This window comes from Hibiscus syriacus, unplaced genomic scaffold (assembly GCF_006381635.1).
Source record: "Hibiscus syriacus cultivar Baekdansim isolate YM2019G1 unplaced genomic scaffold, ASM638163v2 tig00111029_pilon, whole genome shotgun sequence".
Taxonomy (NCBI): Eukaryota; Viridiplantae; Streptophyta; class Magnoliopsida; order Malvales; family Malvaceae; genus Hibiscus; species Hibiscus syriacus.
In genome coordinates, this window is record NW_024062962.1 from 51,286 (window position 1) to 123,374 (window position 72,089).

General features: G+C 33.4%; 3 protein-coding genes, 2 long non-coding RNA genes and 3 pseudogenes across 7 annotated transcripts in view; 5 read left to right on the forward strand and 3 right to left on the reverse strand.

Annotated features, from left to right (window-relative positions):
• Nucleotides 1–5,072: 5,072 nt before the first annotated feature.
• LOC120151215 lies at nucleotides 5,073–11,506 on the reverse strand (annotated as a pseudogene).
• A 7,082-nt stretch (nucleotides 11,507–18,588) lies between these two features.
• On the forward strand, nucleotides 18,589–22,527 carry LOC120151222 (eukaryotic translation initiation factor 2 subunit gamma-like). Of its 2 annotated transcripts, XM_039163738.1 has the most exons (9): nucleotides 18,589–18,664; nucleotides 19,425–19,571; nucleotides 19,698–19,759; nucleotides 19,913–20,025; nucleotides 20,512–20,614; nucleotides 20,762–20,989; nucleotides 21,078–21,296; nucleotides 21,531–21,791; nucleotides 22,059–22,527. In XM_039163738.1, the coding sequence occupies exons 2-9, from the start codon at nucleotides 19,466–19,468 to the stop codon at nucleotides 22,359–22,361; spliced, it is 1,395 nt and encodes a 464-aa protein (XP_039019669.1). In that variant the 5' UTR covers nucleotides 18,589–18,664; nucleotides 19,425–19,465; the 3' UTR covers nucleotides 22,362–22,527. The 2 variants fall into 2 exon arrangements, with proteins under 2 accessions (XP_039019669.1, XP_039019670.1); XM_039163739.1 differs by lacking the exon at nucleotides 18,589–18,664 and having other exon boundaries at nucleotides 19,491–19,571; nucleotides 19,913–20,029.
• A 1,338-nt stretch (nucleotides 22,528–23,865) lies between these two features.
• Nucleotides 23,866–24,632, reverse strand: LOC120151208. Its single transcript, XR_005518598.1, has 2 exons — nucleotides 24,491–24,632; nucleotides 23,866–23,908 (listed from the first exon to the last, which is right to left on the reverse strand). It is a non-coding gene; the product is annotated as an uncharacterized LOC120151208 (long non-coding RNA).
• Nucleotides 24,633–38,338: 13,706 nt separating this feature from the next.
• Nucleotides 38,339–38,945, forward strand: LOC120151209. Its single transcript, XR_005518599.1, has 3 exons — nucleotides 38,339–38,377; nucleotides 38,448–38,666; nucleotides 38,748–38,945. It is a non-coding gene; the product is annotated as an uncharacterized LOC120151209 (long non-coding RNA).
• Nucleotides 38,946–41,630: 2,685 nt separating this feature from the next.
• LOC120151204 lies at nucleotides 41,631–43,304 on the forward strand (annotated as a pseudogene).
• Nucleotides 43,305–46,145: 2,841 nt separating this feature from the next.
• Nucleotides 46,146–52,507, reverse strand: LOC120151223 (pumilio homolog 24-like). 2 transcript variants are annotated; one of them, XM_039163741.1, is made up of 17 exons: nucleotides 52,144–52,507; nucleotides 51,995–52,048; nucleotides 51,405–51,466; nucleotides 51,240–51,321; nucleotides 51,030–51,149; nucleotides 50,841–50,928; nucleotides 50,185–50,299; nucleotides 49,802–49,952; nucleotides 49,580–49,693; nucleotides 49,417–49,488; nucleotides 48,287–48,337; nucleotides 48,143–48,193; nucleotides 47,683–47,790; nucleotides 47,345–47,596; nucleotides 47,143–47,217; nucleotides 46,622–46,878; nucleotides 46,146–46,511 (listed from the first exon to the last, which is right to left on the reverse strand). In XM_039163741.1, the coding sequence occupies exons 1-17, from the start codon at nucleotides 52,408–52,410 to the stop codon at nucleotides 46,376–46,378; spliced, it is 2,055 nt and encodes a 684-aa protein (XP_039019672.1). In that variant the 5' UTR covers nucleotides 52,411–52,507; the 3' UTR covers nucleotides 46,146–46,375. The 2 variants fall into 2 exon arrangements, with proteins under 2 accessions (XP_039019672.1, XP_039019671.1); XM_039163740.1 differs by having other exon boundaries at nucleotides 50,841–50,924; nucleotides 51,026–51,149.
• Nucleotides 52,508–53,015: 508 nt separating this feature from the next.
• Nucleotides 53,016–54,197, forward strand: LOC120151216 (annotated as a pseudogene).
• A 15,663-nt stretch (nucleotides 54,198–69,860) lies between these two features.
• LOC120151219 (topless-related protein 2-like) overlaps nucleotides 69,861–72,089 on the forward strand; it is an 8,156-nt gene continuing 5,927 nt past the window's right edge. Inside the window, 8 exon segments of the mRNA XM_039163735.1 lie at nucleotides 69,861–70,171; nucleotides 70,272–70,451; nucleotides 70,559–70,672; nucleotides 70,758–70,916; nucleotides 71,007–71,184; nucleotides 71,290–71,422; nucleotides 71,817–71,929; nucleotides 72,045–72,089. The exon segment at nucleotides 72,045–72,089 is cut by the window's right edge and continues 91 nt beyond it. Coding sequence (XP_039019666.1) covers nucleotides 70,092–70,171; nucleotides 70,272–70,451; nucleotides 70,559–70,672; nucleotides 70,758–70,916; nucleotides 71,007–71,184; nucleotides 71,290–71,422; nucleotides 71,817–71,929; nucleotides 72,045–72,089 — 1,002 coding nt within the window. The 5' untranslated portion in view covers nucleotides 69,861–70,091.

Sequence of the window (72,089 nt, forward strand, 5' to 3'; positions counted from 1 at the left end):
TTATCTCCATATTTATTTGTATTTTACATGGATCGACTGACTCATATTATTCAAAGGGCAGTAGAGGAAGGGGAGTGAAAGCCATTAAGTTGTCTCGAAATGGACCATCGTTGTCCCATTTGTTCTTTACAGACGATCTTATCCTTTTTGCAGAAGTCCCGCTCTCACAACTCGATGTCATTCAACTGGTTCCGATGGATTTTTGTGATAGTTCGGGGCACAGGATTAGTCCCGCAAAGACTAACATCACCTTTTCTGACAATTTGGAGATAGTCATTAGAGACGAAATCAGTAGTGGTTTTCAATTTACTCAAGTCCGTGACCTTGGGAAATGTGGGTGTACCTCTCCATAAAAGGGTTACCCTTGCTACGTACGATTATCTGATTCAGAAGGTTAGATATCGACAAACATGATGGAAGGCTAAAAAATCTGGCCTTTGCTGGTCGGATTACCCTAGCAAAAAGTTTCGTCGGGGGGGTGTGGGATCTTAACAGTAAAGGGAAAACATGGATGAAGACAATCTTGCACATCTTTAGAGAATGTGGGGCTGCTTCATCGACATGGTATGATGCCCTTTTTAAACCAGAACGATATGAGGAATTTATGGCCATGAAAGTTGTTGACTGGATTCAACTTAACCTTCGACAACCCTCTTATTTTCTAAAGCGAAGCTGTGTATGATCCGATCCACCGACCTGACATAAAACTGGTAATTTTCTAAAAAAAATTATCCGACCGGGTCAGGTACCCGGCCCGACATTTCCAGCCCGGGTAACAAATTTTTTCCGGGTACTCAGGTAATTAATATATTTTATTATATATATATAATAAATTATTAGATTTTATATTTCGAACTTTTAAATTTTAAGTTCGGATGTTGGAGTATATAATTCGAAGTTTCGAATATTTAAATTTGTGTATATTTTTTAAAATTAATAATTTGAAGAAAAAAAAAACAGGTACCGAGTACCCGATTATCAGATACCCATAAAATTCGAGTATCCGATTATGAGTACTCATAATATCCGGGTCCAGACACTGACCGAAAAATAACTAGCCGAATGTTACAGGTACCCGAAGTACTGCATGCATTGGGTCGTAAAAGTCAAATCAGAAAGGTGAAACGAAATGTAGTACGGCAACTGGCTCTTTATGGGTGGTGCAAATTAAATACAGATGGTGCGTGTCGGACTGATTCTGGACGAGCCATATGTAGTGGAGTGGTCCGAGATGCTACTGGAGATTAGATAGTAAGTTTCACAAAGCCGATCGGTGCTTGCGTACTTTGATGCGGAGTATGGGACGTTTTCAAAGGTATGTCAATGACATGAGATCGGGGAGAGCGAGATCTTATAGTTGAAACGGATAGTAAAGACGTTCTATAATTCTTGATCGGGGTGTGGATATGGAGGGATTTTCATTGATGGTTCCGCACGTAGTTGAACTACTCAAAAGTAGTAGTTAGATAGTGTCTATGTTTATTAGGTTGAATTTCTTTCTCATTCAAAAATAAATAAATAAATCATCGTATTATATTTTTTTGCCCTCTCTATTTCAAGACTTCACCTTAATTAATTCGGACCAACTCACGTTGCACACTTGATTTGATGGGTGTATATCAGTAAAGATTTTATGCATAACAATGACTCAAACACAAGACCTTACTTAAACGATATCAAACATCTACTAATTGAACTAATCCCTATTGGTATCATATTGTACTATTTATTTATCATTAAGTGCAAGTAAAACTAATTTATTCTCATATAAAGATCTTGGTAAACTTAGGATTCATATCTAATATAATTATTCACATTATTAAGTTAGGGTAAACTACACGTTTAGTACCTAAATTATTACTTGTATTCTGTTTGGTACTTAAAGTTTATTTTATTTAAAATCGTATCTGATGTTTATTTTAGGTTTCATTTTGGTACCCCAACATTAAAATTTAACGGAATTTTTGTACATAGCATTTTATAGGTAATTACATCATTCATAACTCAACTATTTTCTCACTCTTTTGGTCACTAAGTTTAAAAGTTTTCAATTTAACTACTCAACTTTCAAATTGCTCATATTTTAATCACTCTAAATTTTTTATTAATAATTTTTATGAAATGACATTTATTAAAAAAATAAACTTTAATGACAAATAGGAGTAAGAAGATAACTGAGTGATGAATGATTTAATTTGTCTATAAAAAGTGTCACTTAGACTTGTTAAGTTTTTAATGTGAAGTATCAAAATAAAACAAAAAGTAAATATTAGGTATGATTTTGAAAAAAAAATAAAAATTTATGTATTAGATTGAGACAAAAGTAATATTGAACATTGGAAAGAAATTATGAATATGATTAAAATAAAAAGTAGCCTCAAAATTATATTATACAATTTTTAATATATCAAAAGACGTATCCAAATGTTAGAGAAGATTGGCGAAAATGAACATGATAACAAATGTAACAAAATCTATGCAATACAAACTATTAATACATCAAAACTTAAATACAACATGGCATCATGTATTGTCGTAGTAATATACTACATGCATAAGTAGCAATGGACATGGTCAGGTTCAATGACAGACAGAAATTTATATTTAAACATACAATGTTATATAATTTTAGGGAATGTAAATTAAATAATCAATAGAAGTACAAAAAAATCTAAATATAAGAAAATTGAAATTGCTAGGGATGTGATGCAACTTCCCATCACCCCTCAGTTAGGCATGCACAAAGTCGGATTTAAATCTGATTCGGATCGATAAAATCGATCCGGTTTTTTCACCTAGCTAAAAAACGAATTTTAAAAAAATTGTTCGGATCCTAACCGGTTTGGAGGGTCGGATGGTGTAACCGGTTTCGGTTTGAAAAAATTTGATTTTTTTTAAAAAACCGGTTTTAATCCGGTAAAAAAACCGGTCGTACATTTTTCCCAAACCGGTTATATTAACGGCTAGTTTTTTTACCACAGACCGGATTTTTTCAAATAAAAACGATTTTTAATCCGATAAAAAACCAGTCGTCTAATTTTTCCCCAAACCAGTTATACATCCAGTTTTAAAATATCCGATCGGTTTAAAAACTTGTTTTTTCCAAATCCAATTTCGGATATTTTTTGCGTAAAATCGAATATTCTGATTTTTTGTGCACCTCTACCCTCAATCCATCCTGGTCAAGTTGAGTTTTTTTAACTAATCCGGCCGATAAAAACACCCTCCACCCGACCCAACTTGGTTTAGGGTGACTTCTCCTGACCCAAAACCCAACTCGCTTTTTGAGATTAAACTGCACCCAACTCAACCGACACACACATATAAGATATAATTATCCCTAATATATAAGATACAATTATAGATCAAGTCGAGTTAGATATTTTTTCACTCTAAATCCAAACCTGATTTTTTTTATAAAAAAACCAACCTAATAGAATCAAGTCAGGTCGAAATCTATCAAATTCAGGTCACGTGACCATCCTTTACAAAGTGCTTTTCAGGTGAAAAAATGTACTCTAAAGAGTATATCTGACAGTATAAACATAACACAAAATATTTCAGGATCTACATAATATAAATTACTTGTATAAAAAATGCAATATAATTACTTCAAACACAGTTGGGTCTAATATCACATGCACAAGGTGGTTTTGAGGCGAGAACAAATATAGTTTCAAAAGTACAGTAGAAACATGGGTAAAAGCACTGTTTTCCTTTTTATCTCATTCCTAGAAATGATTTAAAGAAAACATTCTCTCGTCGCCCATTAAACAACACAAGGCCACCAGCCACCACAAACCATTCAATCTCAACAAGAACATCATCATATTCATCATCTAAACAATACATTTCGATAAATCAAGCATCACATAAGCACTTGAATCATCGATGCGTCTGCAGGAACATGTATGAGCCTGGCAACATTTGATGCCGGGAAATAGGATTGGGATCTTTCCACTGCTTAATTTCCTCCCAAACCCAAATCGCAAATTCGTGCATAGGCTGCAAGAACAGAGTAAATTCATTTAAGACTCTGTATATTGGAACGTTTAAGATTGAACTACCAGGTGGTTCTTGTACTAGGTAAGGACAAATAAGTACCACTACTACAAAGTGAGCATTGAGTCCTTCTACATTTAGTTTTGAAACAAAGAGGTAAAATTTTGAACAGCGATAACCTTAAATGATAAAGAATGTTGACCTATAGTGTTTAGTGATGTGATAAGGAGGAGGAGGGAGAACCAACATTTAGCATATTTAAGAAGCGGGCTAAATTGTTCACTTATTTCATACACCCACTTTAAAATACAACTCAGTATTTTTTAACGTTTAACCTTACCACCATTTACAAATTTACCTATTCACTTCAAAGTTGATATTCAGTAATTAAATTGCTCGTTTTTTCGGTAGAGGGACTAATTTGTTCCTACGCCTATAGTCAACCAATCAGATAATCTAATAAAAATTTTAATGTAAATCTCCAGCAGGACAACTAGTAAGTAATAACCTATAGGAGAGAAAATACTGGACAATGTCTGATGCAGCAACAAAAGCAGAGAATACATGGCTGCCTCACGAGGAACCTTTTCCGACTCAGTATCTCCTGCTCTTTCAGTCGATGCTGGAACCGGCAGGCGTGCTTGAAGACTAACCAGACTTGCAGCCTTGCGTGAAAGCACAAAGTTAAGCTGGGTCACATAATTGTCAATGTGGCTGCCTGGTTGGTCCACCTCTGCCAAAAGCTTCATTCCTGTAATATTAGATGCAAAACAAGATCAACAGTGGTTCAATTGTTGTACGAATCTATAATACTCAAAGTCAACTGCAAGTGTTGGATACCAGCATGCGTCTAACACATGCATATTCAATTTTTAAATAAGTTCTAATATATGTTTGGATGTTCCTTGACTGGCCAGATCCTATACTCTTGTCCACGGACGTATTGGACAGAAGTGTCGGACACAGGAAAAGTACTTGAAAACGACATTTTTCACCCTTGATAAAGTGTAAGTATACTTACTTCACGAACAATCTCCATTGTGTCCTCAATTCTTTTCTGTGAGAAGCAATTAGAGCCTCTTCCTCCTGCAACAAACCAAAGGTATACTCAGAATGAAGAAATCCCAAGATTATAAACATAGAAAACAAAATGAACCATACTATCGCCTACCTCAAGTATTGCATTGATATCTCATCAGTGGGAGGCTCAGGATATTGTCTATATGTACGTTACTTGTTTTCATAATTATTAACAGCGTTCGCCTGCCTAGAGTTTGAAGCAGACAAATCCTCCTCCATCTTTCATGGCCATATTCTCATTCTCCGTTTTTCTTCTCTATTTGTTTTTCTACGAGGTGGTGACACCTTCATTACTTTCTCTTCTGTATCATCAGTGGGAGGCTCGGGATCATTGTCTATATCCAAAGTTATTTGCTTCATAATTATTACAGCATTCGCTTGCCTAGTTTGAAGTGGACAAATCAGAACTTCCACCATCTTTCTTGGCCATATTCCTCATCTTCACTGGTTTTTCTTCTCTTGTTGCTTTTCTACGAGGCGGTGACACCTTTGGCACTTTCTCTTCAGTATCAGCTGAATTTTGAGAATTTGATGAGTAAATTCTTTGACTTAGAACCACCATAATTACCATTCACTTCAAATCTCTCCCTATCCACGGGGCCAGAAGCCTTTCCACTTTCCTCCGTCCCATTGAATGGGTAACTTGATAAAAAACTAGAAGGCAGTTTGTTGAAGTCTGCAGTATAAACAACATCTTTCTCTACGATTCTTTCGATCTGTATCAACAACTTTTACTTCTTGTTGTTGCTCATAAACATCTTCTACATCAGCAGTAGCTAACAGGAAGAAGATGCTGAAGAAGCATCCTTATTACTAAGTGGCAAAGGATTTCCAGCCTGATCTTTCTTTGGATTACCACTTCTGGAAAGATCTTAACCCTGTTCATTGGGAGAGTAATAACCTTATTTAATCGAAAAATACGACACAATCTACAGAAACAATTAAGTCCATTTTGTGGAAACTTGTTTAAAAACAAGAATAACCTATCAGCATATCTCAGAGTATTGAGAGTATGTTCACATGACCCTGCATTTGGAGAATACAGGAGATAACTGTTCTGAATTGCCGACAAAAGAATCACGGAGCACTTCAGTGTTTGCTCCCACGGAATGGGATATGGATGATCACTGTCTAGTGCACGAATGCATCCTTAAGCCAAAAGACTTTTATTTATTTTCAGCACCTTCGATCCTAGGAAGAATTAAGCAGTTCTATCAGAACAAGCCAAAAAACCATATGTTAAGCTAGTTAGCAAGCTGACAATAAAGCTAATCCGTAGATAGACCCTTGGGAAGTAGTTTCTGAAACCTTCTTTTTCCCGCGGAAACTTCAAGTTACCTAGTTTGCCGATCATTGTCAGTGGTATCTGCACCTCTTTCACTGCCAGCAAGATCAATAAAGGAAATCTTTCCCAACCTTCCCAGGTTTTGATTCATTCCCTCATTGTTCCGCTTCGACTCCTTTATCTCCGGTGCTTCTTGATGGCAAGTTGTAAAATAGCATGTGACCTTGAAGATTCCTCATTTGCACCAGTAGATCCTGTGCTTCTAGCAGCATTTCCCCTCTCAATGTATTCCTTCACAATTTGGACGTCTGACACCTCAAATTCTTGCAATCCAACAATGCAGACTTGTTGTCTCCCATCTTCTCTCATGCAAGTTTCCTATTGGAGAACATTTAGATTATTGAGTGACCCAACTGTTATAATACATATATGCATCCATCCACATTACACCAACATACATATTGGAAGTGTGAAATTAACATAAGACCAGCAGATATTTCAGTCATTACACGTCAAAAGCCATCAGGTTATCTCAAGGTTAAAACAACACATGCACACACATAAATAAGCAAGGGAGAGGAGGGAATACTTTCTATCACTCAGAAGGTCAAAGGTTTTCCCCATATATCTCAAAAAAGCTAAGCCACAACTTAAATCTCTGATTGCGATAAACTGGCTGATGCAAGTATCTACAAGGTCTTGTGCAGCTCTGAGCGGTAATGGTTGCATTGTGAATGTCTTACCACTACCTGAATTGAAAGTATATGCCATGACACAGAACAGAAATTAGCAACAATGCCACATAACCATAAACTAGAAAGGTAAGGAGTTGCTCAACAAGAGAAAGGGCAAGGAAAATGAGAAAATGACAATCATGTATCGGGTTTTTGTGATTTCTTTAGTTGAACAGAGGATGTCTTCTTTTTCAGGAATTAGTTATTCTAATAGCACTAATTTTCTAGAAACATACGCAAACATTTGTAGTCTCTATCCAAAGACCAACCATATGCATCAACTTTCAAGTAATAATTCTAATCCTCCCAAATAGTTTTATCCATTATATTTAAAATACCATGAACGGATGTACCCCATTTAACAAAACCATTTATGGCTCTAAACTAGAATCTAATTTCTTCCTAGATCTTTGAATATTGTAAAATGATTTTGGGTTTTGAAATGATCTTATATAAAACAGAGCGGTAATTCCTGGTATGGCATTAGGGGAAACAACAATGGAATAGAAAACAACAAACAGTTAAAAAGATGTACTTTAACATCCAAATATAATCTCCTCGAAAGGATGAGAATTAATCTTAATGTTAAAAGTATATTTTGGAAGAAACTTAGATGAAGAGATATCTAGATGCTCGCTTAAAAGCTACACTTGTTATTAAAGGATATGCTCAGACTATTATCATGATTCTCTCTCTCTCTCTCGTTGTTAAACTTGCTTCTGTCAGATTATTTATCTTCCTCTCAACAACTTTTGATTGGCCTCTACATCAATCATAAATAATGTTTTTCTTCATGGTGATCTCCAGGAGGAGGTGGATATGGAGCAACCACCTGGTTTTGTTGCTCAAAGGGAGTATGGGAAAGTATGTCGTTTGAAAAAAAATTCTATATGGCTTGAATCAGAGTACCTGAGCTTGGTTAGGGAAGTTTAGCCGGGTTATTGAGAAGTTTGGGATGCAGAAGAACAAGTCAGATCATTCAATGTTAAGTCTGATGGAGGTGTTATTCAATTAGTTGTATATATGGATGATACTGTAATCACTAGTAGTGACTTCAGTGGAATCTCATCTCTGAAGTCTTTTCTACTTACTCAATTCCATACCAAAGACTTAGGGATGTTAAAATTTCTTAGGAGTTAAGTTAGCAGAAGTTAGGATGGAATCTTCTTATCTCGGAGAAGTATTCGGAAAAATTAGATGCTAAAACCATGTAGTACTCCAATGGTTCCCAATTTACAATTAACCAAAGTAAAAGAACTATTTACAGATCCTAAGAAGTACAGAAGACTTATTGGAAAGTTGAATTATTTTACTGTGACACGTCCTAATATTGCTTATTCAATAAGTGTGTTGAGTCGGTATATGTTATCACCAATTGTTGTTCACTGAAAGGCAGTAGGGCAAGTTCTGCATTATTTGAAAAGCGCTTTAAGACATGAGATTCTATATGGAAATCATGGCCATACCAGGATCATATGTTTTTCAGATTCGGATTCTGCAGGATGTAAGGAGATAAGAGATCTGCTTCAAGATATTGTGTGCTTGTTGAAGGATAATTGAATTCACGAAAAAGTAAAAAGCAAAATACAGTCTCACGAACCAAGAGGAAACTTGATTTCACTGGCTTGCGAGACCACATTATGTTTCTATGGTGAAGTCTTTGTGTGAAATCATATGGATATATCAATTCCTCAATGAAATAGGAATTAAGGTTTCAATACCTCCAAAGCTATAGTGTGATAATCAAGTTGCGCTTCACATTTCTTCTAATCCATTCTTTTATGAATGGAAAAAAACACATTGAGTTTTATTTTCATTTCATTCACAAAACTATCCTATGTAAAAACTGGAGAACAACTAAAAAGATATTTTCACAAAGACTCTTAACGAGATCCAAATTGATTATCTATGTAATAAGTTTGGGATGATTAATATCTATGATCCAACTTGAGGGAAAGTGTTACAAATTTGTAGGCTAAACCTTAGGATTAATATATTATATATAATGTGAGATATTACATAGTTAATGTAGGATATTACTTTACATATTATAGGACCTTTATACTTGTTTATACCCATAATGTTGATGAATAATATATAGAACGCATTCTATTTCAAAATTCTACAACCACCATTCAGGAAGAAGGTTCAAAAACTCATTGCACCTGTTTGCCCGTATGCAAAACATGTGGCTTTTGTTCGTTGAAAGATGATGGAATAATCGGCTCAACAGTTTCACGATACACCTATTGACACAACAAAGAACAAATTAATCCTTAAGTTTATTCAAGAAACATATGGATGGAAATATATCTCAACCAAGTATTACCTCGTCATTAGAAACATGCTCATCCAGAACAGCATCAAAACAAAATTCATGTTCTCTACATATGCTGTCAAGTCCACCTTTACATCACAATCAAAACACATATAAGAAATGGCATATCAAACAAGCACCAATTGTTCTAAAATGATCATCTCAATACACATAGTGACTTCAAATTAACGACCATAAATAAGACAAACCTTTAGCTTGGGTTCATGGACAGTTAAGGCATTCTTACTCACAGTTACAATATCATCCTCCTTCCGAGAAATCTCCTTCTTATTTAATGGTCTTTTACGTACCTTATACCACATATAAGACAAATTTAGTTCCAAGAAATTTAAAAGAAAGCCTTATCATGTTGTGCTATGAACATGCACGCATATATATTGAAAGGAAAAAAAGATACTAGATTGGTGAACATAAACTTTAATCTTAGAAAGCAATAAGATGTCCCCGTCTCCACAGAAAATTGAGAGAGATGAGAGGGAACAAAAGCACCATCGACAGACACCAACATACCACAACTTTAATCTTGGCAACATTGTTTTCCCTCGTGCTCATCTCTTTTTCATTGGCAGAGAATAATGAAGTGGAGGCATCTGCATCACTCAGCTCTTTTTGCTGTCGGCTGGTTGTTACATTACATCCATCTTCAAATTCTTTATTCAAACTAGGCATGAATGGTGATGGCTCAAAAGGTTCTGATAACATGCTGTAAACAAATGAAGTCAAAATTTATTTCCAAAGGGAAACAGATAAAAAAAGATGCTACACCAAACTTAAATTGGAGTACACTTTCGAGTGAATTTTAAAAACACCAAGAGGAAACAACGTACAAAAATGTCTAACCATATCACCACAAAAACTGACAGAAAAATGGTAATTATGTAACTCTCATGAAAAGCTATGTGCAGTGTCTTAACCATACCCAGAGAGAAGCTCTGTATATCCATAGCATGAAGATCAAGAAGCCCAGCTCCAAAATCCCCCCTGAACTCCGGAGAGTATAACCCATCAGATGTCCCAGGTCCCAAACTTTGCGCAGTTGGTGTGTATGGCTCTGACCCAGGTTCCCCGTTAAAATTGAGGTTCCTCATAAATTTAAAAAGCCTCTGCTTCTCTTCTGCAGACTGTGCTCCATAACCCTTCAATAATGTAATAGTAACTTTTCATCATTTTCGAATATAGAAAATACAAAACAATTAACGCATGAGAATGTATATAAAATACAGAATATTTGTTTGAAAGGAAATGAAAATTACTAAATTAACGGAAAAACAAGGAAAATGCAAAGAAACAATGATGGACTCCAATTTTCTTAATAGGCTCATGACCCTAATTGTAAATACTAAAAATGAATTTTCAACTTCATGCAAACGAGAAACAAATATGCATTCGATCAAACCAAGTGGAATAAATCTCAAAGGACACATTATTGGGTGAAGAACGATGTACAAACTTAAAAGAAATTTCCCATCATTCAAATGCAACAGGAGAGTGTTCACCAAATAAGTTCATAAAAATGAAAATTTAAAACAAATTTAAAGCAATTAAATTCTACATTAAACGAATTCAAAATGCGTTCACCATCACCAAATAAGTTCATAAAAATGACAATTAAAGTAAATCAAAGCAATTAAAAATATACATTAACCGAATTCAATTTGGATGCATTGGAACAACAAATTACTGTGAATAATGGAAAACAACAGAAAACATAAATAATTGCGAGTGGAAATTAAAAGGAGATGGTTACCTGCATGAGGAGATTGGGAAGAAGGCGTTGGTCGACACCGCTAGATGCCAAGGGGAGGCCAGATGTTGCAATCCAGCAGACTGCAACCACGCGCCATAACGGCATCACCAGCATCGCCACCGGCAGGACCCCATTATGCAAGGACCCGCCACCACCTCCGCCAGTGTGTGATCGTAGAGCGCCGTCGCTGCAGCATTGGTTTGCTGCATCTGGCCACCCAAGTGGCGCTGCGATCGCCTTGAGGAGCCAACTTTTAAGATCTATTTACCAACCTACCATAAAAACGAAAAAAAAATTAGAACTCCAGAATCAAACTTCATAAGTGTAATAACAATAACGATAAATAAAAAAATAACAGAAATTCACTTGCAGGGGGGGAGAAAATCCGAATTCAAGGAAGAACCTAAAAGTGACTTGGAAAATTCGATTTCCAATAGCTGGTGCAATTCTTTTAACCCTACCAAACAAAATCCACTGAAAATCCACGCTTTCAAAATATTAAATAAGAAAAAATCCGAAAAATGTAGATACGTCGGAGATTCAAGATCTGCGAACAGATCTGAAACAGAAACAAAATTATAAAAAAGCAGCAGAAACAGTTATTCAATTTGACATAATGATCACTACGATTTAATTTTTTTTTTTTGAAGAAAATTGAAAATAAAAATGGATGAGAAAGGAAGAAAAGAGTGAAAGAGTTTGGATTTTTTTTTTTTGAAATTATAATAATTGCTAATTTGGATTGATTATTTTGGGTAAGTGCTTTTCAAAATTATTGGAATTCGATGCTTAAATGCCCTTTTTTAACATCTTTATTTGGTTATTTCGTGACAAATACCCTTAATAGCTTTTTTATTGTGACATTAATTTTCTTATTTTCAATGTCAGTTCAAAATTTAAATTATTGCTAATACAAAATATTATTACTTAAACTCAAAACTTTAAAAAAATATTTCTTTCAATCACCCAAACTACTTAATGAATTGTATTTATATATAAATTAAAATCATTCAAGTTGTTTTCGTATAATTTTATGTAATATTAATTTGAATTACTTATAGTTGTTTATTACTGAAATTATTATGCATTGTGTTATTTTGGGGTCGGATGTTAATTATAATTTAATGTATCAACTATTATTTTTGTTCTGTTTTGTTTTGATCATCCTATTGTTTTTTTTCAAAATTATACCTAACATTACGTTTTAGTTTCATTTTGATCATTAACATTAAAAAATTAACAATGATACTGACATGTCACTATAAAATAATGTCACGTCATCATTTAAAAAATATCACGTCAGCAGTTTTGTTAATTTTTTTGCGGCGAGTGACAAAAATAAAATCAAAGCGTAATATTTGAAAAAAATAATAGTTGGGTGAGCAAAACGGAACAAAAGTTATAGTTAAGGTATTAAATGTGTAGTATACTCACAATTTTTAGTCAATCACTTTTAAAAAATATGAAATGATCATTATAAAGTAGTATAAAGTTTGATAAGTTTAAGGATCATTTTGTTTCAATTCAATAAGTTGAATAATTATTTTGTGTTAATTTGAAAAAAAAATTAATGATTAATTTGTAATGATTTGATAAATTTAATGATATTTTGTCACTTCTAAAAACTCAATGATAAAAAATCATTTTAATATAATTTAGTGATCATTTATGTACTTTATTTGATTAATTTGAACGTTATAAAATATATATTTGCGTAAAAATCATTATCTTCAGGTTTACTCTTTTTAATTTTAGTCGGGTCTTACGTTTCTGTCTATATGCAGAGATTTTTACGCATGAATTTATTTGCATGGATTACTTCCCATTACAGAAGAGCATATGAAGACTGCATATGAGGACTGATCAAATATGTATTTATTTATACATGCATTGCATTTTATCTTTATTTTTAATTTTCTGAATGTCGGAGGTCTTCCATGGAAGATGCTCTCAACCTGGCGTTGAGGGCAGCCTACTACCCTACCACCCCTTACCTCATTGCATATGGGAATAGGGTTTTGTTATTGTTGTTGTTGTTGTTATAAAATATATATCTAATATTTATGATATTTTTGGGTACATAATATTTATGATATTTATAAAATGTTGATTGGTTAAGAAAGTTAATAAGATATTAATTCAATAAAAGGCTAAAAATTAAAATTTAAAAATAAATTTTATTATAATGATATCTATGTCTTTAACTAATTTAGATATTTAAAAAAAATAGCTTAAACTAACCTTAAACGTCTCAAAATAGATAAGTGGTTAAATGACACGAATCCTAGTGACTTTAGTGGTGAGGAAATTGTTATTATTCCTTGAGATTTCGAGTTTGAGCACAAAAAATATTAAGAGTACAAGCGTTTAATTTCAAAAAATTTAGAGTTATTTTTTTGACGGAATATTAACATGTACTTACTCCAAATTAATAAAATAAATAAATAATTATTTTTCACTTATATAATTGGCTCATTTATTATTAAAGAATATGAATTATGTGTTAGTAGACGGTTATTATCTTTATAAGTCTCAAGTTCGAGTACATTGTTAGTATGAATGTTTGAGTGTCCATCGTCATTATCAAATGATTGTAAGTATTTTGAACATATATTATCTTTTAATCACCACAAAGTAATAAAAAATATTGTATTGATTTGTTTTATTTTTTAATTAGAAATAAAAAAAAATCTATGTTTATTAGAAAAGAAAATTAAAAAAACCACTCAACGTCAAAATCCAGGTTTTTTAAAAATGAATTACTTGCAAGAAATATATTTTATAATTTGAAATTTAATTTATTATATCAAATAAATTTAAAGTCCAGTTTCAATATGGGTAAAGTACACAAATGGTCCTCTAACTATAGGATATTATTTTTGTTGAGTCCCTTGACCATTAAAAATTATAAAATAATAATCCGACTATTCATTATGTTTCAAATTAGTCATTTTCTGTTAAAAAAATAACGATCGTCTGAGTTGAACATTAACATGTTGACTAAGATATGATATTATTTTATCATATCTCAATCAACATGTTAACGTCCAACTCAAACTATCGTTAATTCTTTTTAACGAAATGACTAGTTTGAAACTTAATGAATAGTCATGTGACTATTTTGTAACTTGGAAAACTCAACAAAATAATATCCTATAGTTAGAGGACCATTTGTGTACTTTACCCTTCAATGTTCATAAACTAATTTTATTGTTGTTAAACTGCCAACTACTTTGTAAAAAGGTTTATGTCAAACAATTTAAGAAGTATTTTAATGATGTCCCTTAAATTTAATATGTTTATGAATGGAAGAAATGATGATGACAACAATGTAAAACATAAATAAGTAATTAAATAAACGGTTGTATTTTAGTAAGTGGACTTTATGTGAAAAATAACTTGTTTTTAACTTTATGCATTTAGTTTATATATATAATGGCCAGCTAGGATGGACCGAATGAGTATTACGGGTAAGGTTGGTAATATGATACGAGTGTAACGTGTCTTAACCTAATTTGATTTTATGTGATTGATTTTCTTTAAAAAAAATATAATTGAATTAGATTAATCGAATTTTTTAAAGAATGAGATTGAATTCGAGTTTATGATGAATAGTATGTGGTTTGAATTGGTCGGGACAATAATCTATTTTTTACTATATATTTAGAGATAACTATTATGATGTTTATCTTAGTATATTTTTCAATTAAGTCTCTATTTTACTATATATATTTGTGTCACATCAGATGTAGATTTATCTTAAATTTTGGGTCGAGTTTCGGATCGGATGGAGTCGAGTTCGAGTGGATGAAGTATGCTTCTCGGGTTAGGTCGAGTTGGTCAAAAACTCGACCCAACTTGAACAATTGCAATCTCCATCACATTTTAAAAATTCAAAATCTTCATATAATTTAGATATTTTTTATTTTTATTAATAATTTTTTATACCCCTTAAAATTTTATAGTTTCGTATCCTAGTTTCTAATATAAATTTACAAAAATTTATACCTATAATAAATTTTTTATAATTTTATAATTTTGTATCATGTTTATATAACTTTTTTTATTATATTTGTATTTTTTACAACGTGCGTCATATTCATTTTTATTTTTCATGTTATGCTTCTAACTTTCATAAACAATACATGTGTATCTTTAGCATTGAATATATGTCTATTTTTAAGGTGCGGTGTTTTGGTCATTTTAGCCCACATGAAGAAAATGATCAATGTTGGTTGGATTTCAATTCTCAAGGTAACTAAACATTAAAAACCATTATTAATTTTTATCATGCTTATGATATAAATTATGATATATATATATATATATATATTAGTTTTTGAGACACGTGTGTATACAAACATTATTATTTTTTTATATGATGAAAGGAGATAATGTATCTTTAAGTAAAGTTAGAGTTTAAATATTGACGTTTACGAATTGAGTAAATTGGGTTAAGAGGGTCGTCCTTACCTTTGTAGTGATCAATCTAAATTAGTCGATTAATAATTTGGATACCAATGATTATAAAAAACAATATTAATTTTTTAATAAAACCTTTAATTTTATTAAAAGATATTTTTAAATAAAATAAGTTTTATTTTCTAGAATTAATAAAAAATCAAAAGTAATTATATTATAAAAATAGTTAAGTATTTACAATTTAGAAAATTAATAATTGTCAACAATATTATTATATATTGATATAGTGAGATGAAATATTATATCGCTTAAATAATGTCAGAGGTTTCAATTATAGCGTTGTGAATGGATTAAATTGAGTTTGAAAGGTCATCTAATAATGAGCTTGTATATTATTAGATTTAGACTAGTCAATCAATGCATCGAATATAAATGTCTATATGAAAATAATAATTTTTAATGATATTCATTAATAAAAATAAAATAAGTTTTAATAATTTAATTTAAAGTTATTGCAGAAGTGTAAAAAAATCAACAACAACAAACAACTTTGCCATAATATTTAAGGTAAATTATCTATTTGATCACCTATCTATTACTCAATTTTTATTTTATCACTTAATTATTTTTAAAATCATATTTAACTTTATATTTTGGTTATGTTTTTGTCATTCAATGTTAAAAAATTAACAATGATATTGACGTGACATCTTTTTTTTTCCAATGATGACATGATATTACGTTATTATGACATATTAGCATCACTGTTTAATTTTTTAACGGCAAAAAATGTAATGATGTATATGATTTTGAAAAAATAGTTTGAGAGACCAAAATAGAAACTAAAAAATATGTGGGTGATTAAATAGGTAATTTATCATAATATTTATTACATCCATAAATAATAGTAATTTTGTAATTTTCAATAGAACTTAAAGTAAATTTAGTAAAAAAAAAACTAGATATTAATTAGATATGTTAAAGAATATATATATATATATATAATTTCAGACATTAAATTTTCCAAATGACTATAGGGCAAAAGTGCCCAAATAATGCAGTTTGGGATAATTTTTTCCCAGAATAATCCAGTTCGCATATTATTTCCCCATCTATGGTGTTTTCTACAGTATAAGGCTAAAGTCTCAAGGATTTCTCGACGTCTTCAGGCCAACAAGGAAAACTCTAAGATTTATTGGCGTCTTCAGGCCAACCAAGAGGTTTTCTCTGTGTCTTTAGGGTTTATTCATGCAACGAATAAGGCTTTGAAAAATCATGGCGTCTTCAGCATATGAACCAAACACTGTTGCGTGGCATCTGAAATAACGCAGAAGACTCTGTAGGCATGCATGCATAGGAATCAGGAACCAAAGCTCTGCATGCGTTGGTGACATTATTGGGCACCAATAATGGTGCAATTATTGTGCACCAATAATTCAAATTAATACAGGGTTTATAAATATGGGGTGTTGGGAGTTCGGGGGAGAAGAATGCTTTGAAAAATAACGAAGAGTTTAGTCTTGTACCGTAGAAAACACCCTAGATGAGAAAATAATATGTGAACTGGATTATTCAGAGGAAAAATTATCCCAAACCGCATTATTTGGGCACTTTTGCCATGACTATAGGTAGGGTTGTAAAACATTTATGTTTAAAAGTTAATAATCACACGTTTGAATCATTATTGGCAAAAGCGTAACACCTAAAAATAATATTTTGTGCACTATACAAATAAGGGCAATTTTATAATTTCGAACTGAGTTGATATTAGAATAATTAGTTGATATTAGAATAATTAGTAGCATTAAATTTGGTCAAAAGTTTAAATATTAGTACAAAGTAGTATAAAATCGTTTAAAAAATAGTTCATGTACGAACTAATTTAATTTAGTGATTAAAGGAATCATTATTATTCATAGAGATCACATGTTCGAGCATCATCGACTGCAAGAGTTATTAAACGTTTATTATCAAATAGTTGGGAGTATTTAAAACATATATTATTTTGTAATCATTTTTAGCTTAATCGAAAAATAATAATAATAAATAGTTTATACAAACGTAAACAACCAAATTTAATGTTTCAAAAATAATAAATATTGTGAATATTATATTAATATATTTATTATTAAACTTAAATAAAAATATTAAATTAAATTTTAAAAATAATTAGACTTAAATTTGTTTTTGTCGAATTTCAACTTAAAATCAGTTTAAAAAATTATAAAATAATACTTTTTAAAGTGATTTTAGGTTGTTTGGTTTAAAATTTGAGTATTTAACATTATTATCAATAAAAATACTTTTTTTTTATAATCACCGGGCTCCAATTTATTGATCGACTAATCTATATCGGGTACTAAAGAGACTAGAGAAATCCTCCCAACCCAATTTGCTGCATCACAAACGTTATAATTCAAACCCTTGACATTGCTTAAGGGATCTAGTACATCATCCTACTAGACTAACTGGTTGTTGATATCAATAAAAATGATTTTAAACATATAAAATATTTATTTTAAACGTTATTTTTTGAAAATATAAAACAATTAGTAATATAAAAAAGATAAATAAATATTTTTTGAATATTATAAGGTGATTATACAGTAATATCTATACGGGACTTTATTAACTTATTGATAACGCACGTACATCCTGTAGACACAATTGTTCGAATCCAAAACCTTTAATTCTAAGGAGAATAACATTCTATTTTCACAATCGAGACTGGTCTATGGATTCAAATAAATAATTTTATTTAAAAATACTTTTGACTCAAATTTCAAATTTTATAGTTTGAGTCTGGATAAGTGTACTTCCAAATACATAGATGTAAATATGCATCAAAGATGCAATGAGTAAACATGGGCTCAGTCTCCTTTAACTAATAAACCCAAATGCAACACTGGATCTGGATTGATCGACAAAGAAGCCACCATTGTTAAAAGCTCAGTTTTTTTAGGCTTAAATCTCACTATCCCTAGCCACTGGAAAAGGCTGCGTTCCTGCGGGCAAACTAATCACGAAAGTCCCTAGCAACTCTCTCCTCCAATCAGGTTACTTTACTTCTTTCATATTTCTTCTCGTGATTTTTGTTCTAATATTTTTCTTTTATGTTCTTATAATAAAATTTGTCTTGATGGTTGCTGTTTTTGCATGCGTGTTCTTAAAATTTCGTTGTTGGTATTGCCATTTCTCCATTTTTTTTGTTATGTTTTTTGGGAGAATTTAGGTTTATATTGAGTCTGAAGGCTCAAACTTAAGGATTGAAAATTTTGAGCTTGTTGGGTATGTGGGATTTAGGGTTTATGAGCAATAAATCAGGAACTTAAATCAAACATCTGTTATTGGATTTAGGGTTGTTGGGCAGTGAACTCGGAACTTAATTAACCGGGGTTTATTGTATTCAGGGTTTTGGGTGCAGTGAACTAGGAACTTAGTTAATCAGGGTTTATAAGATTTAGGGGATTTTGGGCTGCGAATTAATCAGGGTTTATTGGATTTAGCCATTTAGGGTTTCTGGGCAGTGAATTATGTACTTAAGTAGTCAAAATCATGTTCCTTAACAAAATTGTACTTGATCTTTCAAAGACAACATTCCTATACTGTTATTTGATGCTCAGACCAAAAGCTTTGCCAAGTAAAGGCCTTCCGTCGAAACTGTACTTTTTCGCATTTATGCTTCGTTTGTTCTGTGGCACTGTTTTGAATTTGACTTCTTAGGGTTGCTTAATCTCCAGATTCCTATAATTAGCTACACTTTTGCTAATACATTTAGTGAGATAACTCTCTCTTTGGGATATGCTCTGGTTACAGTTCATATTGAAGCATAAATAACTTTATCAGGAGCAGCAAAAATGTCGAAAAAAGGTTTGATGGAGCAAGACTTAAGTAAACTGGATGTAACTAAGTTGCATCCACTCTCCCCTGAAGTTATATCACGTCAGGCTACTATAAATATTGGTAATGCTTGAATTCCTTTTGATCAAATTACTTGTAGCATTTATGATGTATCATTATGGTGCAATCTCCTAGTTATTTACAGGGCCTTTATTGATCTATCTTTTGATTCGGAATACAATTTATCAGGCACCATAGGGCATGTCGCACATGGGAAGTCAACAGTTGTGAAAGCAATATCCGGGGTTCAGGTGATTATTTTATTGGGTGATACAGAACTAGGATATGATAACTGTCCTTTTTAGGATTTGATTAGTAATTTGTGCCTTTTGTATGGTGACTACTGTTGCCGTTGATTTAAACATGATACACTTTGCTTTGTGTGATTTGTGCCTTCACTGTAGACTGTTCGTTTTAAGAACGAATTGGAGCGCAATATTACTATAAAGCTTGGATACGCAAATGCAAAGATATACAAATGCGAAGATGAACGATGCCCTCGTCCTATGTGCTACAAGTAGGTTGACATCCAGCAATTGTTTTCTTAGTCAGTTTAATGCAATGTTTAAAAAACTGGATTGGATTGACCAGTCGAACTGGGAATAGGTGACCTGTTTGGTTCAGTGTATATCATCAAATTGCTTTTTTTTTTTTGAACCAGCTAAACACCGGTTGAATCGGTAAAAAACCAGCAAAGAAACTGTTCTAAAAACTGGTTTTAAACCTTCTTTATTTTTAATAAAAAGTTTATTATATGTGGTTATATAAAATTTTGTACCATATAGTCAAATAAATATTTTTATTTAGTATGTATTATACTTGATATTTATTTAATATTTTATCAAAAAATATTTATTTAATATTAAAATATTATTTTTAATACAACCAACCTGTTGAACTGGTAATTAGAGGCCTGGTTTGACATCTGGTCTGTTTTTTCAACATTTATTTAATGACATTACTAATAACACTAACTGTGATCTCTCTCTCTTTTTTTTGTTAGGGCATATGGTAGCGGAAAGGAGGATAGTCCACTTTGTGATGTGTCTGGCTTTGAAAATTGTAGGATGAAGTTGCTGAGACATGTGTCTTTTGTAGATTGCCCAGTAAGGTCCTAAGTGCTACTCTTTGGGGGATAGTTTTTAATTTTCCCGACTCTCTCATTTGATCAATCACTCTTGTTTCAGTGTTATAAAAGGGATTAACATTTTGTTGTAATTGGATTTATGTTTTATCTCCAATTTTTCCATCAGGGTCATGATATTCTCATGGCTACTATGCTTAATGGAGCAGCAATCATGGATGGTGCATTACTTCTCATTGCTGCCAATGAAAGCTGTCCGCAGCCTCAAACATCTGAGCATCTGGCCGCAGTTGAAATCATGCGACTCCAGCATATTATAATTCTTCAAAACAAGGTTGATCTTATTCAAGAGAATGTTGCCATCAATCAACATGAAGCAATACAAAAATTTATTCAGGTTATTTTCTATATATTTTTCAAATAAAGGACAGATATTTCATTATTGTTTTTCTTCTGAATCTTTTTCTCAAAATAATCCATTGCAGGGTACCGTTGCTGATGGTGCACCTGTGGTACCGATTTCTGCACAGCTAAAATATAATATTGATGTTGTGTGCGAGTACATTGTTAAGAAGATCCCTATTCCCGAGCGAAACTTCGTCTCGCCCCCTAACATGATTGTTATCCGATCATTTGATGTCAATAAGCCAGGTTTTGAGGTTGATGAGATTAAAGGTGGTGTTGCTGGTGGAAGTATACTCAGGGTATGTATTTATCCGGAATGTAGTTGTTGGTCTTTATTTGGAGATGAATGCTACATTTGATACAAAGTTCTATTTACCATAAACCCTAGACCTTGCCTTATTATTTTCTTTGTTCATGCTTTGTCTATATCAATTTTTACTAAAAAGCTAGTTGCTAGAGAACGGATTTAGAGTGAGCTTCAGTAGCTTTGGTTTTGAATTCATGGTTATTTAGTTAATGTTAGTTCGTTTCAGGGTGTTTTGAAGGTGAACCAATTTATTGAAGTTCGTCCTGGGATTGTTGTTAAGGATGAAAGTGGAAACATCAAATGCACACCCATATATTCCAGAATAGTCTCATTGTATGCTGAACAAAATGAGCTACAATATGCTGTTCCGGGAGGTCTAATTGGTGTTGGAACAACTATGGATCCAACCTTGACACGTGCGGATAGGTTGGTGGGTCAAGTCCTCGGAGAGGTTGGGTCACTCCCAGAAGTTTATGTTGAGCTCGAGGTAGGTGTTAAATTTCTTTACCAAGATGCTAATCTGGCTCTTCAATTTCCTGAAATATCTATTTTATACTTATATTTGGACATGGGATACGGATATGGCCCTCCAAAAATATAGAAAAGCTATAATAATGAATATAAATTTACCGGACACATACTTATGTCTGGCCCTTAGACCCAATCTTGAGTAACATAGGTTGTTTCATGGAAAAACTATAAAAAATGCCGACTGCTATCATCTTCCAGATTGTTGTCTGTTCTAATTGTGCAGGTAAACTTCTTCCTTCTCCGAAGGCTTCTTGGTGTTAGGACGAAGGGCTCAGAGAGGCAAGGAAAGGTGTCGAAGCTGGCCAAGGGAGAGATCCTAATGTTGAATATTGGGTCTATGTCAACTGGTGCTCGAGTCATAGCTGTAAAGAATGATTTGGCAAAGCTGCAACTCACATCACCTGTATGCACCAGCAAGGGAGAGAAGATTGCACTAAGCCGGCGCGTTGAGAAGCATTGGCGTCTGATTGGATGGGGTCAAATCCAAGCTGGGACAACCCTTGAGGTTCCTCCCTGTCCTCTTTGAGCACCGATAAACAGGTAAGTAGAGAGCAAAAACTTCGATTGAGAAGAGGAAGAATCTATTCTTTTGGTTAAAAATGTGGGAAGGTAGACAATGTCTTGGTACTATTTTTGTCAGGTGGAGAAGAAAACATTGTGTGGATTATTTTATCACTGAGCAATAACTTGATTGTTACATGCATCTCATTTTGAGTACTTTAAACTATGCTGAATCTTGGAACGTTTACTAGGCTGTATTGCTTGTTTTTTTTTTTTGGTGGTGGTGGGGGGGGGGGGGGTTGTGGATCCTGCGGTAAACAAGTTTGGTCATCTTTGTTTCAATATTGTTTAGTTTTGATCACTGATTTTGAAAAAAAAAAATTAGTTACTTTATTATTCTATTATAATTTGATCATTGAATTGTTAATTTGTGTTACTTTTAAGACGTGGCATATTCAAAATAATTAATTTTTATTATCACCCCTGAAATTTAAATAAAATATCAATATCACCCCTGAAATTTAAATAGAATATCAATTTGATATTAGAATTGATTAAATCTACTATTGTTGTTGGTAGCTGTTGGATATTAAAATTTTGATTTTTTTTTTATAATCTGATTAATCTGAATTATGTGTTTTATCGAAAAGAATTTTAATTTAGATATTTCAATAGTTTAGTAAAATTGAAATTTAATTTTATGAAATAATTTTTTTTTGTTAATTATATAAATTAAATGTATTAGAATTGTCAAACATTGATTATAAATTTTATATACATCAGTTAAAAGTAATCAAAATGGAATTTGATATAAAACAATTTAGAATTTAGAAAAAAAATATTTCTCTTTATGTTATAAACAATTTCTAATGTATAAAGTTTAAAACAATGAAACTGGATCAAATATAATATAAACTATAAATTGACGCGTTAATGAATACGAAGATTTGAACTTTTAGATATATTATTAAAATTAAAATAATTATTATTTAAATAAAATAAAAATACAATATTTTTATTTAAATAAAATAGATAAATTATTTCAATATTTTTATATTTAATAATTTTAAGATATATCATAATATCATACATAAACAAATATTGATTTAAAATCAATTCATTATATATATATATATATATATATATATATATATATATATATATATATATATATATGGATTAATCAATTATTACAAATCAAATTTATCATACATCCTCGTAATACTGAATATTATATTTTAAATCGCTAAAATAAATCAACGACTAATTAATTTAAGTTTAATTGATTCAAGTTGTGAATGAAATAAACTAGATTGTAAAAGTCATTTCTATAATAGGCCTTTGCAAAACTCGATCAAAAATAATCTGATCTATTAGAAAACACAATCATATTTAATGAAATAAGAAATGCTTTTATTACGAATATTTTCCATGATTCGCCATGTCTCTCTTTTCTTTTTCTTTTTTTGAAACAACATAAATGAAAGCTTACTAATCTATCAATGGTGATCTTTAAGCAGTGCAATCAGAGCAGTTTCATAGTTTAGATTTTCCCATCTCCACCGGTGCACTCTGCAATGGAACAGTTCCAATCATCAGGTAAAAATATTAAGTGTTCTGATACCAAACTGTCGAAAGCTATGATACTCCAACACTTCGTTCTTCATGAAACTACCGCGTCTTAACGCATATCCGGATATGAGCACGCATGGTAACAAGACCCTCCAAAAACATGGAAATATTCCAAAGTACATACCTGTGTCGGATATACCGTATGGACACACACACACACACCAGATTTTGGGTGAAGTGGAAAGCAACCTAATGGTTAATATGCATAGACCATACCTATTCTCTGGTGAAAGTTGCTGGGTAAACAGAACAAGCACAAGGGATATCACAATGCATAAAGGAGGAAACATATGAATTGTCGCAATCCTTTAAACTACTTTAACATCGAGTTATGAACACTCGGTCTAACAAGAGTTGAGAAATTCCCATACTTGAATGAGAGAGAAAAAGAATGCCATGATAAGACAGAGGCATAAGTGAAAATCAATGGCTGCCAAACAATGCTTCTAATGCATGCAATAAACTCATGACGTTGCCTTTCAATTAGTATAGAAAAATATTCAAGGTTTCGAGTATGCTTACCAGTGGAGCACCCTTGGCAGCTCTTTCAGCCAAGAAGGCACAAGGCTTAAAAAATCCTCCGTATAAATTCGACCACTCCTCGAGTCTTGAATAGATGTACTTGGATCCAAGAGAATCAGCCCAAAACATGATTCCTCCTCTGTGAAAATGACCATCATTTCCAAATTTTCATCAATATAACCACTTAACTATTTAATTGGGGGTAATTCAAACCACATATCATTAATATTTAACGGAGGTTATGACGAGTCATTTAACACAATTTGTATTTTTATACATTTGATCCTCAATATTTTTATATTTAATCAACTTAGTCCTAATTTTAATTTAATAAATTAACTCTTCAATCAGAAGGTGACACATATTGTTAATGATCTTTAAATTATAATAAATCAGTGAATATTTAAAGGTAAACTATAAAGACTTGTCACTTATTGATTTGTTATAATTTGATTATTAAACTGTTAATTATCATTACCATGATGATGCACTAAAATAGTTAATTTTTAATTTAATCTCTAAAATTTTGATATATCAAAATATCAATTTAATCTTAATTTTTTTTCAGTTTTCCTAATTTATTTCAATATCATAATCTAAAAGATACTATCCCTTTTCTAAATCAAAAACCCCTAGTTGCCGTCACTTATCACCATCTTTTGTAACAACCCAAAAATTTGAAAAAAAATATTTAATTAAATAAAATGGCAAAATTTAAGGATTTAATTGGAAGTTTTAAAAACTTGTAGCCTATTTTAAAAAGTGAAGGAAATTCAGTGATCAATCACTGAATATTTCCAAAGAGTGTCGGCAGAATTTTTGCTTATATGCGTGCAAATTGATTATGGTTTCATACCAGAACAATTTGCTAAGTTTTAACCTCCCACACATCTCATTTTCCAACCACGATCCCGATGTCGTCCGACCTCCGATTGTTATTTTGAAAACACCATAGTGTTTATCATCGAGCGAGGAACAAACCTCTTAAATTAATTGAAGTGAAACGCTGCCAAACGTCGTAAATTTCAAGTCAAAGTCTCGATTGTTTTTAGCACTATCACCGAGAAAATCTTAAATTTATCACTGATCGTCGCTCGGTTTTCGACACCTCCCGCACCATCGTGTTCCTTGTGTCGTTCCGAGTTCGCCGGTGTCATCCTTGGTCTCCGTAGACGGCGGCGCGTGAGGAGGTGAAGCGGTCAAAGTTTTTAATTTGTTGAAATCGAGCTCTCCGCCGTTCAAAAATTTGAACTGAGCTTTGTAAGTACCTCGAAATCGCTCAAAATAATTTTTTAAAATTTTTATGCGAATTTTACGCTGACGGAAGAGGTCCCATGTGCCGCCACTGCACGTGGGGAAGGTTAAAATAACCGGTTTGACCGGTTCTGACCCGTTGACCCGACCTGTTGACCGGGTGGTATTTTTGTAATTATTTTGAAAATGGTGCTATTTTTGTAATTTTTTTAAAAGTGATAATTTCGTAATTATTTTTTAAAAAATGATATTTTCGTAATTATTTTTAAAAGGGTGACATTTTCGTAAATATTTCTTAAAAGGGTGATAATTGTGTAAAATGGTTGATCATCTGTTGACCACCTTTGACCAGAACTTTGACCGGCCGTTAATCTTTTATGAGTATACCTATCTTGACATTTATTGACGTCCCAAATCCGTTTTTGGGGCCTGTTTCGCCAAATTCAAACCCGAAAGTCTCCATATTATCAGTTAAACCCGTTGACTTTGACTTTGACCAAGAATTCAAATTTCCGAAAGGTCATACTTTATGTTTTTCGACGTCCTGAATCTGATTCCAAAGTCTGTTTTTCCAAATTCTGACCCAAAATTCCCGAATCGAGCATGTGAACCCAAAAGGCTTAGTATTTTAGTATTCTGATTATTTATTTGAGATTTGGTTAAAGAATTGATTCAGTAAAATATTTTATGAAGGTACTCGTGTTTCACCTGAGCGAGGATTAATTAGGTATGGTGTTGTATGTTCGTTAGATCAGCCCGAAACACATACTACAAGAATTACCCGTAGGTTTCCGTATATTATTTGAATAAAGATGAAGATTATTTATATTAGGATTCCAATAATGATTTTTCCAATTCGTAGGATCTAGCGCTGCAGCAGAGTGTGATCGACAGACCCAGTAATAGGCTCCCCTATCTGATTTCTCAAACTGTTACAGGTGTGTTTCCTGACAGTATTACATTACTTTTTTAATATATATATATATATATATATGAATACTATGTATCTGATTTCTGATTTATCGCATATTTCTGATATGATTTCTGGTTACTGTATTTTATACCGATTTCTGAATACTAATTACCCAACATCTGAATTACCATACATTACTGTTTGATTTTTTATTTCTGTATTTCTACTTATGGTTTTCAAGCTTGAAACATTCTTATGTTTTTAAAGAATTATTTATTGTTTTACTTAAATACATTCATGTTCATTACTATCATTGGGGGGAAATATTGTTGGAGGAAGATTATCTGCAGGCTCCTCGGCTGTGTGCTTAGGGCCTTACTGGTTGTGCGAGGTGTATGGTTCTGGGGAACCTACACAAATAGATTGTGAAAGGATGGGGGTAGTGTTCATGTTTTCAAAACATGTTGCATAAACAAATTTTATTGAAATATTTTATTAGTATATTTTTATACACTGTATGGAGCACATTGAGGCTTTTTAGCTCATTCTGTAAATTTTAACCTTTTTCAGATAGAAGCAGACCGTAAGCTAGCAGATTTGGCATCAGGGGAGATCAACTACTTTATTTTGTACGAAAGTATATCTCTATATGTTTTTCAGTTGTATTTGGTGACATGTATTTTGCTATCATTTTGGATATATTTGTATCATCGATATCTTGTTATGTATTATCTGTAATGTTTTATAAGTTGTTATAAATTTAAAAAAAAATCTCTGAATGAGATATGTGACCACTTAGGTTTGAGTCTAACTTACAGACCGGGTCTGAGGGGTTACATTTGGTGGTATCAGAGCTTTCAGTTTTAAACACTCGGACTGTATATGGGTCCTAAACTTTGGATTTTTAAGAAATTTTGAAAGAAAAAAAATGTCACATTATATTATGATTTAAAGTTTTCTTGAGATACCTGATGCTAATCTGACATATGTTTCAAATTCTTTCTGTAGAGCCTTATAGATCTAATGATGAGTGTTGCTAGAGGTCGTAGGACAGGACGTGGCCGTGGTCGAAGACGAGTCACTCGACCTTCTGTTACGATAGACGATCCGATGTCACCACGTGATCCTCCTGTTCCGCAAGTAGATCCGACTCTTTCTCATGATGATCAATTTACTCCTGTAAAAGACCCTCCCGTCACTGGAGATGAGGATACTGACATGAACGAAGACTCCATTAATAGAGCTATATTCCGTATGTTTTAGAGCCCCTATTAATATGAATGCGATTGAGATTTCAAATTCTTTGGTCGCTGCTGGTGTAGTCCCATTCGAGGGTATTACTGGTGGACATCCGACAAACGTTGAGTATTGGCTGGAGGACACAGAGAGGATTATGGATAAGATGGATCTGAGACCTAAGCAGAAGTTAAATGGGGCCCTAACTATGCTAAATAAAGAAAGTTTCAGATGGTGACAATAAATTTCTGGTAGTATTATGAGAAACCAGTTAACATAAGATCTTTTTAAGACGCATTTCCGGAGTCGCTACATCGGAGAGAGATACCTGCAGGAGCGACGTCAGGAGTTTCAAAATCTGGAGCAGGGTAGCATATCTGTTATGGATTACGAGGTTGAGTTTATCCGATTGAGCCGTTATACTTCTGGACTTGTTGAGACAGAGACAAATAAATGCTTAAGGTTTGAGAATGGACCCCGATATGAAATCATGAGCCGAGTTGCTACTCACCGGGAGAGGAATTTTGATGCATTGGTTGAGATAGCCAAGACTGTTGAGAAAATAGAGCGATTGGGTATGGAGCACAAGAGAGATATTGATCGAGCTCAAACCCGATTCAGGAGGCCTTCTGGTTCTGTTGATTCTTCTGCACACCCTAGCAAGAGAGGCAGGAATGCGTCTTTTCAGAGATGTGGGGCTGGTGTCAGGCCTGTGGTATCCGATTCTTCAGCTGTACATTCTTCTAGACATGCTGGTTCTTCTTGGTCGCAGCCTTTGCAACTGTGTAATTATTGTGGGAGACCTTATTTTGGGGAATGCAGGAGGAGATTGGGTACTTGTTTTAGATGTAGTTCAGGTGACCATATTGTAAAGGATTGTCCAGAGTTATCTCATTCAGTTCAGACAATAGCTCGTGCTCCCGCTAGTTCTCATAGTACAGTTCAGACTCTAGCAGGGGGTCGTACTCAAGAGAGAGAACTTGGATCGACTAGTAGAGGCCGAGCATCTCAAGGTAGGGGTCCAGTCAGATCTGAGGCCAGACAACCTGCATTGGTTTACACTGTTAGACTTCAACAGGATCGCGATGGGCCTAATGTGATTGCAGGTACTGTTACTATTCATTAAATTCCCTACTTTGCCTTGTTTGACAATGGCTCTAAAAATTCCTATTTATCATATTCTGTTTTTTAGGGTCTAAATATTCCTGTTGAGAATATTGAGCATTCAGTGATAGTTCAAAGTTCCTTGGCGAGTTTATTGTGTTGGATCGTATTTTTAGAGAGTGTCCTATAGAGATCAATGGGGAGATTTTTCTGGCTGACCTGATAGAGTTACCTTTGGAAGAGTTTGATTTGATTCTCGGCGTAGATTTATTAAACAAACATCGAGTAAATATTGATTTTGAGACCAAGAGAGCTGTTTTGAAGACCCCAGATAATCGAAATATTGTAAAGATCGGGGAACGCCGTGGATTTCTGACAAATGTTGTGTATGCTTTGGTAGCTAAGAAGATGATCAGGAAAGGTTCTAAGGCGTTTCTTTCTTATATTTTGGATACTAGGAGTTCTCAATATGATATTGAAGACATCCAAATTGTCAAGGAATTTCCCGATGTTTTTCCTGAGGAGTTGCCTGGATTACCTCCGGATAGAGAAGTTGAATTTGAGATTGAAGTATATTCTGGTTCCACTCCCGTTTCAATGGCTCCTTATCGTATGGCCCCAAAGGAGCTTAAGGAATTGAAAGTCCAACTCAAGGAGTTGTTGGACAAGGGATTTATCTATCCCAATGTTTCACCGTGGGGAGTCCAATTCTCTTTGTCAAGAAGAAATATGGGACATTGAGACTCTGTATTGATTATAGGAAATTGAACAAGCTCACAGTTAAAAACAAATATCCTCTGCCCAGGATCGATGATCTATTTGACCAATTTCAAGGGGCTTCTATCTTTTCTAAAATAGACTTGAGGTCTGGTTATTATCAACTCAAAGTGAAAGATTCGGATATTCCGAAGACTACTTTCCGTACTCGGTATGGGCATTATGAGTTTTTAGTGATGTCATTCGGTTAACAAATGCCCCTGCTGCTTTTATGGATCTTATGCATAGGGTGTTTCGACTTTATTTGGACCAGTTTGTAGTTGTGTTCATTGATGACATACTGGTGTATTCTAGAAGTGAAGCAGAACATGAGGAGCATTTAAGGATTATTCTACAGACTCTAAGGGATAATAAGCTATACGCTAAGTTGAGCAAGTGTGAGTTCTAGCTCAGCAAAATGACTTTTCTTGGACATATCGTTTCTGTTGATGGTATTTGGGTGGATCCAAGCAAAGTGGAGGCTATTCTGATATGGAAGCAACCCAGGAATGTTTCTAAGATCCGTAGTTTCTTGGGTTTAGCTGGTTACTACCGTCGTTTCGTTGAGGGGTTCTCCCTTATTGCAGCTCCTCTGACGAAACTATTGAGGAAAGATGTTCCATTTGTATGGTCTGAGAACCAACAAACTAGCTTTGAGAAATTGAAGACTGTTCTAACTCAATCCACAGTGCTGATTCAGCCTAAATATGAGAAGGATTTTTCTGTCTACAGTGATGCTTCTCACTCTGGATTAGGATGTGTTTTGATACAAGATGGAAAGGTTGTCTCTTATGCTTCGCGTCAGTTAAAGCCGCATGAGCGTAACTATCCTATTCACGATCTGGAGTTAGCTGCCGTGGTTTTTGCTTTAAAGATCTGGAGACATTACCTATACGGAGAAAAGTGTTATATTTATACTGGTCATAAGAGTCTGAAGTATCTGCTTACTCAGAAAGAATTGAATTTGAGACAGCGTCGCTGGTTGGAGCTTCTAAAGGACTATGATTTAGAGATAGAATATCATCCAGGGAAGGCTAATATAGTGGTAGACGCCTTGAGCCGTAAGGCGATATCAGATCTCAGAGCCTTATTCGCCAACTTGAGTTTATTTGATGATAACAGTTTGTTAGCAGAGTTGCAGGTTAAACCCACTTTGGCCGAGGAGATTAAAGCCAAACAACTTCTGGATAGCTCATTGCTTCCTATTATTGAACAAGTTAAGCAGGGATTTGAGTTTAGAGTATACTATGGATCAGGATAGTATTTTGTGTTTTCACGGTCGTTACTGTGTCCCTAAAGATGATGAGTTGAGACGGGTTATTCTTCAGGAGGCTCATAGTAGTCCTTATGCTATGCATCCTGGCGGGAACAAAATGTACAATAATCTCAAGGAGCGTTACTTTTGGACTGGTATGAAAAAGAATATTTCAGATTTTGTGGTGAGGTGTTTGACTTGTCAGCAGGTTAAGGCAGAACACCAGCATCCATCTGGATTGTTACAGTCAATTAAGATTCCTGAGTAGAAATGAGAGCATATTACGATGGACTTCGTTAATGGTCTTCCTCTGACTCCTTCCAAAAAGGATTCTATTTGGGTGATTGTTGATTGACTCACCAAGTCAGCGCACTTTATTCCTATCCGAATTAATTATTCTCTGGACAAACTGGCTAAGTTATACATTTCTGAGATCGTTAGACTTCATGGTGTACCGTTGTCTATCATATCTGACCGAGATCCGAGGTTCACTTTCAGGTTCTGGAAGGCTTTGCACGAGGCTCTGGGTACTCGTTTGAATTTCAGTACAACTTTTTCATCCTCAGACTGATGGATAGTCTGTGCGAGTTATTCAGGTGTTGGAGGATATGTTACGGGGTTGTGTGATTGATTTCTATGGTATTTGGGAAGATTTCTTACCATTAGCTGAGTTTGCTTATAATAATAGTTACTAGGCAAGTATTCGCATGGCACCGTACGAGGCTCTGTATAGACGTAGATGTCGTACTCCTATATGTTGGACAGAGTTGCATGATAGAAAAACTTTGGGTCCAGGCTTGGTTCGAGAGACTGAAGATACTGTCAGATTAATCCGTGATCGCTTAAAAGAGGCATTTGATAGGCAGAAATCATACGCAGATAAGTGATGTAAGGATATCGAGTTTGAGGTTGGAGATCAGGTTTTTCTCAAGGTATCTCCATGGAAGAAGGTATTGAGATTTAAACGTAAGGGTAAACTGAGTCCATGATTTATTGGGCTGTATCGTATTTTGAAGAAAGTTGGACCTGTTGTTTATCAACTTGAGTTGCCTCCCCATCTCAGTCGTATTCATGATGTTTTTCATGTGTCTATGTTGAGGTGATACCGTCCAGATCCGGATCACATCATTCAGGTTGATGAGGTAGAGTTGAGATCGGATTTGTCATATGAGGAGGAGTATGTTTAGGTTTTAGAGAGGGATGAACGAGTTCTTCGGAATAGGAGTATTCCAATGGTCAAAGTTTAGTGGAGTAATCGTAGCCCCTCAGAAGCTACTTGGGAGACTTTGGAGTCAATTGAGGCTCAATTTCCTCATCTATTTTCATAAGGTAAATTTCGAGGACGAAATTTCTTGTATAAGGGAAAATTGTAACAACCCAAAAATTTGAAAAAATATTTAATTAAGTAAATTGGCAAAATTTGAGGATTTAATTGGAAGTTTTTAAAACTTGTAGCATGTTTTAAAAAGTGAAGGAAATTCAGTGACCAATCACTGAATATTCCAAAGAGTATCGGCAGAATTTTGCTTATATGCGTGCAAATTGTTCTGGTATAAATTAATTCCAGTTTCATACAAGAACAATTTGCTAAGTTTTAACCTCCCACGCATCTCAACTTCCAACCACGATCTCGACGCCGTCCGACCTCTGATCGTTGTTTTGAAAACACAATCGTGTTCATCATTGAGTGAGGAACAAACCCCTTAAATTAATTGAAGTGAAACGATGCCAAATGTCGTGAATTTCAAGTCAAAGTCTCGATGTTTTTTAGCACCATCGCCGAGAAAATCTTAAATTCATCACCGATCGTCGCTCGGTTTTCGACACCTCCCGCACCATCATGTTTCTTGTGCCGTTTCGAGTTCGCCGGTGTCATCTTTGGCCTCCATAGACGGCGGCGCGTGAGGAGGTGAAGTGGTCAAAGTTTCTGATTTGTTGAAATCGAGCTCTCCGCCGTTCAAAAATTTGAACCGAGCTTTATAAGTACCTCGAAATCTCTCAAAATAATTTTTAAAAATTTTTATGTGAATTTTACGCTGACGGAAGAGGTCCTACGTGCCCCCACTCGCCGCCACTGCGCGTGAGTAAGGTTAAAATAACCGATTTGACCGGTTCTAACCCGACCCGTTGACCGTTGACCGGGTGGTATTTTTGTAATTATTTTGAAATTGGTTGTATTTTGGTAATTATTTTGAAAATGATGCTATTTTCGTAATTTTTTTAAAAGTGATAATTTATTAATTATTTTTTTTAAAATGATATTTTTGTAATTATTTTTAAAAGGGTGACATTTTCGTAAATATTTCTTAAAAGGGTAATAATTGTGTAAAATGGTTGATCATCTGTTGACCACCTTTGACCAAAACTTTGACCGGCCATTAAACGGCCGTTAATCTTTTTCGAGTATACCTATCCTGACATTTTTTGACGTTCCAAATCCGTTTTTGGGGCCCGTTTCGCCAAATTCAAACCCAAAAGTCTTCAAATTTACAGTCAACCCGTTGACTCTGATTTTACCAAGAATTCAAATTTCCGGAAGGTCATACTTTATGTTTTTCGATGTCCTGAATCTGATTCCAAAGTCCGTTTTTCCAAATTCTTACATGAAATTCCCAATCGAGCATGTGAACCCAAAAGGCTTAGTATTTAGTATTTTGATTATTTATTTGAGATTTGGTTAAGGAATTGATTCAGTAAATATTTTATGAAGGTACTCGTGTTTCACCTGAGCGAGGATCAGTTAGGTCTGGTGTTGTCTGTTCGTTAGATCAGCCCGAACCGCATAATACAAGAATTACTCGTAGGTTTTCGTATATTATTTGAATAAAGATTAAGATTATTTATATTAGAATTCCAATATGGATTTTTCCAATTCGTAGGATCTAGCGCTGTAGTAGAGCGTGATCGACAGACCCAGTAATAGTCTCCCTTATCTGATTTCTCAGACTGTTACAGGTATGTGTCCTGACAGTATTACATTACTGTTTTAAAAAATATATATAGATATATATATCTAAATATTGTGTATCTGATATCTGATTTATCGCATATTTTTATATGATTTCTGGTTACGGTATTTTATACCGATTTCTGAATACTTATTACCCAACATCTGAATTACCATACATTACTGATTTGATTTTTATTTCTGTGTTTCTACTTATGGTTTTCAAGCTTGAAACATTCTTATGTTTTTAAAGAATTATTTATTGTTTTACTTGAATACATTCATGTTCATTACTATCATTGGGGGGAAATATTGTTGGAGGAAGATTATCTGCAAGCTCCTCTGTTGTGTGCTCAGGGCCTTACTGGTTGTGCGGGGTGTATGGTTCTGGGGAACCACACAATAGATTGTGAAAGAAGTTCATGTTTTCAAAACATGATGCATAAACAATTTTATTGAAATATTTTAGTATATTTTATACATTGTATGGAGCACACTAGGCTTTTTAGCTCATTATGTAAATTTTAACCTTTTTCAGATAGAAGCAGACAATAAGCTAGCAGATTTGGCATAAGGGGAGATCAACTACTTAATTTTGTACGAAAGTATATATCTATATGTTTTTCAGTTGTGTTTGGTGACATGTATTTTGCTATCGTTTGGATATATTTGTATCATCGATATCTTATTATGTATTATCTGTAATGTTTTATAAGTTGTTATAAATTAAAAAAAAAATCTCTGAATGAGATATGTAACCACTTAAGTTTGAGTCTAACTTACAGACCGGGTCTGGGGTTACATCTTTACCGTTTCTTTAATAATTTTCTTTAATCATCGTCACCTCAAATGATTCTTTCCTTTTTTTTCCTTTTGTTGTTCAATTAAACTTTTAAATCTCAAATAAAAAAATCTATACAAAAATATTAAAACATTATACATGAAATTCATTAGACTAAACTGTAACATTTTTTAAATTTCCAATATAATCTTCTAGAATCTCATTGTCGAATTTGAGAGTGTAAGAAAACTAGTAATTTTATTTAACAACACTCACGCGAAATTCAATTCATAGGTACAATGTTGAGCTAATTTGAATGAAAATGGTATAGATTTACTGGAAAAGGGTGCGAGATATGTGATCACATCTAGAATATAATACTATAGAGTAAAATACCATTAATTTCAGAATTTATTTAAAAAAAATTAATATAAAATAATGTAAGATTCAAAATGAGGGTTTTAGGTCAAAATTTGACAAAACGAATTACAAAAACGGTAACATAATGTCAAGGATAAATAAGAAAGTCAACAGCTAACAGGTAAGGTCAATGAGTCAAGTCAATAGGCCAGGTTAGATTGATCCGAGCCTGATTTGGGTCAAAACGGTTAAAGTCTGGTTCAGATCAAATTAATTTAATCCTATAAACCGGCTCGATCAGTTTGTTGAAAATCACTCCGACACGTGCAGCAACAACACATGGAACACCCTTCGCTGACCAAACACACCAAAATTTTCAGTTTTACGATTTATGATGAGGAATCCCTTACTGAAGTTAGTCCGTGAACGTGGATGATTTTTATAAAATCTAAAATAATACCTCTTCCTTAATCGACGCGACAACGACCATGAAGGAACCAAAAACACCATACGAATAGGAAGAAAATGTTGAGTCAAACGGTGCCAGCGATGACACCCACTATAGAAAAAAATTGCACAAAACGAAGAGGGGATAGATAAAGTACTGAGAAAGAGAGTTAGTTGCTGGTGGTTTGCACAAATGTGAAAACGAAAAAAATTGTGTATTAAATACCCCAAACCTAGGTATTTCTATCTATACAATTTTAGTGGCTTTCAGAAGACATAAGGGCACTTGAAGTATATATAAGATATTCAACCTTAGTGATCCATGATTATTCAAATACATGGTATCAGTGTTATAGTATGTGAAAGTTTAATGGTATTATGTACTCATTGTATAAGTAGAATACTTCTTATTAGTGTGATTATGGAAAACTACTATGTGGAAGAGAACCCATATCCCAAGTCTAAATCTATATTTCTTTAAATTGCTTGAAAATGAAATTAACCTTAGTTGAAATGAATGCTAGTATGATTGAGTCATGCCTCTATACTTTATTTGTATGTTTATATTTATGAATTTAATGAAGTATTATAGAATAAATGTGTATTATTAAACTTGTAATGCTCATATTCAAATTATTTTTATGCATAAATTATTAGACTTTGTTCGAATTTGAGGAGCATTATCAACGAATGATTCTAACGCATCATCTCGTGGTACTGATCTATTAGTGGATATTTTTATTCATAAGATAATATTATTTTTGTTATGTAAACTCTATTATTATATTATTATTATTATTATTATTATTTTAATTTACATTTATCTTAGTAGGAACTTTAATTTTTGTATATTGTATAACTGCCTGGTTCCTTTGGATGATGAATTCGCTAGAAAAGAGCCAGCTTCAAACTGTATAGTCGTTTGGCGGTGGTTTAATAGAAAGTACAATCATCTCATGGTGGGTGTGTACAGGAACCAACATGATTTTAGAAAGGAATAATTTATAAAATTTTAAAAGAATGAAAACATTATTAATTAAAAATATAAAAAAAATACTTAAAATATACTCTAATTTAAAATTTTGAAGAGACGTGATTACTTTCTCCTGCCTTTCCTTTATCTATCCCCGAATGTATCATTGATGGTGAAGAAATAATGGTGGAATAGAGTAATTAGAAAAATGATTAAAGTAATATAAATTTTAAATATTGAGAGTTAATTTTAAGAATTATTATAAAAATTTTTGAATGATTAAATGTATCACCCCTCTCCATTATAGGTGAAGTCAATAATTTTTTTGAAGGTTAATTTAAATTAAATTATAAATTTATTATAAAATGATTTAGTAGTTTATGTCGATCATTGTAGAGATTTATTATAGTATACTTTACAAATATATGAAATATTATTTTATGAAATGTATCATCCTTTTACTTTGAATTTTTTTTAACATGAAGTCTCTTTAGTTGGTGATTTACTAATTCATACTAAGCATTTTAAAAATTTAATAAGATACTTTTTTTAATTCAACTTGTTTTATTATAATTTAAAATTTAAAATTTAAATGTTATTTAAAAAAAATTATATTTGGTCTCGTTATACTTTAATTTTTGATATACAATTATATATAAATAGAAAAAAATGGTTAAGATGATATCATTCAAACCATGATATTTCTATATTTCCATCCTAAATAATATTTTCGTTGGCTATTTTCTAGTAACGAAATGATTTAAACTTTAAACGACCAAACCACTTTCTCCGACAATTTAGTCCATCAACAAATATCAATATTAGTGTTTAGAGTTTGATCTTTCAACCTTATAAATAACGAAAAAATCAACAGATGTTTTTCAGGCAGGTTACAATAATAGCTTCTTCATTCGAGGCTCATCAACATTTCAATCATAAAGAGAAGAATAATAGTCAATAAAGGCCTGGGATTCAATGACAACATGGTGTCAGTGGGAAAATTGCCATTCTTGTTCCTGGCTTAGTTCTTCCCAGATTTTAGAGGTTGTCCCAGTTCGATCCCGATAAAGGCATGGAACTAATCATCGCCACCGGTACTGCCGTACGTCCCGATGTTAAAGTTTTTAATGTGCTAGACTTTGAAGCCAAGGCGATGGAAAGACCCTCAGCTCAATTAATTTTATCAGGGCATTCAAAGAAGCCTGCAATCATGCAGGGAAGGCAATGTTTCCGACCCGATATGACACTTAAAAAAACTCGACCCGACCCGAATATCACACTTAAAAAATCCGACCCGAACAAAATAAAGTTTCACCAACCGACCCGAATATATGAATTAGAAATCCGACCCGACCCGACCCGACCGAATATATAAGGTAAAATTATATATATTTTGGGTTGTGTATTTTTCACCCTAAACCCGAACTCGACCCGACCCGACCAAAATAAAGTTTCACCCGACCTGACCCGAATATATGAATTAGAAACCCGACCTTAAATAATAATAAATATTTTTATTCAATATATGAATAAATTACCAAAAGATTGACGAGGGTAGTATGGTCAAATTTCATTCTCTCCGACAAGAAAATTGAATTTTATCCATTCTTGGATGGAATTCAAAATCCCTCATTTGATAGAAAGTTGAAGCCATGAGAGATTCTAATTCCTTGGAAAACTTGAACTAAACATGAGAAGTGGTGTAATTAGATTCCAATTCCATCTAATTCTAAGGGATTCATGCCAACCAAACATTACCTAATTGTCGCATCGGCACGGGTGACGATTGCATCTCCATCATCCATTGATCCACCAACATCTCTGTCGAGAACACCGCCCGTGGCCCTGGACACGGCATCAAGTACATTCTATCCATCTATCTATCTATCGAATCATTTATACGTAAAACTTACGTTAAATCATTTAAACAGCATTGGAAGCCTTGGACACTACGATTCAGAGGCAGATGTTTTCGGAATCACCTTGAGGAACTGCACGTTGACAGATACAGACAACGGTGCAAGAATCATAACTTACAAAAACAATAATCCAAGCAAAGCTCAGGCATTATTTTCGAAGATCTGGTAATGAAAAACGTCAAGAACCCCATCCTCATAGATCAAGAATACGGAAATCAAGGCGACAGTGAGGTTATTTTCCTTCTCCTTCCTCTTACGAATATATATACATATATGTATGTATACTAATAAGTTTGTATTGGTTTGGTGAAGACTTCGAAAGTGAGCATTAGCGACGTTCAATTCACAAACATCAAAGGAACTTCAGCAAGCAAAGTTGCAGTACAACTGATTTGCAGCAAAACAGATCCATGCCAAGGCGTTTCAGTTAAAGATATAGACTTACAGTTAGCAGGTACGAAAGAGGCTAACATTCCCTTCAGCTCCAACTGCACCAACGTCAAAGTTACCTACTCCGGCACCCGCCGCCCTGCCCTCCTTAAATCACGGCCTAGTATTTTTATTTCTATAAACTCACAATCATCCATGGAAATTGTGATTGTTATTTCATGTAAGCAACATATTATCCAATTTATTAATAAAAATTTCAATTACGGAACATGTTTTGTTGTCATTTTAATATCAATTTAGATGTTAAATTTATTAAATGAATTTTTAATTTATATTCATAATAACTATTTGATCGAATTTATATAATCTATTAATTAAACATAATCTTTAATTTAAAATATAAAATTTAAATTCAATAATAATATAATATGAGAAAAAAAAATTCAACTTAGATAATAATAAATGATGCTATTCATGGGTGTTGTATTTCATGTAAACAACATATCCAAATTTATTAATAAAATTTCAGTTATAGAACATGTTTTGTGACTTTTAAAATATAATTTACGTGTCGAATTTATTAAAATGAATTTGGATATATGTTTGTAATAAAATTTGATTGAGATATCACTATTAATTAAACACCTATACAATTAAGAAAAATGTAAAAAAATCAAATTCAATAATTATACATAAACGAAAAAATAATTTGGATAATAATATAAATAATGAAGATAAATTATAAAGGTGTTTTAAAAAGTGTAATTCATGAACTCAATGATCTTAGTGGTAAAAGAGAATTTTATTTTCTTTAAAGGTATTCTTGAGCAAGTGTTGTCACGGATGGACGCAGAATATTATGTTAGAGGGGACGAGCATATAAAATTTGAAAGAAATGACGAACTTATAAAATTTTAATGGGGACAAAATCAAATTTTTAACAGAAAATACAAAGAAATATCTAAATCTATATGAATTTAAAATTTGTTGGGGTGACAACCCCCACCCCCCCCCTCTAAATCATCTTTGATTGTGTCTGTAGTATATGTGCTGTCAATATTTAAAAAAATTTAAACGGATGTTACCTTATAATCATTTCACACTGTTAAAAAAATTAATTCATTTTTTCATGATGAAAAATTTTGTTTATGCGGAAAAAAATTGATAAGATCACTCTTCAAAACTTCAACAACTACCATTTTTTTCTCTTGCATCCGCTCTTTTGACATATTAGTTCCTTTCATAACATTGGCTCTTCCTTCATTCCTTTGCAAAAGTTCCACACTGGTTTGGGGATCTCAGGCCCCATCTCGCGCAAAGTTTGGAGTTGTGTTTAACCTAGAAGGATATTTAATTTAGAATATTAAAAAAGATACGTCATTTAAGGGAAAAAATTTAATTATAGGGGTAAAATATATGCAAACCCCCTGAAGGACCCGATAGTCTAGGCATTCGCGTCGTGCGGGTACGCCCCCAACCGTGTTTAACCTAGAAGGATATTTAATTTAGAATATTAAAAAAGATACGTCACATTTAAGGGAAAAAAATTAATTTAGGGGTAAAATATGCAAACCCCCTGAAGGACCCGATAAGTCTAGGCATTCGCGTCGTGCGGGTACGCCCCCAACCCCAATGAATTCAACAAGCTTGGATTTGCACTCCCGTGTACTAGAAAAATATTGAATTGATTTTAAAAATGTTACATCATCTTTAGTGAAGAGTGTAGAGTTATCACCATTATACTCTAAATGAAAGGATTCACCCACTGTTTACATATCATCTGAACAAAGAGTTGAGATCCCTTTGTTACGTATAAGTACGTTGAGATGCCTCTTCACATTCTGTAGTCTCTCTACAAGGACTTAAAGTTGCCTCCACCCCCGCTTATTGTAAGAGTTCTTTTATTGGGTTGTGAAGAGCGTTGAGATACTTTATCCTAGTGAGGGGAATCCCACCATTGCTCTACCAAGGATAAGATATCTCAGTCCATGCTATAATATTTCTTTGGGAGCAGGGAGATATCCGCTCAACAGTGCTTCTCGAAAGGGTGAGTTGCCTCCTCTCTGACCAAGAGCATTGAGATTCCTCTGCTCTTCTCTAGCTAAAAGAGTTCTCTCATTTGTCTTTTTCACCCTCACGACCTGACTTATAGTTAAGATCATATATTTAAAAGAATTCTTCATTGTCTTTGTCACCCTTGAAAGGGTCGCATTTTCGATCGCATTGCATTTTATCATGATTTTGGATATAACAAATGCTAATGTGGTTATTACGGTATCGTGATCGTAATTTTTTTTCTAAAGGAGTTGATTTTTTTAAATATAAGCTGATTTTTTAAAACAAAAATTAAAATAACAGAACAATAGAGAAGATGGACCGCTATTGCCGCAACCCCATTAAATTACGACTGCGATCCACCTTAATTGGTGTGATTCCGCTTCACACTACTATTTTTCGTAATAGAGTTCGGACACCGCCGCGACTGTGATATAGCACCGCTATTCTACTACCCTATCACTATTGAATCCTTGGTTACGATCGAACTTATAGAGATCATATTAGTCACTAAAATGACCTCGAAAAAAATTATATTTGTCACATAATCTTTAAAACCCTTTATTTAGTAAAATACCAAAATTAACTTATCCAAAGATAGAAAATCAATTAGTCCATCCACATACATAGTGGTGAGAGTTTGATCTCTATGCCATATAATAACGAAGTTATCAGCATATGTTTTGCAGGCTTCTTACAAGAATAGCCTCTCCATTCGAGGCTCGTCAACATTTCAACCAATAAAAATAAAGGCCTCAAATTCAACATGACAACAACGGGGTCATGGGAATAATTGCCATTCTGGTTCTGGGCTTAGTTCTTCCTGAATTTCAAGTATTTGCCCAGTTCGATCCCGATAAAGGCATGGAACTAGCTAAATCAATCACCACCGGCACTGCCGGTCCCGATGTTAAAGTTTTTAATGTCCTAGACTTTGGTGCCAAGGCTGATGGAAAGTCCCTCAGTTCCATTAACTTATCAGGGCATTCAAAGAAGCCTGCAATCATGCTGGGAAGGCAATGCTACTGATCCCTGAGGGAGAATTCGTGTTAGGATCGACGTTATTTCCGGACCGTGCACTGCCGAACCTCCGCTGATGGTTAGTGTCGTCGGAAATATATTGCAACCTAATTCTCAGACGGTAGAAGATGCAGATTGGATCAACTTCCAAAACCTTAACGGATTAATCATAAGTGGAAAGGGTGTTTTCAATGGTAAAGGTGAAACGGTATGGAAGCCGAAATGCGATAACCAGGGATGCGGCCGAATGCCTGCCGTAAGTTGAACCATCAGCATCCATCCCAACATTCTTTTGTTGTTACATGATTTAGCTAGGCTAATAATGATGAAATAATGTCGTGTTGGATAAATTTGCAGACATTAAAGTTCATCAAGGTGGACAATGCTGTCATTAGTGGTATTCAATCCGTAAACGCTAAAGGGTTCCATATCATGATCAGTATTTGCAACAACTTCAGGATCGACGATGTTAACATATCAGCTCCGCCCGAAAGCCCCAACACCGATGGCATTCACATGAGCAAGACCAGCATGCTCAAAATAACTAACTGTCGCATCGGCACGGGTGACGATTGCGTCTCCATCATCCATGGATCCACCAACATCTCTGTTGAGAACACCGCCTGTGGCCCCGGACACGGCATCAGGTACATTCAGTCTATCTATCTACCTATTTATCTAATCATTTACGGTAAAAACTTACGTTAAATCATTTAAACAGTATTGGAAGCCTTGGACACTTCGATTCAGAAGCAGATTTTTCGGAATCACCGTGAGGAACGCACGTTGACAGATACAGACACGGTGCAAGAATCAAAACTTACAAAAACGATAATCCAAGCAAAGCTTCAGGCATTATTTTCGAAGATCTGGTAATGAAAATGTAAAGAAACCCCATCCTCATAGATCAAGAATACGGAAAGCAGGGCGACAGTAAGGTTATTTTTCTTTCTTCTTCCTCCTTCCTCTAACGAATTAGATATAGCTACATATATATATATATTTGATATGCGTGTACTATAAGTAGTTTTATTTATTGAAGAGTTCAAAAGTGAGCATTAGTGATGTTCAATTCACAACATCAAAGGAACTTCAGCAAGCAAAGTTGCAGTACAACTGATTTGCAGCAAACAGATCCATGCCAAGGCGTTTCACTTAAAGATATAGGCTTACAGTTCGCAGGTACGAAAGAGGCTAACATTCCCTTCAGCTCCAACTGCACCAACGTCAAAGTTGCATACTCCGGCACCCAAAGCCCCCCGCCCTGCCCTCCTTAAATCACGGCCTTGTATTTTTATTTCTGAAAACTCACAATCATCCATGGAAACTGTGATTGTTGTTTCATGCAAACAACATATTATCCAAATTTATTAATAAAAATTAAAACTATGGAACTTTTGTTGATGTTTAAAATTCAATTTAGACGTTAAATGAATTTTAATCTAGGTGTATAATAAATATTTGATCGAATTGTCATCATTTATTAATTAAACACATATTCAATTTAAAATATTCAAATAATAATATAAAAGGAAAAATCAAAATTTAAACACATATTGCAATTATAGCTACTCAAACTCAAATTTCTAAAGAAAATGACATTTTCTTTTATCACGACCGTTAGGTTCTTTATAATTATATTTAAGGTTAAGGTTTAAGGTTAAGGTTTAGTAAGTTTTAGGTTTTGAGTTTAGGGTATAAGATTAGGGTTATGTTTTAAGGTTTATGGTTTTAGAGTTTTGTTTATAATTTAATAAGGGCTATTTAGGGTTTAAGATTTAGTGTTAATGGGGTTTAGATTTAGAATTTATAGTTAAAATGGTTTGTGAGGTTTAGGGTTTATTTAGGGTTTAGGATTCATAAATTTTAGGGTTTACATGTTATTAGGGTTTCAAGGTTTAAAGTTTATGGTTTATAGTTTAGAGTTGTGAATATTAGGGTGTATGGTTTTAGAATTTATAGTTTGAGTTTATGATGTATGGATTAGGGTTTAGGGTATACTATGGGTTAGTAAGGTTTTAGAGTTTTGGGTTTTAGTATTAATATGAATTGCGGAAATTTTACTTTGGTCTGTTAATCGCTTACCTAACAACTTTTTTATTTATTTTCTTCATCATGCTCTCTTCCTTAAGTCTCATCTTAAGTCTTCTCTTTCGTTACTCTGCCATCGTCTTAGCGTTCTATAATCCCATCTCTACCATGTTTTCCCGTTAAAAGAGAATAACGCAAGGCAAGATCTTCCTTTTCCTGCTTTCGTTGCGATCACACGATGGATCGAAGAGTGTATTCTTCCACTGCTCCATGCCAGTATACCAGCCATGATCATGGGCGGAGCCAGTGCCTATTGAGGGTGTCAATTGAAACCCAAAAATTTCCAATTTTTTTATATATACATATAAATTTAATATATATAATATAAATAAGAAAATGACACCTTTTTCAAAAAAGTTTTGACACCTTTCAAAAAAGTTTTGACACCTTTCAAAATGACACCTTATGTTAGTTTAGTTATATTTTATATTAATTTATTAAATTTTAGTGTTATGCATTAATTTATATGATTTTTTCTAGATATCGTAATTTAAAATTATGACATTACAATTTGAAATTTCTAGTTCTGTCCTAAGAGGGACGTAGAATCGGACTCAACACCGATCCAATCACCATCCTTTGTTTTTACCTACAGGCCTGCAATTGTTTTTACCTACAGGCCTGCAACTTCATTATCATGAAGAATGGTCATGAATCTCTTGTCAGTGTGATCGGGACATGCATATATCTCACGTTCATCTTCCTGTTTAAGGAACAGACCATCATCCACATAATCAGCTTCTCCTTTCTTGTGTACTGCCATTTCAAAAGCTTCGGACATCTTTTCTGTTGCTTTAAGGCCACAGTAACCTTGTTAACGAGCTCATATTCCCAATCAATATCATCGTCACCCTCATTGTCATCACGTTTAACTTTCATACCAACTTGACAATTGGAGGAGTCAGAAAGACTAGTGGCTGGAGGAATGTCTGACAATTCTTGTTGTTTCTTAGCGACTTCTTCTAGTTCTTGTTGCTTCTTCCTTCAATATAGCAGGAAAGACATTCTTGTCAGTTAACACTTAGCGGGCCAAAGTGAAGGAAAAACAAAATGAGGGAAAGAATAATAATCTCACTGTACATACATGAATATTCTTCTTATCATCATTTTCAACAGTATAATTCTTGTCATCTGAAAGAGCAGGTTGCACTGAGCTTCCATCTGTCTTTGACTCCTTCTTGACCTCTACACGTTGTTCTGTAGGAGCTGTAAGAGTTAATTTATCGTTAGGTGAACGAGCATGAACAACGGAGCTCACAACCAAAGCAAGATGATCACGTTCGGCTCCCATTGCTTCAGCAGCCTCCACGCATTGCGCAACTACTAATATTGCTGCTGATGCCACGACCATGTCGGTCTTGATTGGCTGTTCATTTTTTTCCAGAGGTGAAAGAAGAAGAAGTTGAGGTGGTGGCCGTTGTAAGGCTGCTATGGAGGAGGCAACTTCAGCGACTGATAGAGTTGCGTGGAGTAGTGCATTGTGAGCTTTGATTTATTCTTTCTTTTTCTCTTTCCTTTCCTTTAACCATCTCCCTACTGACTTTGCCCCATTAGGTGTGTTCACGTCATTGCTAGCACTTGCGCAACCTCCACCATTTAATAAAGGTTGTATAGAGTTGTAAGGAGACGGTGATTGTTTATATGAGTTGGTGGTAGTCGCATGATGTTGATGCTCCACCAGAGGATGGTTTCTGGCCATCAGTTGTTGCACCAGTGAGTTCTGCAACACTCTTTGATTAATGGTGAAGAGCAGAGAAAAAGAAAACTTTTTTCTTGAACTTTTTTCACCGGCGTTATCGTCGAGCAATCAATTTATTACATATCTATAGATCGATAATATTAGTAGCCAAATTATTACTTTTGAAACCTCAATGAGAAAAATAAAAAACTTACCATTTTTTTTATTTATAGTTTGGAAAACATAACATTTACATTTATTTCCTTAATTAGTATAAATATAATTTTCTTAATTTTACATTTTCTTTATTATTTATGAATTTTTAATTAGTATTAGTATCTTTTATTTTTAAAAATAAAAGAAATCATTATCGAAATCATGGTTAATAGGCTAAAATCACGAAATTGTTTTACATTATAGCAGCAAAACAACACTCACAACTGCTTGTCTGATCATCATTTATAAAGCTCATGCATTAAAGATCGAAACCGAAAACCAAAATTTATAATACTGTTCCAGATTCTACAGTCATTCTGTAATTAACCACAATTCCTTAACCCTGTTTCAGTTAAAGAAAGCTCAGTAATTTGCTAGAAATATTTCATAAATTCCTTCAGATAAATAGAGTCGGTTCATTAACTCGACATTCGCAGCAGTCCGATCGGCGTTCTCGGCATTCATGTCTTTCCACCACGGACCAACCTAACTAATCTTCATCTGCCAATTGTTTATTTTCAGGGATTTTGAGAATACCACCATCTATCAAGGGCTTCAACTCTTCTTTGGCCATTTTGCGGACCTCGGAATCTGAGGATTCCCAAAATGCAGACACTACCTTTGAACTGCAAATAGAGCAATGGGGATGATATCGAAATATGTAATGTCAGAGATCAAGTGGATGTTTATGCTTTAAAACGTGAAAGATTTACAGAGACGAAACAAAGCAGCTAACCTGTGACCCTGAGCCCATAATTGACACTTTCCTTCAAGAGATTTATTCCATAATGTGGAAGCAAATGCAGGGCAGTCTAAGACCAGTTTCCGTATGGTGCGACTGGAATGAAAGTTTTCGAGCACATGTTCTTCCTCTGATTCTTCGGGTTCTTCAGATTTAGGCTTCGCTGCAAGTGCTGCTATAGCTTGGTGCAAGTTATTCAACTTTTCATCCAATGTTGGGTGCAGAATTCCATCAGAACCACCCAATGCAACCTGGCATTATTCCCGACATATGCCAAGGTGATTAAATCATGAGATTGCAGATTGAAAATAGGTCAATAAAAGACACTAAAAAAAACTCAAATTTGGATGGAGCGCCTGTCCAAATATTCAAGTATAAATATTCAGTTATACAGTTAACACATTATAACAGATATAAATGCTGGTTATCGACCAAGTTCCATGCTTCTAGCTTAACCTACTTCCGGATTTTATAAAAACAATGCAAACTCCAGTAACAAGAACAAAGTTGATTACCTCAAAAATTACTTCTTTGCCAAAATTTGAAGTAAGCAGTTCTCCAGCGTTCTCAATGCAAACATCAACAAGATTCTGCAAAACCAGCATCACAAAAGTTAACCAGAAAGATTTTGATGTCTTCAGCCAAAGAACCGACAAGATTTTCCTTTATAAACACAAATAAGGGCAAATCACCCCTACTGGGCAACAACCAACAAACCTCGGCGAGCCCACTCTTGACTAGCAACTCTTTCCTCCTTAAAGAAGGATCCTTCTTCCCACCCTCAGCCGAGTAAAGGTTCTCTTCGGGAATATCGCTTTTACTGGACTTGGTTTCTGTCATATCAGAATTGGTTGTAGCTTCCTCTTTTGTACGTTCTTCATCAAGGTTCTCTTCAGGAATATCACTCTTAGCTGCCTCCTTACCAGATTCATCACTTAAAATATTCTCAGATCCGGCTTCAGAATTGTTCTGAGAAAGTGAAACCGTTGTAAATTCTAGCAAATTTTGTTTGCCATCTATTATAGTTCAATAAAAGATCATAGCTATTAAACTACCTTAGCACTGAGTGACAGAACAGATAAATTTAAAAACGCCAGACCATCGGAATTTAAATAGCGCGAAGAGTTTGGATGAAGCAACTGTAACAAGAGGCGCCTTCCACTCTGAAATTCACAAAACACAAACAGAATCTCGTAAGGAACACAGAACCACTAAAAACTGAATTAATATGCTCAAACAAATGGCACAATTTTAGGGATGTGATCCAATCTGACATTTTAAAATAACTGTAAAAAATATGAACTTTTACATGGCCCAATCTGAGTAGATGAACCCCTCAGTCCTCAATTTATCAGTTCGGACTTTAAGGATTCTCCGGATACTTCAGATAATGAGGGTATAAGTATATATAATTTTGTATTTGCTTTAAAGGTCATTAGCCCATCATTATTTACAGACCAAGTTATCTTCTTAAAGTTCTGTTGCTAAGATAAGAGGTTTAGAGAGAGAAGAGACCTTGTCCAAAGCAAGCTCTTTCAATGTTGCTAGGAGCTCACGGATGACGAACTGTAAACAGAAAATTAAAGTCAGGCACTAATAGAAAGTAATATTACATGACAAAGAGCCGTAGTAATGAAAGGCTACACCGCAGAAACTAACCTTTGTTATAAGCTTTGTGTCATCGACCATTGAAACAATGCCAACGAGTACCTAATAAAATGGAAATCAGAGACAGAAGCCTTAAGCGATTTAAATCTTAATAAAAGGCCTCATGACACACACTCGTAATGTTGCTAGTGCCATAGTTGAATTTACCAAAGAGTCAACATTTAAGACATAGGGCTGTGCAAAACTCATGAAAACCAAGTTAACCGAATTTACCCATGCAATTTGATTCATTCGGTTTGGTTAGTTCAGTTTCGGTATAGGTCAGTTAAAGGAGGTAGTTTAAATATGTTGATTTTGTCAGCTGTCAGTTTATATAACTGATAGCCGAACTGACCAAATTAATCAGCTTGATATAAATATATTATACCTGTATATTTTTTAATATATTTATAATATTATAGTAATAGACATTACATTAGTCCAATGATTATAACTTTTTTTAAGGAAATATAAATAAAATATATAATATTCTTAAATAAATATGAATTACAAAAAGGGTAGATTGGCTCATTTATTTTTGGTTAAGACAACAAAACAAACCGATCAATTTAAGTCAGTTCAGTCATTTTGGTTTTTCCTTAAGTCAGACTGGTTTTAGGTTATTATTTATGGGACAACAGACAACAGTTAATTTCAATTTTGGTTTTTCAACCGAACCTACCGTCTACACACTCTTATACAAATTTTTTTTATATGAGTTTCAGGCCTCATTAAAAACCCCCTTCTTGATTAATGGCGCTTTTAGGAAAGCTCCTTAATCAGCGGAAGGAGGAAAAGAGTGCCTTTGGATTTTATTAATCATAGGCAAAGTACATAAGATACAACCAGAAGACATACTTAAAAGAACCTTAAGTATTACAAAAACAGAAAATCAAAAACACCAAAACGACCTGACCACCCTTAAACAACAAAACTATCTCAGCTCCAAAACATCAATAGGCCACAAAAAACCTACTGAAAAACCTTTAAAGCAGCAAAATGAGTTAACAAAAAGACTTCCAATGAGTTAACACTCTTATACACATTAAAATGGTTAAAAAATAATCCTTCTACAAAGACTTCCAATTAGCATTTCTAACAAAAGAAATTCAAGTGTATAGAATTCCATAAGCAACCCTTACCAAGCACCCACATTGATCATGCGCTATCTTGCTTATATGGCCTTTCATTCCTTTGATGATTTTCTTTCTTTCCTAAAATGGAACACAAAAAGGATGACACTTCATGAGTTAACAAAAACTAGGAAAAACTTGGAAGATACTCATTCAAACAACTGCCACAAACCTTCGCACTTCCATGCTTAACACAGAGCATCCCAATCTTAGATCCATCCCGTGTATGGATCATACGAACTAGGAGAGGACCAGACAGTTGTTGAATTATATCTGCGGCAGAGGACTATTGACAAACTATATTTAGTAAGAGAAATCACATGCAAAAACCTGTGCTACGAACAGAAAACATTTTAGAGAGTGTTTCAATAATGCACGTTAAGATCTTACATACCTGATCAGCTATGCTCAAATACTCTACTAATACCCTGTGTACCATCGAGTGGTCCACAATTCCTTTTTCAAGGATTGGTTGAATCACCGAACTCGTGTGTCTCAAAACAGAAGATTTCTGCAGGCCCAGCTTTGATATTACATCTATTAACCTGAAATAAGATCAGAATTTTTTTGTCAAAATATGTTCCCGACTTCTTGTAGAATTAGGATATCACTGTGGAATCACATATATCCTACAAGATACCAACAAAGCTGTGAAAGGAATAACATCAGAAAAACTTAATGACTGCCCATCAGCCTCAATGATAAGTTGTCAGTTCTTTAGGACTTTATAGAGTACGACAATCAATGCTAAAAAGTACGAATTTATATAATTTCTACCTGCTTTCTTTGATGGATGCGAGGTCTTTAAACAGATGAAGCTCTGTAGAATATAATTCCATCAGAAGCTCTTGTTTTTGAGTGGCATTTCCAAGTTGATATGCATGCTCAATAACTGCAAAGGGATAAGCAAAGATATTGAATGTTAGCAAGGTTTGAGAGCAGATTTACCTCTCAAAATCTATGTGAAATCTGCTACTGAAAACTAAACCAGTTTTATCACTCACTTTAATAGACATCACCTGCACATAAAAAATTGAGTAGAATTAAGATCTACATTACTCGGACTCAGGTGAAAGAGCCGAATATGGATATGTTTCCAATATGGTTTTTCTTTTTCTAAGTATTTCTATGTATTTAGAGAATCATTACAAAATCATATCCCCATACTCATGACACTATATATATCGGATCAAGGCTACTCAAACACAGGTGTGAGAGTCAGATCACAGGTATGTTCAATATTTTACAAGTTCTTCTATGTATTTGGAGGATCATTAGAGAGTCATATCACCATACCCATGTTGGTATAAGAGTAAGACATGAGTACTACAAGAAAAAAGACGCAGAGCAACTTAGCTTAAGACACATGTTTAAAGCAAATGCACCACAATTTTTTTGACAAATTTAGGAGCGGAAAATAAACTCTAACATACCTACAGATCCAACCATGTGACGAAGAAGTGAAGCAACATGCCCACGGAGAGACGAGAGAACCCCTGTCAGCTGTTTTTTAGATGCTGCATGCAATTAATTGTAATGTAAGACTACAATAACAAAAGGATTAGCATCACCTAGAAGATAATTATAAATACTAGTCGTTGAAGTAACATAAGTATACCTATATCTAACATTTTCTTCACAAGATGAACTGCGTAGGCATTACATGAAAGGGTGAGAAAGTGTGGCTGAAGCTCGGAAAATACAGCATCCCTTTCTGTTTGAGAGCAGTACTTAACACAGGTCTAAGGCCAAACCAAAAAAGGGTTAGACAACCATAGCCTTATGCAGTGGAATTAATTAGAAACCTAAAGAAAAGACCAAAACCAACCGACCTGCAGAACACGAGACGAAACATGAGAGCCAGCAATTTCTGGAATCTTTCCCTTCATCTTTTGCAGAGCTTCAGTAATCAGCCTAAGAACAATTCAAATAACATTTTAGGCCCAAAAACAGCCGTATTGAGTTACTAAGCAATATATTCGCTCTCAAAAACATACTTTGATCTGTCTTCTTTAGGAATATTCCGACGTCTCATCTTTTCCCATAGAGATGCAAGCTCCTGATACAATGTAAAAGAACCAAAACTTGCATTAGAAAAAAAATCAATAATTGCCAAAACTTCAAAGAGTCATCCATCAAATAAGTTCTAACCAACTCATAAATAGATGGGTTCAAATGTCTTTGCATTAAATAGGGGTGTAAAGACGCATTTTGGGTTGAAAAAACTATTTCATCACTGAGTATCAAAAGAATCAAATTTGAGTATTCCAATACCTGATCCAAGCAACGGAGTAATATGTTTTTTTTTCTTTTTTAATTAGGATAGAAAAACTTCAATTCGAACTCAAACTCACGCTTGAGTTGAGTACGAATAACCAAGTTTTAAATGGAGCATGAGAGTTGAGCTCGTCCTTTACTAAGTAAAAGAATCTAATCGAGCCAGCCCCAGCAATATTTCTCCAATGGTGTTCGAGCTTTACAAATTACACTCAGCCCGAACCTCAAATTTAAGTCAAGCTTACTAAATAACTTCAAACTCAGCTTGACTCTATCACATCCAAAATAAAAAGAAATACACAGAACTTACTTGTTCAAGAGTATAATGCTGTTTCCTCTTCTTCTTTCTAGCTTCTGCCAATTCCTATCAAAACCAATAAAAAAACAAACATTCAATAACAAAAAACGGGTTGCCCTCACAATTTCTCACGAAAAACAAAGGCAAAAAACCCGAGAGACCTTTGCTTGGATTCGACGCTCTCTCTTAGTGAGCTCTTTATTTTCATTCCCAGAATCCAATTTCTTAAACTTTGAATGACTTGGGTGTTCTCGTTTTTGTTTGGATGAGTTGAAAGGTTTTTTCAACGGCTTATTTGAAGGGCTTTTTGATGGGGCTGAAGCAAGTAGCTTCGGCTTCTTCGATGTTGAGCTATCTCGGTCGATGTTTGAGCTTGAAAATTGCTTTCTCTTTTTGGGTTTTTGTGTCTTTTGATTCTTGGCCGCCATTGAAGCTTTTAGTTTAACTTCTAAGCTCTTTCTCCTTAGGGACGAGTGGGATTTTAGCCTCTATATTTTAGGGTTTTGCGTTTAGGTTAGAGAGGAAAGGATTGGGCCTGCCGACTGTCGAGACTAAGTATGCCGTACGGAAAGGATTTTGGACGGAGATTTTTGTAAGGGTAAATTATTTAAATAGTCTGTCAAGTATGAATAAATTTTCTTTTTCAACATCAAAGTTTTAAAAGTAACAAAATGATCACTAATGTTATCGATTTATAACAAATCGATCATTAACAAGTATGAATAAGGATAAAGTTTTAATAGTAACGGTCACTAATGTTGTGATACGTTAGGTTAACTTATTTGGTATAGTTTGGCCACTTGGGATAAGAGCAAATTATATAAATGGTCATTAAATTATGAGTAAGTTTCCTTTTTTGACACTAAAGTTTTAAAAGTAACAAAAAGATCACTAACATTATCATTTTATAACAAATCGATCGCTCGATCATTAACAGTCGAATATTTATCTTCATTGCCGCCATATTTGACACGCTTCATAGAAACATTAGAAACAAAACTCGTCTTAACTCAGTAGTCAAATATGATTTAAAATGGAAGATGAGTTTGTTTGATTAAACAAGTGTTGTTGAAACTTCATGTTTGTCACAGCCCACATATTACCTTCTGCTTAAAAATCTACCAACCTTCAACAGAAGAAAGAAGAAGATACATAAACAAAACATGAAGATCGACTTCAAGGCTGCTTGTCTTGTTTTTCTCTCTGCCCATTCCCTTACCTTAGCTGACTCATCTCTCACGTCCACCAACTCATCTACATGTTTAATGAACCTCATGTATGTGACAAGTGTCCCATGGAACTCATGTCTTTGTCTTAACTTGCACCCTAACTCAAACTCTAAAGCTAAAATTGCACGACAAATTTGTTGCATGTTTATATTATCAGTCTTTGGTATTAGACTTGTCCAATAACTTAAACAAATCTCTCTCCTTGAGCTACCAAATTCGTCCACTTTTGTTTTGTGCCTCAAAGATTATCATTCTAAGCTCAACTCTCTCTCTCTTTCTCTTCCCAATGATCTTATTTCCCTTTGTGTTAAGCCCGAATAGTTCATGGCTACGCCTGACTTTTGTACCAGCATGCACTTGACCAAGATTGCAGGTTCCATCTCAATGATCTCATTGCTTGTGATACTTGCCTTTTTGCTAATAACGAAGTCCAATCTAAACTGGTTTCCATTTATGGTAATAAAACTCACATTAATTATTGTTTTATCAAATATTATACTGTTCTTTATCCGTCTGGGATTGCTAATGAGCTCGGACCTGAAAGCCATGGAGCTTTGATGTGTATTTTTTTCATTAGCATTGAATGAACAATCTAGTTCATCCAGTAAAAGACATTTTGGTCCTTGTTTTTGGCTTCAATGGTGTTGGGGTTGCACTTATTGTTATATTTAGTTTATTATGTTTATACTTTTGGTATGAAAAAAGATCTACAAAGAAACTTGGTCAATCTGATACTAATTTTGATGATTTAGAATAACAATGGTGTAGGTCAAAATTAAGGGTGAGGCTTAATATTGGTTCGATTTGGTGATCTAGAGAATGCGACTAATAAATTTTCAAAGAGAAATTCTATACAAAGAGGGGGGTTTGGTTTGGTTTTCAAAGGGGTTTTATGCGATAGGAAAGTGGTCACAATAAGGACGATTATAGAATTAGAGTTTCAAGGAGATGAATAGTTCTGCAACGAGATTGAGATTATAATATAGTATGATGATATCAATATCATAATAGCGGAAATTCTGTTGTGCGGCCCCTAAAAAACGGTTAAAAAACGGCGTGAACGGTTAAACAAGTGAACGGTTAAAATTTAGATCGGTTATGTTATATCATTTAACCGGAAATATTATCAAGCACAATAACATATTAGGTAGCGCTTATATAATGTAATAGGTAGCGCTTATATAATGTAATAGGTAGCGCTTATATAATAAAATAGGCATTTAACCGGAAATATTATCAAGTACAATAACAAATTAGGTAGCGCTTATATTGACCTATTTTCTCATAAAACCGGTAAATTTAAACCGGTTACATTATAAATTGACCTATTATCAAGTACATATTTAAATAGTATCGATACATAATGTAGACCTATTTGCTAATTAACTGGTATATTTTAATCGGTTACATTGTAAATTTACCTTTTACATAATAATTATCGATTTTGATGTTTCGAGGATCGATACTTTTTACAAATGTATCGACAATTTATGCGTACACCTCGTTTGCCATTCATTTTGGAAAAATGTATCGACACAAATTAAAAAAATGTCGATACTTTATGTTGACCTATTCTCTCATGAACCCGATATATTTATATCGGTTACATTGGAAATTTACCTATTACATTATAATTATCGCTCTCTTTGATTTTGGGATCGATAATTGTTATAAATGTATCGACACAAAATCTAACAGTATCGATACTTTATGTTAACCTGATTTATAATTAAACGGTATATGTATATTGGTTACATTGTCAATTTACCTATTACATTATAATTATTTGTCATTAAAATACTCTAATTTTACCATCTACATTGTAATTTTACCTATTACTTTAAAGTTATTGAATTATGTAGTTATTGTACCTACCTGAATATGTCATGCAAATTTAATGTTGTACCCACCCTGCAACTACCACCACTACTAATAACACATCCTATTGAAAGCACCATTGAAACATGTTGTTCAATGAACCTTTACTTACATACATCTCCATCAACTCTTGTTGGGACCACTGAAATTGCACAACAAAATTTTTGCCATGGATCATACTGATGCAGACAATGTTAAGTCAACCAAGGAATGCCATAAAGTACATAATGTTGATGAATCTGACATATTGGTTGGTAAGCTCTTCTCATCACGTGATCAAGCTTGGTACTTTTACAAGGAATTCGGACGGGAACATGGGTTTAGTGCACGCCGGGGAACAACACGGCTTGACATGGAAGGGAATGTGAAGACACAAAAATTTTGTTGTTCCAAAGAAGGATTTCGAGGATCAAAAGTCAATAACGTTGATCGTCAACGTGCTCATACTCCAATCACAAGAGCAGGATGCAAGGCTAGAATCGTAGTTACAACAACAAATACAAACGATCAGTGGGTTATAAGTAAGTCTTATCAGAAACATAATCATGCATTGTGCACACCTGCTATGACACCATTTATGCGTTCTAATAGAGCTGTAAGTAAGGCTGATATCGATGAGGCAACATCATTGAAAGAGGTCGGTGTTGGCACGTCACAAGTAATGAACTATTTAACGCAGCAGGCAGGGGGCTATCATAATGTTGGATTTACACATAAAGACCTCTACAATGCACTTCAAAGATGCAAAGCAAAGGAAATCGTCGATGAGGATGTGAATGCGCTTATTGCTTACTTTGATTATAAGAAACATGATGATCCCGGGTTTTTTGTGACATACTCGGTAGACGAATCAAGGGCGTTGCATAATCTTATTTGGTCGGATTCTACATCGAGATCATATTACATATGTTTCGGTGATGTAATTGCGTTCGACACAACGTACAAAGATAATTTGTATGGTCGACCAATTATGCCTATTATCGGTGTCAATCATCACCATAACACAATTGTGTTTGCTACTGTTGTAATCGCTGACGAGACGTCCCAATATTTCGAGTGGGTGCTACAGAATATTTTAGAAGCCATGATGAACAAATCGCCTATTTCAGTTGTCACCGATGGGGATAGGGCAATGTGAGGGCTATCAAATCTGTTATCCCTAATGCTAAGCACAAATTATGTTCTTGGCATCTTTCTCACAATGCACAAGCTAGCATTGGTGACCCAAAATTTACAGCAGCATTCTCAAAATGCATGGTTTCCTGGTGGACAATCGACGAATCTGATATTCAATGGTGTTCAGTTGTTTTAGAGTTCAACGTCGAAAAGCATCCATGGGTGATTGAGAAAGGAAATACTCGGCACTTATGGGCACAAGCATATCTAACCGGTCATTTCTTTGCTAATATTCGCTCAACACAAAGGTGCAAGTCTATGAATGCTTCACTCGCAATTGCACTGAAACACAATAAGACATATTTAGATGTTGTTCGTGCAATTGAAGATGGAATTAGTAGAATGCGTCTGAACGAGTTGAAAGCGGATTACTTAAGTTCCCAAACGAAGCCCTTCCAGATAACAAAACTGGTTGAATTTAAAAGTCATGTTTCTGAGATTTATACGCGCGAATCTTTTCGTGCGTTCCAAGAAGAACTTCAACGGGAGACATTGTATCGGATTCAAGAAGAGATTCAGTCCTTATCAGATGAATGTCAATATTTTTATTTGAAAAAGTACAAAGAAAAAAATAGGGCATTTGAAATTAGTTTTTGATTCTCGTACGGAAACCATAAATTGCTCATACACAAATTCGAGACAGTTGGACTTCCATGTTGCCATCAACTTCACGTTTTGAAGCACTTAGATTACACATATTTTCCCGGGTCTTTGATTCAAAGTAGGTGGCCTAAGGATGCGAAGGCTTCTGCACCCAGTTTTGTTGATTTGAATGTGCCTCCAGAAATAATGCAAAGGGCAAGGTTTGCTTCTCTACGTGCAACAGCAAGTATGTTATGCTATGCTGCATCAAAGACAGACACGTCTTTCAAAACCGCAAGAGATTAGATGAAAAGATTAACAGAAGAATTTGAGAACTCGTTTGGTTTGAATGATTCAGTCAAATTAGACAACGTTCGCGACCCTCAATGAAAACAACGTAAGCGAAAAGAAGTAACAAAGAACAAGGTTGAGAAGAAAATTAGGCGATGTGGGTTCTGCAACGGTGAGGGACATAACAAACTAACATGTCCTCAAGTCAAGCTGGGTTTGAATACAAGCATGCAGCCTACTTCAACTGATTTTTTTGAAGACGAAATGGACTGTCATTCAGTCCCGCACATGATGTTAGAGACATTTGGAATAATGCAGACAACGATCTTCATATATCCTAAGTATCAACATGACTCCTACTGTGTATAAGAAACATGTACAACAACATATTGTTATTGCAAATAAACCACATCATTCAATCATGTTTGAACATTACAACTATATTAGTATAAAATTTAAAATAATTCTTCAACAACTGGATACAACTATTATATGTAATGTTCAATTATATACTCCTTACGTTGTAGGGATTCAGTCCCTAAACCCTCAAAAGAAAGCTTGTCTTACCAATTCGTAGCTTACCATTTGGACCCTGAAAGGGTGTTTTATTAGCTATGCAGTTAACATGATTATGAGCTTCCTTTATCATTTTACATTCAGACAGACTGTAGAGATTTGAAATTTGTAATCAATTAAAAGATCTTAAACACTTGAATCCAAGTACCATTTCAAGAACAATTACATGAATACATTGATACTTACTGGTCGCTTTCGATTTCTTCAATGTTGATACGTTGGGGCTTCATTTGAAGGTCATCACCGTCGGAGTGAAAGAGTTCTCTGCCTTTAGGGTTTTTCGATTTGGGTTTTGTATATATATGAAAAAATACGCGTAATTTTAAAAAGTATCGACACTAATTTAAAAAGTGTTGATACATTATGTAGACCTATTTTCTCATAAAATCGGTAAATTTAAACCAGTTACATTGTAAAGTGACCTATTACATTATAATTACGGGTTTCGATGTTTTTAGGATCGACACTTTTTCTAAATGTATCGACACTTTTTCGTGAACTTGTTTCGAAAATTTATTATGGACATAAAGTTTCGACACAAATGTATAAAGTATCGATACATTATGTATACCTTTTTTTTAATAACCGATATATTTAGACCGGTTACATTGTTATGTTACCTATTACATTATAATTATGTGTTTCGATGTTTTTGGGATCGACACTTGTTATAAATGTATCGACACTTTTTTCGTGTACTTGGTTTGGAAATACATTCTGGACAACATGTATCGACACAAATGAATAAAGTGTCGATACATATTTTAGACCTATTTTCTCATAAAACCGGTAAATTTAAACCAGTTACATTATAAAGTGACTTATTACATTATAGTTACAAGTTTCGATGTTTTTGGGATCGACACTTGATATAAATGTATCGATACTTATTTGTGAACTTGTTTTGGTTGGAAAATACATTATGGACACAAAGTATCGACACAAATGTATAAAGTGTCGATGCTTTATGTATACCTCTTTTCTCATAAACCGGTATATTTAGACCGGTTACATTGTTATTTTACCTATTACATTATAATTATGGGTCTCGATATTTTTGGGATCAATACATTTTATAAATGTATCGACACTTTGTTCGTGCACTTGGTTTGGAAATAAATTATGGACTACATGTATCGACACGAATGAATAAAGCAAATTCATTATGCACATTATAATTAGTGTTGATATTTCAACAATCCTCAAATGTATCGGTGTACAAAGAAGCAAATATGGATATAAAAGCCCGACCAATCAACCATCAATGATTTGGAGATCAAATATCGTTATATATTCAGAGCAATCAACCTAAATGAAACACGAGGGAATGAATAATCGTCATATTTAGCAATACATTGTTTGACATCAAATTGCTCTATTAAGGATCGACACAATTCCCTCCGAATTGGTCGATCCTTTACTCCTATCAATGATCCAAACCCTATTTCACTCATCACATTCAACTGATTAGTCTTTTTAAGGTGTTCAATTAATGAATACACCCTTTTTATGATGCACCTTGTCGACACATCCTACATTTTTTAACAATATATAATGTTATTGTTCTTATATATCTTGTATCAACATATTTACAAGTTTAATGAATACCTTCTTTTCATGTGCTTTCCTCCGTTCTTTGTATTATTTAATATCATTCATTGATTGTGTGATGTAAGGTTCCTTTTGAGCATCACTCATCGAATTCCATTTCGACGTCACATCTTTTGTCACCTAATATTAAGCATAAACGTTTCTTAATCAATACATTAACGCTAAATAATACTCAATGTCAATTTCATTTTACATACCGAACCGCTGTGTGTGTCATATTCCTTCATCCTTTTGCATTCGGTCATACTGTCAACATTTAAAATTTGTAATCAATTTAAAGTTCCTAAATACTTTAATTCAATTACCATTTCATCAATAATAACAAAAAGAAATTGATACTTACTAGTACATATATCCACCCTTTGGTTGATTTCCACCCATTGACTTCATTTTCCTTCATATATCAGTTTACGCAAATCAAATCAAATACTTGTATACAAAAATCGATAACCACTCTTGTGGTAAAACGGTTGGTCTTCAAAAGAATTTGAATGGCCACTACAACAAGTGTTGGCACATTTATACAACCTAAAATATCATTTTCTACCTATAATATTATATACAGGTATCCATGTTTATTTTTTACCTATAATATTATATAATAATCGGTCCCAAAACCTCCCTATTTCCTTCAAACGAATGAGAACACTCAATACTCCAAGTATCGGCACATTTATACAACATATAATATCATTTTCTACCTATAATATTAAATAAAAGTATCGATATTTATCATCTACCTAGAAGATCACTTTCTACATGTAATTGGTCCCAAATGCTTCTTTACTTCGAAAACCCCAAACAACAACACATAAAAACCCTAATTAATGTAATAATAAAAAACTAGGGTTTCAACAACGTACCTTTCGATTTGAAATGCAGCAACAAACAAACAAACTTCAACGTAGAAACGTCTTCTGAAATGCAGCAACAATTACGCTTCGATTTCAAAAACTCTATCTATTTTCAGAGGAAATTTAGCTATGTCTTTATATTTACACCGGATATGTTATTTATATTTAATCGATACAATTACATAAGTGTCGATACTTTTATGTGAAGTATCGGTACTTTTGATAGGATATTTACCTATTTCTTTGAAAGTGTCGATATTTTTTTACGCGTACTTATTAAAGTACCGACACTTTCAACATAACCGGTAGAGCTTTACCGGTTTTGTCATTTCGATACTGGTTTTGTCATATTTTTACCTATTATATTGTTATTGATCGATACATTTTCATAAAGTATCGACACTTTATAAGCGCTATAACTTCTTCTCTTTTAAATTACGAAAGTGTCGATACTTATATTAATTTATCGACACTTTCAATATATCCGGTAGTTTTTTACCGATTTTATCATTTCGAGACCTGTTTTGTCATATTCTTACATGTTATATTGCTATGGATCGATACATTTGTATAAAGTATCAACACTTTATAGGCGCTATAACTTCTTCTCTTTTAAATTCAAAAAGTGTCGATACTTATATTAACGTATCGACACTTTCAATATATCCGGTAGCTCTTTACCGGTTTTATCATTTCGTGACCGGTTTTGTCATACTTATACTTGTTATATTGTTATGGATCAATACGTTTTTATAAAGTATCGACACTTTATAGGCGCTATTACTTCTTCTCTTTTAAATTTCAAAAGTGTCAATACTTATTTAAATCTAATCGATACTTTCGATATATCCAGTAGCGGTTTACCGGTTTTATCATAATGAAACCGGTTTTATCATATTTTTACCTGTTATATTGCTATGGAGCGATACATTTTTCATTTGTATCGACACAAACCGACAAGCTAAGTTTGCCGGTTTCCAAATTTTTTAATATTTTATTCATGATTTCTACCTACAACATTGTTATTACTCGATATTTCCGGTAGCGCTAAACCGAATTTATTAAATATATTATAATGTATCCGATAACGCCGTATATTAGCCCACCTTTCCTGACACAACCCCTCATGCTAGAGACATTGGTACGTTGAGTTAAAAGTTGAATTATTTGAAACACCAAACTTCAATATTCTATTGATACCTTGTAATTTAAATTGGATGGTCCAAACCTTGAATGTGGATTAAATATCGATCCATCTAGTTAGTATTGATACATGATTTAGGTATAAATACCCTTGTACATGTACGAATACCTTCACTTGAAATGATAATAATTGACATACAATTTAAATACTTCGTTTGATTAATTATAATTTGTACGTTTTATTAAATTGTTGTAACATGATCTTTTTATAGTTTTTTATACGAATCAAAGAGTTTGAATCTGATTCGAATTTAAATTTGTTTATGCTAATAGAGATGTTATATAAAAAAATATCTATAATACCAATGAATGTAAAAAAAAAAATCAATTTGTTGCTTGCCTAGTGGTGTAGTGATGGTCTGTGCAAGCTTTTTTCGCATAGTTGTTTTAGTCTTGCTTTTCAGGTTTGGTCGTTGCGTGGGGGTCTATTTCGACGCGTTTTCGCGCCTTGATTTTTGTCATGTTTCGTGCTTGTTTGTATCTGTGGTGGCTGCTGTGGCCCTGTCTCATGGCTTGCTTTTGTTGGTTATGGTTTCAATTCTGGTTTTGGCTTGAGATGGCTTTTATGTGTGTTGAAGTTGTTGTGTCCAGTTTCTACTGTGCCTTTGATTGCAGCAAGTTGTTATTCTGCTGGGCTTGGGAGGTAGGATGGTCCCCGGCTTTGTGTTGTATTGGCTGGGATGCGGCTGTTTTGGTAATTGTTGTGCTGCTTTCGATTGTCCCTGTTTTGGTGAAGTTGTTATTCCTCGTTTATGTGCTATGGTCGGTTGAAGGCCTTGGCTTGCAGTGGCTGCTTGGTTTTTATAATCTGATGTTTATCTGGGCTAGCTTGGTAGATGTCTAGTTCGTTGTGGTTTAAGGCTGTTCGTATGTGTTTTGGTTGTTTGTATTTTGTCGACGTTGATTGGGTGCACTATTTTCCCTCCGTTTAGGATTAGGAAAGTCTTTTAACGAGACTTCTCTTACTTATCTTTATTTTTGTATGTTTCGATTGATAATGTATAAAGCACCATTTAAAAAACACACACAAACAACTGCATATAAATCTCAAGAAAATAATATCAAATCTAATTTGCGTGAGTCAAACATTAAATGAGATCTATCATTATTTAGGTTATCACGATTGTACCAAAACAAATTAAAAAATTTACAAGCCTTAAAGAATTTATAAATTAAATATAATTTTGTAATTAAAAAATTACAAGATCTATCATTATCAAGGTTATCACGACTGTTTAATTTTGTAAGTGAACAAGATCTATCATTATTTATATATTTTTATATTTTTAAAATTATATTAGTTTTAAAAAATAACATAGAAAAAAATTAAAAATTAAAAAATAAAATCTATAATACATAATCCACGCATAAAATTTTAAAATTTAATTATATAATTGAAAGACAAAATTTATTAGAAAATAAAATGAAAAATATAATTAAATTTAAAATATTTTAAAGTTAAAATAAATAATTTAAAAAATAATTTATAAGGTTAAGATGAAATAATTTAAGAAATTAAGAGTTTAGAATGTTATGATGGAATAATTTAAGAAATTAGTAATTTATAATGTTAGACTGAAATAATTTGAGAATTAAGAATACAAATTTTAATATAAAATAAAAAAATATATCATAAACCAAGTATCGGGTCAGGGGTACCCGAGTAAGCACTATTTTATGACCTGGATCCATGCAACATCCTCAATACTGGGTTAGTGACTAGATTGAAAAATTTCAGAAATTGGTGATTAAAGTATGATAATTGAATAGTTCAATGACTTATTGGAAATATTTTATGAAGGTTGTTTAGTAATTATTGAATGAATTAAAGGGTAAAATGGTCATTTGACAATGAAGATTTTTATTTTTTCTTATAAGATAAGAGGACTACGTGGAAAATGAGAGATTTCTCCAGAGCCTTCTTCTTCTCCACCTGTGAGCTTCAATAGCAAAGGTGAGTTTCTTGATTGGTTGATTATTTGCTAAATTAAAGGTTGGTTTATGATCATTAGATCATAACTAAACTTAAGGAAAGATTAAGTTATCTTAAAATGAAAAGATGATGGAGTTAGGAGGGATTAAAGATTAGGAGTTCTTTAAAGAATCTTGAAATAGAGTTCATAATTAGAATTGGAAGTTGGATTTGAATTGTCATCAATCTAATTAAGAACTATGAAGTGATAAAATTGGATTTGTAACAAGTGAAAAATTGGCATGATTCTTAAAGTCCATGTAGAGGATAGGATTTTGAGATTTAAGATGTGATAAATGAGTATAAATGAGTTTAAGTATGTATATGAGAGTTAAAAATATGAAAGGGGATGAAATATGAAGTGTTTAAGTAGAATTGGAGTGATTTTCGAGCTTAAATATGAATTATGGGCTGGTGTGTATCGATACACATTCAACATGTACTGATACATCAAGGGTAAATTTCCAGAAAATGTTCAAAGTGTATCGATACACAGGAAGTGTATCGATACACCCCTTAAAATGAAAACATCGAACATAATTTATGTATCGATACATAGGTAGTGCATCGATACACACGTTAAGGAATGTACCGATACACTATAGAGTATACCGATACCTACCTTAAATAAAAGATGAAAATAACCTTTCTCTTAGTCTAAGAAATGAAAGATTAGAGTATAACAATTGGAATATTGATATGTATAAATACATGATTGTGTATGTAACACCCCCAACTCGTATCCTACCCGAATCCGAGTCCAATGTGTCACATTGACTTTTCAAAACTTATATTTGTATACCAATATGAAAAATTCCACTTTTATTCAATATAAGTTCATAATTCCATTAAAATAAAAATATCTTCAAAACTGATAAGAGCTTATATAATTCAAAACATTAATTACATGCCAACTACTTCCAATAACCAAATACAAATAATTCTAAACTCTTTTCTGATCTGATCATAGGAAAGGAGAGGCTGACCTGTCTTGCCTTGACTATCGCTGCTTCGCTTCTCTATTTGCTTCTAGAAACCTACGTGTGAAACACTCACACACTAAGTCGATGACTTAGTGAGGCATATAAAACGTATAAGGTAACTATAACTCTTAACAATTAATGCATACTTCATACAATCAAATCATAAAACCTCATGTATACATTCATGTAACAAATATGTACATACAATTATATCATCGTATCATATAATATTGTGTATTGTTTCATGTTCATATAATCATTTATTTTACCTTACTCAGCTTATAACACATTCATTTGTTATCATTTAACTCATTCCCTTTTTCATAATTCTTAGTCATATAATATCTATACTATAGTCATCCATCTTATTTCTTATTTCCATTTACTTCTATTTATCATATAACTCGTAGACTCTTTCTACATATTCTATATCATATCTTTGTGTACTAATTCTTTATATTCTATTAGTTCATTTTTTCACACAATTTGCCACATAAACATATTATCATAACCTATTACAATTTTAATTTCTATAATGTTCTCATATGATTTCATTTCCTAGATCTTTGTACTATGTTTTATATCACTTAAGAATTGAATTAGTTTTAAATCATCATTTCATTGAAACATATGGAATTTTCTATACAATATATTTCTATATGTATATTCCCTATTTGATGTACTATTTATTTATCTCCATTAATTTATCTAAATTCTCATTTCCAAGTATAATTTTATTATACTAGTTCATCTACAAAGTATATTCTAACTATACAATCATAACTATTCTATATATATAATCCTATAATCCATCATTTTATTACATATACCTATACTTATGGAATTCATGACATTTCTCATGTAATTACTTGAAACATATCATATAAGTTCATTATAATCTCATATATTCCAACATATCAAACGAACATAATTTTTTAACATAGATAATAACATATACAATACATATAACCATTACACTCATATTCAAGCACACAATTACATAACAATCATATCAAATTTATTTATATTATCTCTTTATTAGCCCATGTACATTACTGAGAACTTAAGGTATATGAGTACTGTGAGGTTGTGCATTATGTTGTCACCACAGCTCGTATAAATGCACCGAAGTGCCACGTAGAATTGCACCGAAGTGCCGCGTAGAAATGCACCGTAGTGCCATATAAGATGTCCCTAAGGACCACGTAGAAAATTCCTTAAGAACCATATACATATGCTAAGGACCAAATATGTGTCTCAAAAGACCTCATACATGTTCCAAAGAATACATATATGTCTGAAGGACCGCGTAGACCCTCTACTATTGGCATGCCAACTATACCTATGGCTCTCACCTCATATAACATGGGCATTATTTCTTATCATTTCATGTCTTCACATGTTCATATCACATATGCATATAATTGCATGTTATATCCTCATATGGTCACATATATCATATAACATTTTCGTGTGATCTCATAGTTTATCATATATTCTCTTATGTTTACAAATATCATATATCATATATATATTCACACATCATATGCACATGTTCATATCGTTCCTTATGTCCATGTTGTATAACTTATATAATCATACAAATCACTTATACCAGTTCGTTGTGACTATCACACTATCATATATTCATATAAATCATGTAACATATGCATTAACATATACACTCATAACAAACAATGCTCATATTTAAGAACTCATGCATAATACGGTAGGAAATAGACTCTCGCAAGTCTTATTTCCATTAAACCTCATATTTTATCTAATATGCATTCATCGGGCCTCACTAGTCAATTCGATCACTTATTTTTCCCTTGATCGATCTTACTTGCCAAATATTCCGGAATTGCTTTAAGCTCAAAATCTACATAAATATACATTGATACATATCAATATCTAATTAATGTATTATAATCTATCATTTTGTAGACCAAAAGAAAGGTCTAATTCTATTTCCCTTTGAAGTGCATCGGTACACTCTACAGAGTATCAATGCATCCCTTAATATGTGCATCGATGTACTATCCATGCATCGATGCACTAATTGCATTCGATGTTTCCATTTTTAAGGGGTGCATCGATGTATTTCCTGTGCATCGATACACACTGAACAATTTCTGGAAATTTACCCTTGATGCATCGGTACAGGTTGAATATGTACCGTTGCACTAGCCTATAATTCCAATTTTTTTGCACGGAAATCACTCAACTTAGCTCAATTGTGCCATAATTCAACCCATTTCATATCCTTAACTTACCTACTCTTACTTAAACCAATTAATACACATTTATCACATCTTAAACCTCAAAATCCTATCCACCCATGTGATTTAAAAATTAAACTCAATTTTTCAACATGTTCTAAATCCACTTCTAACACCTCATATCTCTTAATTAAATCATTGACAAGTCAAATTCAACTTCAAAATATACTAACTCTCTCTATTTCAATAATTCACTTAAAAACTCTTCATATTTAATCCTTCGTAACTCATTCATTTTGAAGTTTCAACATGCTTTAATCTCTAAATAATCTTTTTTATCACCCCAATAATCAAAACTAAGCTTAAAACTCAGGAATTAACCAGTTGAAATTAAACCTGAAATTAAACTTACCTTTGCTATTGAGCTTACGGGAAGAGAAGAATAAGAAGGTTGAACCAAAGTCTGTAGACTTTTCTATTTTCTTCCCTCTCTTTCCATGTGCCATCTCCTATACAAAGGAGAAATAAAAATATTTCTTACGAAATTACTATTATACCCTTCAAAATTTCCACAATTACCATTTAATATAACACTGGATTTTTCTATTTAAGTCATTGAACTTTTAACTTGTTTCAAAATTGAGCACAAAGTTTCCAAAAATTATTTTTTAGTCACTAACTCTGATTTGGGATGTTACAGTGTAGATATCGATCGAGAGCAATGTCCGGACAAGTTGACAAGTAATAGTCATTGAGAAGAGATAAGAGATCGGTATTGACTAATGAGGTCAGGTGAGTGCATCTTATTTGAATATAGGATTATATGGAAATTTGATTTGTGATGAGTCTATTTCCACTAAGTCTAGTGCATGAAGCCATAAACATAAGAGTGTGAATGACATGAAATGTATGCATGCTTGATTATATGAGTGGATATGTTCTAGTATGTGCTATGTGGTTTATATGAGTATAAAAGATAAGTCATGAGATAAGATTTATGCGATATATGAAAATGAAAATATATGAATATGAAGAGTTATAAGAGAACAAATATAAGTTATATGATAATGAAATACAAGACTAGGTGAATATATGGTTATAAGATAAAATATGTAATAATAGGAGAATATGATGAAAGTGAATTCCTGAGTAAACATGTGTAAAGGTCATATGAAAAATAAAAACATGAGTTAGATAAGTACATAGTGGTATGATCAATTATGAGAATTAGTGTATTAGAGTTATATGATTTATGGACAATTGAAGAAAACTAGATAATATTGAATTATAGAATGAACTGAGAATAATATATCACTTAGGAAGCTTGAATATAAAGTGATGACATGCACATATAATATAAGATATATGTTTATAAATATGATATAGGTTATGTAATATAAGTGCATGCCAAGAAATAAAGAATAAGATATATGATACGATATAAACTATATTATGAATTAGTGATGTAAGAATGCGATATAAATATGCAATAAAAGTTATGTGTTATGTGATAAATATGAACATATCAGAACAAGAGATAAGATAAGTGACTTTATGATAGAAGCTATATGACCATGAATGATGTAAATAAGAATAAAGTGCTATGTAACTATGAGTATTTTAATATGTATATATGTGATGTGATATATGAGGTCATATGAAATATTATATGACTACGTGATTATATAAAAAAGAATATAAGTACATGTGAATTATATGGAAATGAACTACGTGACTGGATATGATCTTATGAAAATTGATAATGAGCTTTGTGAAAGAGCTATGAGATTATGTGTATATATGATAAGAATATGTGAATGTATAATAACATGCATATTACTGCCCATGTTATTTGTCATGAGAGCTAGAGGTACAGTTGGCATGCCAAGAGTCGAGGGTCTACGCGGTACTTCGGGACATATATGTATTCTTTGGAACATGTGTGAGGCCTTTTGAGACACATACTTGATCCTTGGCATATGTATATGATTCTTAAGGAATTTCTATGTGGTCCTTAGGGACATCTTATATGGCACTTCGGTGCATTTCTACGCGGCACTAAGGTGCAATTCTACGTGGCACTTCGGTGCATTTATATGAGTTGTGATGACATCATTAGTGCACAACCTCTATACACTCACATAATTATAGTTCTCACATATGTACATGGGCTAACAAAAAGATAATAATAAACATATGATATATGATGCATATGCTTTTGGTGAAATGAATTGTATTATATGATTTAAATGATGATATGTGTATTGCGATTTTAAATGAGTCATGTTGGTTAAAAACGTTAGGTACAAAAGGATATGATTACAAGATATAAATAATAATCATATTGATAGTGAAACAATGTTAATGATGGAAATGATGAATGATGTGTATATGTGTACATTTGATTGTATGTAATGTTATATTGTTTTGTGTGTGATAACATGATATGGTATGTTCATGCATGGTTAAGTGGTTAGAGTTACCTTTATGCATTAATACCTCACTAAGTCATCGACTTACCACACATAAGTTTGAAAAGCGAGAAGAGAAGTAAAGAGGAGCAAGACATGTTAGCATCTTCCTTACGAATATCATATCATAAACATGGTAAATATATGTGTTTTGTTTTATAGAATTTAGTTGGCATGTAGTTACAAGATTTGTATCGAATATGCTCTGATCGGTTTGTAAAACAATTTGATTGTATTTATTAATGTAAAGTATTCATTTTCTCAAATGATGAATTTAAGAGTTTGGTGGATTTGTAAAGAACAGAGTTTTGAAAAGTCAATGTGACACCTCAGACTCGGATTCGGGTCGGATACGGGTTGGGGGTGTTACAATCCAACCCAAAAACTCACCAAAAATAGCAGGTCGGATATCCAACCCAAAAATTTAGATATTTTCACTTAAATTTCTGACAATTTTAAATAAACCAACGGATCAATGAACTAGATCATTTGAATTAAGTATTTTTAAACAACCCTAATAAAAAGTAAATAGATTAACATAACCCAAAAAAATAACTAATTAGAACCGGGCCCCTTACGTTTTTATAAATAAATTTATCAAATCTTATCACATAGAAATGATACTTTATCATGTGTAGTGATAACTTATTCATATATTTAATGATAAGTTCTCTACATTACAATAATAAGTTATCATCAAATGAAGTGATAGGTCGGTGTAATGCTGCAAAAACGCATTGAAAAGGGTGAGAAACTCAACTTTATCTTTTTCTCTCTCTATTGTATATTTATATTTAATTAAAATGGCAGCCTTTTAAATTTATTTTGTCTACTGTCTTCGTTGAACTCCAAAGCATGAACTCGAACCGCAGACCCTAGAAAATCAGTCCTAGTAAGAACCGATTTTTCTACCTTAAACCCTCCACTAACTTCCATCAAACGCCGCCGTTTCAACCACCACTTTTCCTCCATTTTTGATTCAATCCCCGATTTCTCGCTTTCCCTCTATTTGTTTGAATTCAAAAACCCTAATTTTTGAATTCTCGATCGGATAAGAAGAAATGTCGTCTCTTAGCAGGGAATTAGTGTTTTTGATTCTTCAATTCCTGGAAGAAGAAAAATTCAAGGAGACTGTTCATAGGTAAGCTTGAAAATTCATTTTCATTTTATTTATTTGTTACGTTTTTGTTCCTAATGTCGTTTTGATGGGAGTTTGTTCTCGGTTTGGTTAAAAATTACAGGTTAGAGCAAGAGTCGGGCTTCTTCTTCAACATGAAATACTTCGAAGAGAAAGCTCTCGCCGGAGAATGGGACGAAGTTGAGAAATACCTCTCCGGGTTCACTAAAGTTGACGATAATCGATATTCAATGAAGATTTTTTTTGAGATCAGAAAACAGAAGTATCTAGAAGCTCTGGACCGGTAATTTATTCTTTTTTTTTCTTTTTCTTTTTGCTTAATTAAATTGAATGATATGAGATTTGCTTTGACATGATAATACTGTTGTTTTGGTTTTTGTTTTATTTCAGCCATGATAGAGCTAGAGCTGTTGAAATTTTGGCGAAAGATTTGAAGGTTTTCTCCACATTCAATGAAGAACTTTATAAGGAAATTACGCTGCTTTTAACTATGGAGAACTTTAGGTAATTAATATTGTGGAAAATTTGATGAGTGGCCTTGGATGTAGAATTTATGCAATTTAAGACTTATGGGTTTGACAAAATGTAGGCAAAACGAGCAGTTATCGAAGTATGGTGATACTAAATCAGCTCGGAGCATAATGCTGGTCGAGCTTAAGAAACTAATAGAAGCGAATCCCTTGTTCCGTGAAAAGCTTGTTTTCCCAACATTGAAAGCTTCTCGATTGCGAACTTTGATCAATCAAAGGTATTTTTGAAAAAAAAATCTGTTACATGGCTTTTTTTAGTTGTAATTATTATAAATGGATGATGTATCTAACTCATTGTTTATTTGCAGTTTGAATTGGCAACACCAGCTGTGTAAGAACCCTAGGTCCAATCCTGATATCAAAACCTTATTCACTGATCATAGTTGTTCACCTCTAAATGGGGCTCGGGCACCTACTCCAGTAACTTTTCCAGTTGCAGCAGTTGCTAAGCCTTCCACTTATGCTCCACTTGGAGCGCATAGTGGGGTATGATCTTAATGTGTACCTTTGTTCCGAGTTATAGATGTTCTTGATGCATGTTTCTTGTGCTGGTGTTCAAAATTTCTTTTGTTTCATGTTACTGTATTGCAGCCATTTCCTCCAGCAGCAGCTGCAAATGCTAATGCTTTAGCTGGCTGGATGGCAAATGCCAATCATTCTTCACCAGTCCAACCTGCTGTCATTGCTGCTTCTGCTTCATCACTGCCTGTTCCTCAAAATCAAGGTAAAATTGAAGGGTTTTTTTTTGTAATTGGCATTTTGGCAGATGCGTACATAATGATAGTCCAACATCCAAGTAATCATCTGTAAGGAGGGAATGAGGGATACTTTTCTGTTCCTATATTTTCCCTCAGATAATAGAATTTTCATTGACTTAAATCGGATTACATTTATGCTTTGTGTTTTATGCTCTCTGTTTGTATTATTCTTAACGACCTTTATTTAAGGGGAGTTAAAGGACTCCAGAACTTGGGTTGTATATACTACTTAAACTTGCTTTAAGTACATTTTGCTTAGTCTTAAATTTTGATATGGTTTTGTCAGCTGTTAAAATAATATATCCTAGAACACCACCGGTTGAGCATTACTAACCTGCTTTGATTTAATTGTTACTGCAGCTTCAGGTTTGAAACATCCGAGAACACCAGATACACTTGGAATGACCGAATATGGAAGCTCTGATCACGAGCAACTAATGAAACGGTTGCGGTCTGTGCAATCTGTTGATGAGGTAGATCTTTAAGATCTCATATTCTTCATAGCAGTTCTTTATATTTCCTACATGTGTTGCAACTATTCTGTGGTATATGATCATCAATATGAATTTTTCTTATTAATCTGTCCAGGTCACGTATCCTGCTCCTTCTCAACAAGCTTCATGGTCACTTGAT

Bases quoted from the DNA above. Each gene is read 5' to 3' on its own strand.
- LOC120151222 (XM_039163738.1), top strand. From the start codon at position 19,466: ATGTCGAAAAAAGGTTTGATGGAGCAAGACTTAAGTAAACTGGATGTA. The intron at 19,760-19,912 runs GTGATTATTTTA...CCTTCACTGTAG, and splicing joins AAGCAATATCCGGGGTTCAG to ACTGTTCGTTTTAAGAACGA. The intron at 21,792-22,058 runs GTAGGTGTTAAA...CTAATTGTGCAG, and splicing joins AAGTTTATGTTGAGCTCGAG to GTAAACTTCTTCCTTCTCCG.
- LOC120151223 (XM_039163741.1), bottom strand. From the start codon at position 52,410: ATGGCGGCCAAGAATCAAAAGACACAAAAACCCAAAAAGAGAAAGCAA. The intron at 51,150-51,239 runs GTCGGTTGGTTT...GTTTGGCCTTAG, and splicing joins TTTCGTCTCGTGTTCTGCAG to ACCTGTGTTAAGTACTGCTC. The intron at 50,300-50,840 runs GTATGTTAGAGT...ATCCCTTTGCAG, and splicing joins TCACATGGTTGGATCTGTAG to TTATTGAGCATGCATATCAA.